Genomic DNA, 67,500 nt, shown 5'->3' with positions numbered 1-67,500 from the left:
AGATGGAGAGCTTTCTCATGGATCTGCAGAGTGGGCTGCCGGGCCACCACTCAGGCGATCATCATCATGCTGCTGCCTCGCCCCCCAAGGAGGGACTAGAGCACCCCTCAGGCCTGACAGACGAGCTGTGTGGTGACCCCCTCCTGTCCAAGAGCCCTGCTGTCATCGCTGAGGCTCTGTGCGCTGCTAACATGGACATCTCTCACCTACTGGGCTTTCTGCCCCTCAACCTGCCCCCCAACCTGCCCCCCTACAACGCCTCCATGAGCACAGCAGGGCTTGTCATGAGCTACACCTCGTCTACCCCTGCCTCCTCCTCTTCCTCCTCTTCGTCATCCTCATCCTTGCATGCTGCCGAGCCCCAAGCCGTTGCCACGGCTGCAGCCGCACCTCTTACCTCTTTGCAACCTCAACCTCAGGAGCAGCATGGCTCCAGCGAGGGCCTGGGTCTAGGGCCCCTGCACCCTCTCCCGCCAGTGTTTAGCTCCAGCCTCAGCACGACCACCCTGCCTCGCTTTCACCAGGCCTTCCAATGAGGGGCCACCAGGTCCCTACGCCTTCATCCTCAGCTCACTGCCTGGGCGCCCAAGGTCCATGGGGCCTGCTGGCCGCAAGGGCAGTGATAAAAACACATGAACACTTAGAAGCCTTAATCGAATCACACAAAAGCTTTTGATTGAGCCCTAGAGAAAACTGAACCCTTTATTGAAACAAAAGGGAAAAGATGAGACATTTTAAAACAAACTTTCTTTCTATCCTTTAGTTATAACCTCTCCCACCAACCTATCTCCCTGATCCATGATCCCCTCTCCCACCAACCTATCTCCCTGATCCATGATCCCCTCTCCCACCAATGTATCTCCTTGATCCATGATCCCCTCTCCCACCAACCTATCTCCCTGATCCATGATCCCCTCTCCCACCAACCTATCTCCCTGATCCATGATCCCCTCTCCCACCAACCTATCTCCCTGATCCATGATCCCCTCTCCCTTTATTATGTAGGTAGTAGGCAGTAGGCCTTCAGTAGGCCTTCAGTAGGCCTTCAGTAGGTCTTCAGTAGACCTTCAGTAGGTCTTCATTAGGCCTTCAGTAGGCCTTCAGTAGGTCTTCAGTAGCCTTCAGTAGGCCTTCAGTAGGCCTTCATTAGGCATTCAGTAGGCCTTCAGTAGGCCTTCAGTAGGCCTTCATTAGGCCTTCAGTAGGCCTTCATTAGGCCTTCATTAGGCCTTCATTAGGCCTTCAGTAGGTCTTCAGTAGCCTTCAGTAGGCCTTCAGTAGGCCTTCAGTAGGCCTTCATTAGGCCTTCGTTAGGCCTTCAGTAGACCTGAAGGTACCGCTACTTTATAAAGTAATAATATTAGGAAAAATAATCAAAGATTAATTTTAGAGAAGATGTTTTGAAGTGGATGAAATATAATTTTCTTGCTTTTCCAAATGTGACTGAACATGCTAGATTATCTCTCCTATGAGTTTAACGGTCTGAACCACCTGCCCAGAAACACACCCTGTCTGTCATCATCACCGTCAGGGGGAAAACACACCCTGTCTGTCATCATCACCGTCAGGGGGAAAACACACCCTGTCTGTCATCATCACCGTCAGGGGGAAAACACACCCTGTCTGTCATCATCACCGTCAGGGCGAAAATACACCTTGTCTGTCATCATCACCGTCAGGGCGAAAACACACCCTGTCTGTCATCATCACCGTCAGGGGGAAAACACACCCTGTCTGTCATCATCACCGTCAGGGGGAAAACACACCCTGTCTGTCATCATCACCGTCAGGGGGAAAACACACCCTGTCTGTCATCATCACCGTCAGGGGGAAAACACACCCTGTCTGTCATCATCACTGTCAGGGGGAAAATATACCTTGTCTGTCATCATCACCGTCAGGGGGAAAACACACCCTGTCTGTCATCATCACCGTCAGGGGGAAAACACACCCTGTCTGTCATCATCACCGTCAGGGGGAAAACACACCCTGTCTGTCATCATCACCGTCAGGGCGAAAATACACCTTGTCTGTCATCATCACCGTCAGGGCGAAAACACACCCTGTCTGTCATCATCACCGTCAGGGGGAAAACACACCCTGTCTGTCATCATCACCGTCAGGGGGAAAACACACCCTGTCTGTCATCATCACTGTCAGGGGGAAAATATACCTTGTCTGTCATCATCACCGTCAGGGGGGAAACACACCCTGTCTGTCATCATCACCGTCAGGGGGAAAACACACCCTGTCTGTCATCATCACCGTCAGGGGGAAAACACACCCTGTCTGTCATCATCACTGTCAGGGGGAAAACACACCCTGTCTGTCATCATCACTGTCAGGGGGAAAATATACCTTGTCTGTCATCATCACCGTCAGGGGGAAAATACACCTTGTCTGTCATCATCACCATCAGGGGGAAAATATACCTTGTCTGTCATCATCACCGTCAGGGCGAAAATACACCCTGTCTGTCATCATCACCGTCAGGGGGAAAACACACCCTGTCTGTCATCATCACCGTCAGGGCGAAAATACACCCTGTCTGTCATCATCACCGTCAGGGGGAAAACACACCCTGTCTGTCATCATCACCGTCAGGGGGAAAACACACCCTGTCTGTCATCATCACCGTCAGGGGGAAAACACACCCTGTCTGTCATCATCACCGTCAGGGGGAAAACACACCCTGTCTGTCATCATCACCGTCAGGGGGAAAACACACCCTGTCTGTCATCATCACCGTCAGGGGGGAAACACACCCTGTCTGTCATCATCACCGTCAGGGGGAAAACACACCCTGTCTGTCATCATCACCGTCAGGGGGAAAACACACCCTGTCTGTCATCATCACCGTCAGGGGGAAGATTAATGAAGGAATGAAGTGATAAGGCCCCGCCAACATTGCCCTCATCCAATAGGCCAACATTGCCCTCATCCAATAGGCCAACATTGCCCTCCTCCAATAGGCCAACATTGCTCTCCTCCAATAGGCCAACATTGCCCTCATCCAATAGGCCAACATTGCCCTCATCCAATAGGCCAACATTGCCCTCATCCAATAGGCCAACATTGCCCTCCTCCAATAGGCCAACATTGCCCTCATCCAATAGGCCAACATTGCCCTCCTCCAATAGGCCAACATTGCCCTCCTCCAATAGGCCAACATTGCCCTCATCCAATAGGCCAACATTGCCCTCCTCCAATAGGCCAACATTGCCCTCCTCCAATAGGCCAACATTGCCCTCCTCCAATAGGCCAACATTGCCCTCCTCCAATAGGCCAACATTGCCCTCATCCAATAGGCCAACATTGCCCTCATCCAATAGGCCAACATTGCCCTCATCCAATAGGCTACAACCACACTAAAAATATCTCAGAGAAAGACTCGAACAACTGATTAATGTTATGACTCATAGAGGCAGATCATTTGTCCAGAATGTATGATAACCAACGCTGCCAAACACAGCAACCAGTGGCGCCCACATATTTAATGACAAAGATATGTGAAAACATCTGAGTCGGTAGAAAACATGCCAAGTCATGCCGGTTTTATCTGGTTTTTCTAGAGAAGCATTTTTTTTTTTTTTTTTTGGCAGAAGGCTCTTCCCCTTTAAGAATCCCTTTGGCTAGCTCTCAGTGATGATGACCCTATATGGGGAAGGCTCTTCCCCTTTAAGATTCTCTTTGGCTAGCTCTCAGTGATGATGACCCTATATGGGGAAGGCTCTTCACCTGTAAGATTCTCTTTGGCTAGCTCTCAGTGATGATGTGATGATTCTCTTTGGCTAGCTCTCAGTGATGATGACCCTATATGGGGAAGGCTCTTCACCTGTAAGATTCTCTTTGGCTAGCTCTCAGTGATGATGACCCTATATGGGGAAGGCTCTTCACCTGTAAGATTCTCTTTGGCTAGCTCTCAGTGATGATGACCCTATATGGGGAAGGCTCTTCACCTGTAAGATTCTCTTTGGCTAGCTCTCAGTGATGATGACCCTATATGGGGAAAAAAAAACAACTTGTAAAAGCTGCTCTTGAAAACAGGTCATTACCAGTATTTGACTCATGATGATTTTCCTTCCTTCAACTGTCTTCCTTCCAGTATTTGTTTTAAGAAGTCTCCATGGTAACAATATGCCACACATGAGTGATATGTATTTTTTTGTTGTTGTTGAAGAAAACAAATATATTTTCTCTCTGTTAGAGATGCATGGTAATAACCACCCTGACATATGTGAATAGCAAACAAAAATGACAACGACGACATTGAGGAAAATGTGTAAGAGAATGTTATTGCAGTGTACAAAATATCTCATCAAAAATGAATATTATTATTGCTTTTATCTCAGTAAGGTGTACAAAGTGATGATGTTTAATGTCTGGCAGGTTTACATTTGTGTGTATCTGACATTTTATTGCTCAAAAAAGGATGAATTATTAGCTTTGCCCTTTAGCTTTTCTCCTCTGTATTCATTATTGATCTTGATCTTTAACTTGATCTTTGCCTTGATCTTGAACTTTACCTTGATCTTTACCTTGATCTTTACCTTTACCTACTTGAGTTAGTAGCAGAAACTTGGATTGTGGATTTTGACAAATGTTTTAGTAGGCTGTTAGTGGAATAATAATGAAACAGCAGTCAACATAGATAACATTGATAGACTCTCCAGTTTCAATTCATTCTCTACTTTCTCAGTATGAAACCCAACCTGACCCTAAGTAAACAAAGCGATCCGATTTGAGATGCCTTTTTTTTCATCATATTCACTAGCCTTTTGAAAACTTAAGCCCAAAGTTATAAAACTATAACAGGTGCTCTTATTTGTGTCCCGTGAGTTATGTTTGTAGGATGGACAACGTTAAAATATAGATTCTGCCTGGAGAGTACAAGGACTAAACTTTACGGTATGAATATCATCCTCTTGGTTTGCAACTTGTCTCAAAACCCCTTGACTTTTGTCTGTTTGAGTACTGAGCCCAGTCCACAGGCATCTATTAGTGAACACGTAGTTTCAAGTATAAGTCAAGTAGAATTTTTTTTTTTTAAGAAATAAAACATACGGCTGCTTTTAGCTACGGTTGCCCAGCAACTGTACAGCACTAGAACATTTCAGTAGTAGCGATTTGAAGTGTTTCCTTTCCTCTCCTGTACTCTTCCTCACTCAGCTGCTTCCTAGATTCAAGACAAAAGGGTCTATCGAAAAAGGACAAGATCCAGAACAGACAAGTCACCAGCCTGCTCTTTGACATTCAAAGCATGGGACGCCTGACTGGGATATTTCTTAGTCGTTTTTATTTTGTTGTTGTCATATGCTATATTTTTTTCTGTTTGTTAAAACAGGACCTCGAAACAACACAACACATCACCTCATTTTTTTTTTTTTTTCAATTTTTCTTACCAAAACCCAGAGAGAGGAAACTAAATCTTGCACAATTGCTCATTAAAATCCATGTTGTATCATTTTGGATTTAAGTTAATGTTTGTTTGGTTGTTACAAATAGTGCCACTGCCAACCAATGCTTGTGAGGTAATACGTGCAGGTGTGTTCAAGTTGACACTAACCAGTCTATTCCTGGAAAATCATCCTCTAGGCTGATACATTGTCTAAACTATGAACATGTACTGATTGATCATGATACATGCGATTCTTACATTTGAAAGAGTTTGACTGTTTCTTACAGAGGAAGAAGTTGGATATAAATATTGGTATAAATCACAAAAAAAAAGAAGGTTATGTCTTAAACATAGCCTTTTTAAGCTATGTTCAATTCCAGACACAATTGTAGGATTCAAATGTAGCATTTATCTTTTTATTCATTTATTGCTAAAACAAATGAAAAATTATTAGTATTTAGTTTTGTCCTCTCTGGGTTTCTGTGAGCTAATCTGAATTCTAGCACTTTCAACCTTTAAAAAAAAAAAAAATGTTTTCTTTTAACATTTCAACTTATATGTTGATATGTTTTTCTCATTTGTATTTGATCCTGTATGTGTATGTGCCATTAGTTTGATGTGTAGATTTGATCAACCTTTGTGCATTTTTCTCCAAAAGAATAACAGTATTTTTGCTAAGACTTTTCACTAATACCTTCTTTCATGTGCCCCCCCCCACTCCCCTCTCAGCCCGTTGGGTAACCAGCGTTCATGTGACCCCCCCCACTCCCCTCTCAGCCCGTTGGGTAACCAGCGTTCATGTGACCCCCCCCACTCCCCTCTCAGCCAGTTGGGTAACCAGCGTTCATGTGACCCCCCCACTCCCCTCTCAGCCCGTTGGGTAACCAGCGTTGCCTTCTCTATTGAAATTGTATCTAACCCAACAACAAATATATTCTACAACCAAGTATCTGTAACAAGAGAGCATGGTGAACATTATACGTCGTCGTCCCTAGGACATTCACAATCTGGAATAGAAGGACTACCAGATCGACCTCTTCTTCAAGGTAAAAAAAAAGAGCAGGTCCTGTTCTCCGACAGATGTGACACAGTTCCATCCAACAGCACATTATCTGGGGAACCTAGTTCTAAAGCACTTTTATTCAGCCCCCGTGTTCATAACAACTGACTGACGCGTGACTGTAAAGGGTTGTACTACTCTGCCTAGTAGCTAGAAAACACATGTTGCTTCTAGACAGATTCAGGCAGTCTTGAAATGAATATTGTACAACACTCTATGTTAACATGATGTGCCAAGACAGGGCTTGTTATAGAGAAGGTAAGTAAGTCTCCATCTGCCCCAGTTTACAGTAGACTTCACCTCACACATAACAGTTTACAGTAGACTTCACCCCACACATAACCGTTTACATTAGACTTCACCTCACACATAACAGTTTACATTAGACTTCACCCCACACATAACAGTTTACAGTAGACTTCACCCCACACATAACAGTTTACAGTAGACTTCACCCCACACATAACTGTTTACAGTAGACTTCACCCCACACATAACAGTTTACAGTAGACTTCACCCCACACATAACAGTTTACAGTAGACTTCACCCCACACATAACCGTTTACAGTAGACTTCACCCCACACATAACCGTTTACATTAGACTTCACCCCACACATAACCGTTTACATTAGACTTCACCCCACACATAACCGTTTACATTAGACTTCACCCCACACATAACCGTTTACAGTAGACTTCACCCCACACATAACCGTTTACAGTAGACTTCACCCCACACATAACCGTTTACATTAGAGGTGATAGAAATGCTAATAATTAATTGGCAAAAGAAAACTAAAACTAAAGTACTTGTTGGATGCAGCTTTAAATGCTACGTTTTGCAGAGCTAACCTTGGGAAGTGGTCTTTTCAGGAGTATTTTAGCAGTACTTCAGTATCATCAGGCCTAATCATGACCTAATCATGAGTCCATCCCACTCGTTGTTGGAGAGATACCTCTGCTCTACCCCTGAGAAGGCCTACCTCTGACAGTGGTGTTATGATTCAAAGTATCAGATAGGTCTTTGGCATTGTTAATGAAAGGCTGTGGAAGTAATATCTCGCCTTCAGTTTTGACCGAGTGCGGAGCGGATGTTTTCGCTACAATCCCTTGTTGGTTCATTACCTCGCCTGCACCTACTAGAGATGCACTTGTCCTCACCGTTCCTCTGTTAGTAGGTGAACAACACAGAATTTAAGGGAATTATTTGATCAATTTTAAGTCAGAAAACCGATTGGATTTCATGAATGCTTTTTTTTCTTTTTCTAGTGAGAAACTGGTACTGTCTGGTGAAAAGACAGACTCCACGTGTAGTTTTATATATATTTTTTAGCTTAATGTAAGTCTTGCATTCTAAGCTTTTTGTGTATCTTGTTTAGTGACATAGACATTTATTTTTAGTACTTGCTTAATACAGCCAACTCTGGAAAAAAAAAGGTGAACAAAACAAAAAACGGAATATTTACTTTCATCCTTACACTATTTTACATAGCATGGAGTTTTATCAACTATATTCTTCAGAGAAAAAACAAACGTAGCTTTTTTTTTTTTTTTTTTACATATCTCACATGCGATCAGTTGCTGCAATGTAAAGTGACAGATTTGTATATTGGTTGATCCAAAGAGATGACATAAACAGCAAACCTCTTTTACTTATTGTACAGTACATTGTATCTTTGACTTGTCATGTGTTATGTTGAAATTATTAAAAGACAAATTCACGGTTTCATACTTTGGCTGCGTTTTTTTTTTATTTTTAAATTTGATTTGACTCCTTTGTCTTTTTGAAAAGAGCATGGTTAGAACACAGAGAAGTAGGAAATGGACTTAAACAGACTGGAGAAGGCAGTGTACACGGCACCTTCAGAAAGTATTCAGACCCCTTGACAGCCTGAATTTAAAATAGATTTTTGAGCCTACACAATTCAAATCAAATAAAATGTATCGTACATCAGCTGATATCTCAAAGTGCTGTACAGAAACACAGCCTAAAACCCCCAAACAGCAAGCAATGCAGGTGTAGAAGCACGGTGGCTAGGAAAAACTCCCTAGAAAGACCAGAACCTAGGAAGAAACCTAGAGAGAGGAACCACACATAATACCAATAATGTCAAAGTGGAATTATATCTTTTAGAATGTTTTTTTTTAGACATGAATTCAAAAAGGAAAATCATAATGTGACTTCGTTAAGCACATTTTTACTCCTGAACTAATTCAGGCCATTAACACAGGGGCTGAATACTTATGGCACTAGAGACATTTCAGACTTGAATTCATTTGTAAAAATGCATATGTGCAATAATAGGGTTCAACATTTATTTTTTTGGAATTTGATTTATTATGGATCACCATTAGCTGCTGACAAGTCAAGCAGCTACTCTTCCCGGGGTCCAGCAAAATTAAGGCAGTTATACAATTTTTAAAAACAATTTTAAAAACCGTTGTATCAATATGTGTTGACCATGACGGTTTACAATCCAGGGTTACTCCAAGCAGTTTAGTCTCCTCAACTTGCTCAATTTCCACATTATTTATTACAAGATTTAGTTGAGGGTTAGGTATTAGTGAATGATTTGTCCCAAATACGATGTTTTTTGTTTTTGAAATATTTTGGACTAATTTATTACTTGCCCCCCCCATTATGAAACTAACTGCAGCTCTTTGTTAGGCGTTGCAGTAGTAACTGAATGACTACCTCATCTCTGTACCCCACACATACAATTGTCTGTAAGGTCCCTCAGTCGAGCATTGAATTTCAAACACAGATTCAACCACAAAGACCAGAGTGGTTTTCCAATGCCTCGCAAAGTAGGTCACCTATTGGTAGATGGGTCAAAATAAAAAGCAGACATTGAACATCCCTTTGAGCATGGTGAAGTTGTTAATTACACTTTGGATGGTGTATCAATACACCCAGTCACTACAAAAATACAGGTGTCCTTCCTGACTCAGTTGCCGGAAAGGAAGGAAACCTCTCAGGGATTTCACCACGAGGCCAATGGTGACTTTAAAACAGTTAGAGTTTAATGGCTGTGATAGAAAACGGAGGAATACTAACCTAAATGACAGAGTAAAAAGAAGGAAGCCTGTACAGAATACAAATATTCCAAAACATGTATCTTGTTTGCAACAAGGCACTAAAATAACTGCAAAAAATGTGGCAAAGAAATGAACAATATCCTGAATACAAAGCGTTATGTTTGTGGCAAATCCAAACACAACACCTCACTGAGTACCACTCGTCATATTTTCAAGTATGGTGGTGGCTGCATCATGTTATGGGTTTGCTTGTCACCGTCAAGGACTCTCTTTCTTTAGGGTAAATAGAAAAGGAATAGAGCTAAGCACAGGCAAAATCCCAGAGGAAAACCTGGTTCAGTCTGTGTTCCAACAGACACTGGGAGACAAATTCAGCTTTCAGCAGGACAATAACATAAAACACATGGCCAAATATACACTGGAGTTGCTTTCCAAGACGACATTGAGTGAGGTAGTTTGTTTTTGACTTAAATTGTCTTGAAAATCTATGGCAAGACTTGAAAATGGCTGTCTAGCAATGATCTACAACCAACTCGACAAAACTTTAAAGAATTTTTTCGAGAATAATGTGCAAATATTGTACAATCCATGTGTGCAAAGCTCTTGGAGACTTACCCAGAAAGACTCACAGCTGTAATCACTGGCAAAGGTGCTTCTACAAGGTATTGACTCAGGAGTGTGAATACTTATGTAAATTAGATATTTCTGTATTTACATTTGCAAACATTTCTAAATACATGTTTTCAGTTTGTCATTATGGAGTATATTGAGAAAAAGTATATTTGATCAATTTTCAATTCAGGCTGTGACACAACAACATGTGGAATAATGGGTATGAATACTTTCTGAAGGCACTGTACATTCCCAGAGATCACTACACCACACTGCTCTACACAGATGATTTGACAGACTGGACACCGCTATGGGTCTTGTTACTTGAGTTAAGCCATTGAACACCCTAATTACAGTATGTCATACAGGTTTATGCAGCTAACCTACATGTTAACTCAGCAAAAAAAGAAACAGACCTTTTTTCAGGCCCCTGTCTTTCAAAGATAATTTGTTAAAATCCAAATAACTTCACAAGATCTTCATTGTAAAGGGTTTAAACACTGTTTTTCATGCTTGTTCAATGAACCATAAACAATTAATGAACATGCACCTGTGGAACGGCCGTTAAGACACTAACAACTTACAGACGGTAGGCAATTAAGGTCACAGTTATGAAAACTTAAGACACTAAAGAGGCCTTTCTACTGACTCTGAAAAACATCAAAAGAAAGATGCCCAGGGTCCCTGCTCATCTGTGTGAACGTGCCTTAGGCATGCTGCAAGGAGGCATGAGGACTGCAGATGTGGCCAGGGCAATAAATTGCAATGTCCGTACTGTGAGATGCCTAAGACAGCGCTACAGGGAGACAGGACGGACAGCTGATCGTCCTCGCAGTGGCAGACCACGTTTAACAACACCTGCACAGGATCGGTACATCCGAACATCAGGTACAGGTACAGGATGGCAACAACTGCCCGAGTTACACCAGGAACACACAATCCCTCCATCAGTGCTGAGACTGTCCGCAATAGGCTGAGAGAGGCTGGACTGAGGGCTTGTAGGCTTGTTCTCACCAAACATCACCGGCAACAACGTCGCCTATGGGCACAAACCCACCTTCGCTGGACCAGACAGGACTGGCAAAAAGTGCTCTTCACTGATGAGTTGCGGTTTTGTCTCACCAGGGGTGATGGTCGGATTCACGTTTATTGTCGAAGGGACGAGCGTTACACCGAGGCCTGTACTCTGGAGCGGGATCAAATTGGAGGTGGAGGGTCCGTCATGTTCTGGGGCAGTGTGTCACAGCATCATTGGACTGAGCTTGTTGTCATTGCAGGCGATCTCAACGCTGTGCGTCACAGGGAAGATATCCTCCTCCCTCATGTGGTACCCTTCCTGCAGACTCATCCTGACATGACCCTCCAGCATGACAATGCCACCAGTCATACTGCTCGTTCTGTGTGTGATTTCCTGCTAGACAGGAATGTAATTGTTCTGCCATGGCCAGCGAAGACCCTGGATCTCAATCCCATTGAGCACGTCTGGGACCTGTTGGATTGGAGGGTGTGGGCTAGGGCCATTCCCCCCCAGAAATGTCTGGAAACTTGCAGGTGCCTTGGTGGAAGTGTGGGGTAACATCTCACAGCAAGAACCGGCAAATCTGGTGCAGTCCATGAGGAGGAGATGCACTGCAGTACTTAACGCAGCTGGTGGTCACACCAGATACTGACTGTTACTTTTGATTTTGACCCCCTCTTTGTTCAGGGACACATTTCTGTTAGTCACATGTCTGTGGAACTTGTTCAGTTTATGTCTCAGTTGTTGAATCTGATATTCATATGATATTTACACATGTTAAGTTAACTGAAAATAAAACACAGTTGACAGTGAGACGACATTTGTTTTTGCTGAGTTTGTATACCTACACTAATAGGAACTCTCTCCTACATTTACAGGATACAGACTGCTATAGATAAAAAAAATGAAAGAGAACTCAAAAATGGTTTTAATACACAATGTGTAATCTGATACCAACCCCCAAGACACACAGCATAGAGACACCACGACAATGGCACTTCAGCATTACTCTGGCTTTATCTAGTGAATGTAAAATGAACACGCACAAAATCCCAGCAGACAACCATTTATGGCATAAATGAATAGATAAAAAAAAAGGAGACTTATTTAAATTCCAACGAATCAGCACTTTAATTGTTTCATACATTATATAACTGGACATTCTGTAAAGAAAACGTGGGGAAAAAAGACAAATAAAAGTTTCTTAAAAACCATGCTTTTGGCTAAAACAATGACATGATCTTTATACATACAGTCAGAGCCCCACAACAGGAGAAAAAAACCCCAACCAAAACAGCGCTTTGCATTTACATACATAGTAGAATGTCATTCACACACACATACACAGCTCATGTCAATCAAAAGAACATCTGTAGAAATTTCTCTCCTGAAATTTTGTTTGATGGGCCCAGGTGAGGAAGTCTGTCTGTGGATCAGGAACACTTTCAGACACTGGCAGAGGGGAGGAAAAGACTGATGGGATAATGTAGAGGTGAATGTGAGAGAGAGAGATGGCTGATGGGATAATGTAGAGGTGAATGTGAGAGAGATGGCCGATGGGATAATGTAGAGGGGAATGTGAGAGATGGCCAATGGGATAATGTAGAGGTGAATGTGAGAGAGATGGCCAAAGGGATAATGTAGAGGTGAATGTGAGAGAGATGGCCAAAGGGATAATGTAGAGGTGAATGTGAGAGAGATGGCCAATAGGATAATGTAGAGGTGAATGTGAGAGATGGCCAATGGGATAATGTAGCGGTGAATGTGAGAGAGAGATGGCTGATGTGATAATGTGGAGGTGAATGTGAGAGAGATGGCTGATGGGATAATGTGGAGGTGAATGTGAGAGAGATGGCTGATGGGATAATGTAGAGGTGAATGTGAGAGAGATGGCTGATGGGATAATGTGGAGGTGAATGTGAGAGAGATGCAGAGATAAGCTGTTAAGGGAAAGTGGAGACAGGAGGCAGAGAGAGGTATGATTCATTCAGTGGTTCACTGTATTATCATTCACCCAGAATGGAGTAATTCCCTCTCAGCACCGGTTCCCTCCCTTTCCCTCTCAGCACCGGTTCCCTCCCTTTCCCTCTCAGCACCGGTTCCCTCCCTTTCCCTCTCAGCACCGGTTCCCTCCCTTTCCCTCTCAGCACCGGTTCCCTCCCTTTCCCTCTCAGCACCGGTTCCCTCCCTTTCCCTCTCAGCACCGGTTCCCTCCCTTTCTCTTCCAGTGCAGTTCTATCCCAACACCCTCTGCTGTGCGAAAATCACACCTCTTCCAGACTGTTTCTATGCTCTTTAATCAACAACAACAAAAACAGGTGAAGAATCTAGTGGGGTAGTAATGTTGACCTGAAGGTTATGTTCCTGAAAGCTCAGCTCTCAATTTTATTTAAACCTTTTCCTGGACTTAAAAAGGTCCATGGATCATCATTTTTGGTGCAGGACTTGGCTTAATCTGGGCCTGGGAAACTGGCACTGAGAATAACGTTTTATAGCCTTCGTTTACACCGGCAGCTCAATTCTGATACATTTTTCTTCTTCTCTTTTGACCAATCAGATCATCTTAGATTAAAAAAAAAAATAATAAAAGAATTGGGCTGCCAGTGTAATCAGAGACAGAGTAAAATAGGCCCAAGATAGAAAGGTCTTTAATGTTTTTAGTCCCCAACACCACAAAAGGAACATTCTATCTGTTGTGTCGGGCCAGTGTTTCAACAGGCAGAATGTTCAGCATGTCAGTCTCAGCCTTCAGAGGAACTCCAGCTACAAGACGGTGTGAAGCCCCGGTGGGAAACTCTAACTCTGGGTAACAGAGCCGGTGTTTACACAGGCAGGCCAATTCAGCTCTTTTGCCAATAATTGGTATTTTGACCAATCAGATCAGCTCTTTTGCCAATAATTGGCATTTTGACCAATCAGATCAGCTCTTTTGCCAATAATTGGCATTTTGACCAATCAGATAAGCTCTTTTGCCAATAATTGGGGAAAATATCAGAAGTGGGCTACTTGTGTAAAGACAGCCAGATAGAGTCAACACAGTGAAGGACCAGCTCATTCCTATCCACTGAATCTAAAACACATTGTCAACCTTGTACAGTACTGATTGGGCCTGTTGTTTATGGGAAACACAACCGTCCTTAATTTAGAGGTTGTTTATGGGAAACAACTGTGCTCCATTCAGAGGCTCATTGACAGAACTCTGTGTTGCTAAGGCGATCCTAGTAGAGACATTGATGCTCAGGGATAACCCGACACCGATAACTTCAGTTAGAATAGCAGGTGTGTCTCACTGAACTAGGTGTTCAAAACAAAACATCAATCTCACCCCCCCCCCCCCCTCAAAAAAATGCATAGTTCAGTGAGACCATGGAGCTGTTTACATTGACTCGTAATGTAATGGTGTCCAACCGTTTTAAAACAAGTCGTTTTTCCCTAAGGCTAAAGCTCATAAACTAGAAAAGGTGATTTGAAGATGAGAAATGCTACTTTTCCATCAACATTGACTTTTTTTGTTGTTGTTCCATAACATTTAATATTTAAAACCACCTTAAGCCTCAACGACTTCCCTAGCAACATCAGATGAATTGATCACGGAGGAGAATTTCCTTTTACACAATCAGTTACCTCAATGTGAGAGATTGTTTTCTCTCTCCAGGAAAAACATTTGGATTCTGATTTTTTTAGTTGTGGTTGAAGTGGTCACATCAGGACATGGAAACCGCAATAAAAACAGAATACTGTAATATCCTTGTTCCAATGTTACATTTCCATTTCCAAACTAAACAAAATCATTTTTAGTGCCATTACCACCATGTGACCTCCCAACCATCTGGAATAAAGATTATAAACTCAAATAAACTAACCTTACTAACTAACACACAGACAGAGAGACACACACACAGAGACCGACAGACACAGAGAGACCGAAAGACAGAGAGAGCGAGAAAGAAACAGAGACATAGGTCAGACTAAAACATCTTTACAGAGAACTGATTTTAAAACAAAGTGAAGTTCTGAACCAATGCACTTCATTGATTGTCCAACTTCCAAAAAAAGCAGAGACACTAAAACACACAGAGACTCAATTCAATTGACATGCTTTGGCCCATGTTGCGTCCAAGGTGAACCACAGGAAAAACATGGACTGTCCCAGAGGAACTCTGTCTCTGTGGACACCAATAACGGAGGGAGGGGGGGGGAGCGTCGAGCTAGCAGGCAGCATCATCTTGCTGTTCTCTCCCTATGCCTGTGGGTGGCACTGTTCCACAAAACCCACCTCATGCTTCCTTCCTTCCATACACAGAAGTCAGTGTTTGCTGGACACGAAGAAGACAAAAATTAAAACCGAACAAGAAAATGTGGCAACAAAAAATAAAAAAAAGCAGCAGAAACAAACTCAGTCGATTTTGACGGCAGCGTAGATCTTCCGTATGAACATGTACGCTGCGTAAAAACCGATGGTCCCTGTAAGGAGCCAGAAGGACAGGACCATGAGAGCCGTGTAGCCAAAGTACAACAGGGAAGGAATAAACTCCACGATGTCCAGCTGGAAGAGAAACACAACGTCAACTTGTTGTTAGACAGCTACCAGCCAATCTAAGCAGCTACCAGCCAATCTAAGCAGCTACCAGCCAATCTAAGCAGCTACCAGCCAATCTAAGCAGCTACCAGCCAATCTAAGCAGCTACCAGCCAATCTAAGCAGCTACCAGCCAATCTAAGCATGCTTAAATAAAAATAAAAAAAATAAAAAAATAGCTTTCAAACCTCATCTCAATAAGTCTTTGACATTTACCTTGTTGACAAAGTAGAAAATGGCGTAAACAAGGACGTAGAAGGCTGAGCCCCCTGATACCAGGAAGGTCCTCCACCACCACCGGTAGTCCTACAGGAGACAAGACAAGACAAGACAGTTGGCAACTCTGGGACGTCACAACTAGTGGAGCGACCCACTCATCATACCACCCGTCTTCTCTATCCAGTTCCACTGTCTCTGAACTTCTCTTCACACACACACAATGTTTTTACTATGCAAAAGCCCCATCTATACACCCACACAGCAGGGCCCCCGTCTCACCTCCGCACAGAGCTGGAAGTAGACCATGACGATACTAATCTGGGAGCAGGACACCACCAGGATGATGAACACCAGGAAGAGGAAACCAAACAGGTAGTAGAACTGGTTCTCCCAGATGGCCTGCAGAGGGAGAACAGCTTACAGTCAGACAAACACCTTGTAGACCAGGGCCACGTACAGCAGAGACAACATGGGTTAGACCAGGGCCACGTACAGCAGAGACAACATGGGTTAGACCAGGGCCACGTACAGCAGAGACAACATGGGTTAGACCAGGGCCACGTACAGATCTGATTTGATTGGTTCTTCTTCTGCTGCGGCCCATCAATGTGGATCGAGTTGTTTCCTGTGGTCCACAATCAACTCCTTGGTCTTTCTTGCTAAAGGGAGAGGTTGTTGTCCTGGCACTACACTGCCAAGTCTCCAACCTCTTCCCTATAGGCTGTCTCATCGCCGTTGGTGATCAGGCCTACCACTGCAGTGTCGTCAGCAAAGTTGAGAGTTGGAGTGGTGCTTGGCCACCAAGGGAGGAAGGGGCTAAGCACAAACCCCCGAAGGGCCCCCCGTGTTGAGGTTCAGCGTGGCAGAAGTGTTGTTGCCTACTTTCACCACCTGGCCCATGACGAAGTCCAGGATCCAGTTGTAGAGGGAGGTGCTCAGTCCCTGGGTCCTGAGCTTAGTGATGAACTTGAGAAGGCATTATGGTGTTAAACGCTGAGCTGTAGTCGATGAACAGCATTCTCACATAGGTGTTCCTTTTGCCCAGGTAGTAGATCGCAGTGGAGATGGCATCATCTGTTGGGTCTAGGGTGGCTGGAGTTGATGTGCCATAAGCAGCCTCTTAAAGCACTTCATGATTACAGAGGACTGCTACAGGGTGCTAGTCATTGTGGCAGGTAGCCTTAAGAGTTCTTGGGGACAGGAATGATGGTGGTCAACTTGTGGGGAAATCACAGACTGGAACAAGGAGAGGTTGAAAATGACTAGAGATGCCTGACAGCTGGCCTGAGCATGCTCTGAGAACGCACCCTGGAATACCATCCGGTCCCGTGGTTTTGAGTGTTGACCAGATACATTTAAAAAATATATATAACTTAGCAGACAATGTCACCCAGAGGGATTTACAGGAGCAATTAGGGTTAAGTGCCTCGCTTAAGGGCATCTGATGCTCCAGATACTAGTCCAAAGAAGGACAGTTTTATTGCTTCTTCAATCAGAACAACAGTTTTCAGCTTTGCTAACATACTTGCAAAAGGGTTTTCTAATGATCAGTTAGCCTTTTAAAATGATAAACTTGGATTAGCTAACACAACGTGCCATCGGAACTTGGGATGGCTGGAGCCTTTGACATTTTTTAGGGCCTTCCTCTTACACCGCCTGGTACAGAGCTCCTGGATGGCAGGGAGCTAAGCCCCAGTGATGGACTGCGCCGTACGTACAACCCTCTGTAGCGCCTTGCAGACTGACGCCAAGCAGTTGCCGTACCAGGCGGTGATGCGGCCAGTCAAGATGCTCTCGATGGTGCAGCTGTAGAACACACCAACTGTTGTTGAAGAGACTTCCCCCTCTGGATTCCTCTGAATCCAATCTCCTGTCTGCTCGGTGAATGGAGAACCCATCGACTTGGATACCCCTCCAGGGCCATCTTCAGAAAAACATATTGCTGTTATGAGAGTCCTGTTGTTAGCAAATCCGCGATCGGAGGTCATCCGTTTTATTAATCAAGTGACTGAACACAGCGGTGGCCTCTTTTCGTTCGCCTTAAGTCTCAACAGCACACCCCTCTCCTGCCTTTCCCCCCGCCTATTTCTCCTCTTGGGTGGCCCAAAGATTGGGTCAGCGGTACACAAAGAACCCTGGGAAGATGAGTCAAAGTCGAAGCCGGAATTGAGGTTAGTGATTGCTGACGTGAAGTTCAAAAGTTATTGTCGGTCTTAAGAAACGATAGAAGATGCATTTTGTTTCTACAGCTAAAACGGCTCAGAGCCATTCACCATACAGTGACGCCTTTATATAATAAACTGCAATGATTTCTGATTGACTCTCTTGTTTGTTCACCTGGAAATTCCAACAGGCTAATAGGAGAGGATTTCTACTCACACTGAAAATGAAGAAGAGTTCAATGAACATGGCACCAAACGGTAGTATCCCAGCCATCAGAATTCTTCGGGAAGGGAAAAGAGAAAATTTAAAGAATTTAAACCCACTGAAAACAAAACACTATCAAAACACTGTTCATCCAAACGACTGTGTTTAATGAACTTCTACGACTGAATATAAGAGGACGTTCTACACGAAAAGACGAGTATACATGGATTGCTGCAGAGCAGTAGGCAGGCTTGACAAGTACACTCACCCCACAAACTTGTTCATGTACCAGCGCTGCTCAGGCACCTGGCGAGGGATCTGATTGGTGCGGACGGGGTTATCGTACGGCTGCTTGCGGAAGCCAAAGTAGTAGCCCAAGTAGACCAGCGGCATGGAGATACCGAACCACATGCAGAGTAGAGCCAGCATGGTGGTGAAGGGGACCTGAGGAGGGAAGACGACACATGTTGAGATGGTCCACAACACCTGTCCTTGCTCTGAGGGCGGTAGACTGAATGTGTTGATGAAATTCAGGGAACACGTGTATTCTGGATCATTGTGGAGAATTGTAAAGCATGTGGATTTGAATATATTTTCTATGTCTCGTGTGAAAAACTAATGGCCCTCTCTGGGTCAAATACAGTGGTCCTATAGACAGTGGTCCTATAGACAGTGAATGTGTTGCTATACAGTGGTCCTATAGACAGTGGTCCTATAGACAGTGAATGTGTTGCTATACAGTGGTCCTATAGACAGCGGTCCTATTGACAGTGAATGTGTTGATAGACAGTGGTCCTATAGACTAGACAGTGGTCCTATAGACTAGACAGCGGTCCTATAGACAGTGAATGTGTTGATAGACAGTGGTCCTATAGACTAGACAGTGGTCCTATAGACAGTGAATGTGTTGATAGACAGTGGTCCTATAGACTAGACAGTGGTCCTATAGACAGTGAATGTGTTGCTATACAGTGGTCCTATAGACAGTGGTCCTATAGACAGTGAATGTGTTGCTATACAGTGGTCCTATAGACAGCGGTCCTATTGACAGTGAATGTGTTGATAGACAGTGGTCCTATAGACTAGACAGTGGTCCTATAGACTAGACAGCGGTCCTATAGACAGTGAATGTGTTGATAGACAGTGGTCCTATAGACTAGACAGTGGTCCTATAGACAGTGAATGTGTTGATAGACAGTGGTCCTATAGACTAGACAGTGGTCCTATAGACAGCGAATGTGTTGCTATACAGTGGTCCTATAGACAGCGCTCCTATAGACAGTGGTCCTATAGACAGCGCTCCTATAGACAGCGCTCCTATAGACAGTGAATGTGTTGCTATACAGTGGTCCTATAGACAGCGCTCCTATAGACAGCGCTCCTATAGACAGTGAATGTGTTGATAGACAGCGCTCCTATAGACAGCGCTCCTATAGACAGTGGTCCTATAGACAGCGGTCCTATAGACAGTGAATGTGTTGATAGACAGCGCTCCTATAGACAGCGCTCCTATAGACAGCGCTCCTATAGACAGTGAATGTGTTGATAGACAGCGCTCCTATAGACAGCGCTCCTATAGACAGCGCTCCTATAGACAGCGCTCCTATAGACAGCGCTCCTATAGACAGTGAATGTGTTGATAGACAGTGGTCCTATAGACAGCGCTCCTATAGACAGCACTCCTATAGACAGTGAATGTGTTGATATACAGTGGGCCTGTATGTAGGAGACTAGCTAGCTCACAGCTCCAGACGAGTGCTCTCCCCAGATGAAACAGTTGAGGACGAAGCAGATGGAGAAGACCACAGCCGGGTACAGAGTGGCCGTCTGCAGGCACAGCAGAAACACGCAGTCACACATGAATAGAAGGCAACCGGACACGAAGTTTGATTAGAAATAATATGTCATTAGTCATTGATAGTGTTCATTTGAAATACTCACACAGAAAGCACCCTTCTTCCACCGATGACCTTTCAGCGTGCGGTAGAGTCTGCCAGCGAAGTATCCACCAAACACACTGGAAGCAAAGACAGTCATAGTGATGCCTCTCCCAGTGTATAGACAGCAGACAGAGCACAGCCAGAGGCCCAATCCCAAACAGAGAGTCCCCCTCCTTACGTCTCAGGCCCAATCCCAAACAGAGAGAGTCACCCTCCTTATGTCTCAGGCCCAATCCCAAACAGAGAGAGTCCCCCTCCTTACGTCTCAGGCCCAATCCCAAACAGAGAGAGTCACCCTCCTTATGTCTCAGGCCCAATCCCAAACAGAAAGTCACCCTCCTTATGTCTCAGGCCCAATCCCAAACAGAGAGAGTCACCCTCCTTATGTCTCAGGCCCAATCCCAAACAGAAAGTCACCCTCCTTATGTCTCAGGCCCAATCCCAAACAGAGAGAGTCACCCTCCTCATGTCTCAGGCCCAATCCCAAACAGAGAGAGTCACCCTCCTTATGTCTCAGTCCCAATCCCAAAATGGACCCCTATGCACTTGAAGATTTGTGAGGATTTGATTGGTATAAGTAATATGGTGAAAGTTCCAACTAGCCTATCAGAGATGCGGCATGGTTGAGCAATTTACCGTATCGCTTACACCCAACACATCCTCTCAGATCTCCACAAGTGCATAGGGGTCCATTTTGGGATTGGGCCTGAGACATAAGGAGGGCGACTCTCTCGTCTTACCCCATGAACATGAACAGAAAGCAGGAAGTGGTCATCAGGGCCCCTCTACTGGAAGGAGACAGCATCCCCAACATGGCCACGACTACAGGACAGATAAAACACAACAGCTCCACGTCACAGAGACACACAGGCGACCAGGCTTTCGTCTCCAGCTGTAGTGGCTGGACCAAATCCAGAGATTACAATTCCTTGGTGAAAAACGGCAGTTGGTAGATAAGAGTGCTTTTGAAACGAGGTTCTAGAAGTCTTGTTTACAGATCACACTCACAGATGACGATGAGAATCATGCAGAAGAGCTGTATGCCTGAGCCCAGCAGAGAGCTGAGGATCATGGGATACTGTGGAGGTCTGAACACGTCACCATGGACATTCTTCCAGCCCGACTCCTCCATGGTGTCCTCCTATCGAAGATAGGCATTGGTCAAGATATCTTAGAGACATACTACCCACAACAGGAAGTAAATACTCATCTCGAGAGGGTGGACATATGGCACATTTTAAATCCTAATCTCTTTAGTCTCACAATTATTTAACCGAGACTCTCCCTGCAGCTGCAGACACACACACACACACACACACACACACGTCAAATGCCAAAGCCATGTCATGTTTAGCAGAGTGAGTGGGGTCTCTTACTATGTCATCCTCTCTGTTGTAGTTGGCGATGTCCTTCCTCAGGGTCCTGATGATGATCATACTGAGGATCCCAGAGAGGAAGAAGACCACCACCACTGAGTTGACGATGGAGAACCAGTGGATCTGCACGTCGCTCATGGTCAGGTAGGTGTCCCAGCGAGATGCCCACTTCACCTGGCTCTCCTACAGGGGAGGAGGGAGAGACAAACAGGGGGTCAAGTCAGGCCATTGATAATTCTTTAGGCAGAGTCCCAACGAGACCAAGGGATCTTTGTCTAGAGAACCTTCCATTAGAAGACAAGCAATTACATAATCAAGGCAGGAGCCTAGAAAACACAAAAGAACCATCATAAATAAGCACATTCCTCAGTGAAGAGGACCCCTACCAACAATGTAGCTAGCCAAGTCAAGTCCCATTTTATTTCAAGTGTATCCCAACATCTCAACACTTTACAGATAACAATTCTAAATCTTTACTGTTGCTTAGACTCTGGGACCTAAAGAAGGGCCACACAGAGAAGGGCCACACAGAGAAGGGCCACACAGAGAAGGGCCACACAGAGAAGGGCCACACAGAGAAGGGCCACACAGAGAAGGACCGTGCCACTTACCTCCCAGCGGACAGAGTAGGTGAAGAGAACCTCATTCTCCTTGGAGGGGTCAATCTCCTGAGGAGCTGAGTTAGTGGCCTCAGGCAGGGTACACAGCCCCTTATCAGCCTTCAGGTCTGCAAAAGGATCCAGACAGAGACAATTAACAAATAGGAAGGGAAGGATAGCAACACAGGCTGTATTATCTAACGCTTGTCTCTGTGTTTATTGGGCTGGAATAAACCGTTCGTACCTCAGACAGGACAGGGTGCTGTGTAACTTCACCTGTACACTGGGGAGAACCAGCTCAACTTACCCTCCACCTTCACACTCTGGGGAACCACCTCAAAACGTACAACTCTGTAGTTGTGCTCTTCCTCCTCCTCCAGCTTCTCCTTGTGGTAGTAGATGATGAAAGACAGGTGGTTGTGAAGGTAGAACTATAGTAGAGAGAACAGAATGAAGGACACGTGGTTACAGTTGAAGTCGGGAAGTTTACATACACTTTAGCCAAATACATTTAAACTCAGTTTCACAATTCCTGATATTTAATCCTAATAAAAATTCCCCGTCTTAGGTCAGTTAGGTTCACCACTTTATTTTAAGAATGTGAAATGTCAGAATAATAGTAGAGAAAATGATTTCAGATTTTATTTCTTTCATCACATTCCCAGTGGGTCAGAAGTTTACATATACTAATTGTATGTAATTAGTGTTCGGTAGCATTGCCTTTAAATTGTTTAACTCGGGTCAAACGCTTTGGGTAGCCTTCCACAAGCTTCCCACAATAAGTCGGGTGAATCTTGGCCCATTCCTACTGACAGAGCAGGTCTAACTGAGTCAGGTGTGTAGGCCTCCTTGCTCAAACACGCTTTTTCAGTTCTGCCCACAACTTTTCTATAGGACTGAGTTCAGGGCTTTGTGATGGCCACTCCAATACCTTGACTTTGTTGTCCTTAAGCCATTCTGCCACAACTTTGGAAGTAGGCTTGGGGTCATTGTCCATTTGGAAGACCCATTTGCGACCAAGCTTTAACTTCCTGACTAATATATGATAGATGTTGCTTCAATATATCCGCAAAATAGATCCTACCTCATGATGCCATCTATTTTGTAAACTGCACCAGTCCCTCCTGCAGCAAAGCACCCCCACAACATGATGCTGCCACCCCCATGCTTCACAGTTGGGATGGTGTTCTTCGGCTTGCAAGCCTTCCCCTTTTCCCTCCAAACATAATGATGGTCATTATGGCCAAACAGTTCTATTTTTGTTTCATCAGACCAGATGACATTTCTCCAAAAAGTACGATCTTTGTCCCCACGTGCATTTGCAAACAGTAGTCTGGCTTTTTTTAATGCCGGTTTTGGAGTAGCGGCTTCTTCCTTGCTGAGCGGCCTTTCAGGTTATGTCGATATAAGATATATGGATATAGATACTTTTGTACATGTTTCCTCCAGCATCTTCACAAGGTCCTTTGCTGCTGTTCTGGGATTGATTTGGACTTTTCCAAATAACTTGTCATGCACAAAGTAGATGTGACCGACTTGCCAAAACTATAGTTTGTTAACAAGAAATTTGTGGAGTGGTTGAAAAACAAGTTACTGACTCTGACCTAAGTGTTTGTAAACTTCCGACTTCAACTGTATGTAGGTAGAACTATAGTAGAGAGACTACAGAATGCAAAGGTTTATACACTAAACATAACTACTGGACAACAAGAGCTGTTCTGTAATAGACAAGCAAAATTCAGAGTCTCCACTCCCCTAATCTCATACGGATGTGTCCATACTCTCTCTCCATGCTTTAACTAGCAAGCAGGTTCTGTACCTTGCTGCTCTCAGTGAAGCCCAGTCTGTAGCCGTGTTCAAACTGAACATCCTTCACCACATCCTTCTCCTCCTCTGCCTCTTTGTTGGGGTAGAACTCCAGTCGCGTGGCCACTGGGAGGTTGTCTGCGATGCTGAGTTTATAGACAGGATTAACATGAAGCCTACAGCAGCATCTTACTTACACAGTCACCCGACTACTGGACAGAGTAATGAGGAAGGAAGGGTACTCACAGGTGAACATAGTACTCTTCCTGGATGCGCTCAGCCACAAGCTTGCTCTGCTGCACGTTGAGTTTCAGCTTGGCACAAACCACCTTACACTTCCTGTCCTGGGTCATGAGTACCGAGTAGGGGGTGTTCACAATACGATCCCCGCGTAACACCTCCCCTGTACACACACACACACACACACACACACACACACACACACACACACACACACACACACACACACACACACACACACACTTAGTAGGAGTTCATGGTGTGGGTCTTTATGCGTAACAGATTACTCTGAATCCCATACAAAGACAACACAAATCAATGCTTTAGAACACTGTACACAACACAGGAAACATTCCAAACGATGACAAGATGCATAGAACAACACTTCTACACGTGAGGAGAACAGAGAGAGCTGCTTACTCACCCAGGTTCTCTGCTTTGTAGACCACTTTATCAGGCTGACAGAAGGGCAGGGAGTAGTATTCATAGGGAAGCTGAGTCCGGGAGCTGGTCAGCTTCACGGCCTGGTGGGTGGGGTGGGGGGGGAGGAAAATCAGTGGGCCACATTCAATTCAAATCAAAATCAAATTTTATTTGTCACATACACATGGTTAGCAGATGTTAATGCGAGTGTAGCGAAATGCTTGTGCTTCTAGTTCCGACAATGCAGTAATAACCAACAAGTAATCTAGCTAACAATTTCAAAACTACTACCTTATAGACACAAGTGTAAGGGGATAAAGAATATGTACATAAAGATATATGAATGAGTGATGGTACAGAGCGGCATAGGCAAGATGCAGTAGATGGTATTGAGTGCAGTATATACATATGAGATGAGTATGTAAACAAAGTGGCATAGTTTAAAGTGGCTAGTGATACATGTATTACATAAAGATGCAGTAGATGATATAGTATTAATTGAGTGACTGACTGACTGACCTGCCAAACACATGCCAATAGGCTACACAACCAATACTAGTATCCACCCCAGTCTGCCTTGGAGCTAACAAGCTTTAGTCCTTCATCATACCTAGAAAACCCCCCCAAAAATATGCTAACTAACTTAGTGAAACCACAACAAGCCAAAGCAGAATAGAGTATTATATACCCGATGAAGCATAAGAGGGCTAGAACTAGGCTAAAAAGGTTTGGTTGTTTAACTTACCTTAATCTCTACAGCACTGTTCTGGTGGAAGTTCATAGGAGCAACTCCAGGCACGTAAAAGGACTGGACCCCTCCAGGCAACATGGACAACAGCAGCAGGGCCAACCACGTCTCCTTCAACACAACAAAACAGTCAATGGACTAGTTGGTCAATCTATACGAAGAAGCTTTTGATTAGAACTAAAATGTTTGCCCCTGGCAGAAGGAGGTCAGAAGGTGACTTTTTTTGGAGCTGAATACCAAAACACTCAGTAGATAAGAGTTGCTCAGAGTTGACACATTTGAATTGATATTGAACGACCCTGTTGCCACATAGCTGCTTTAGACATTAAGAAATCAATGGACTGGAGATGCCTTTGGGATATGTAAAGGTGGGACTAATGTTTCACACACACACACACAGAGACAGAGAGAGAGGTCGTGATCTTAATCAAATCCAAATTTACTAGCCTTCTGGGCACACACACACAGTACAATCCAAGATGGCTTGATGACTTAGACACAACTTTTGAGACTGTACTTTACATAGGACTACATCTAACCAGTCACAAATGAAAGACTATGTCTACACATCCCAATGATTGTATAGGAACACGCCTAATGTTTGAACAGGATCTTCTGGTTTACTTACTGTTACAGTAACAAAACTGCATGTCAAATATTAGTACAGAGTGAGAGATGGATATCACCCTTTCACTTAACTAATATCACACCAGTCAAGCCTGATTTTCCTTTCCTGTGTGGAGTGCTTGTTTACACAACCACTAGCCATGAATGTATGACCAAAACCATACATATTGCACTGGTCTGGGAGGGGTGAGGATGAGCATTTATGTGATAGACAGGGAAACATTAACACCATAAAAAGGTAAATGTAGATTTTTTTTTAATGTAACTTTTATTTAACTAGACAAGTCAGTTAAGAACAAATTATTATTTACAATGACGGCCTACAACGGCCAAACCGGGACGACGCTGGGCCAATTGTGGACTCCCAATCACAGCCGGTTGTGATACAGCCTGGATTCGAACCAGGGTCTCTTTTAATTGTTGTTTATTTAACTAGGCAAGTCAGGTAAGAACAAAATCTTATTTACAATGACGGCCTACCGGGGAACAGTGGGTTAACTGCCTTGTTCAGGGGCAGAATGACAGATTTCTACCTTGTCAGCTCAGGGATTTGATCTGGCAACCTTTTGGTTATTAGTCCAACTCTCTAACCACTAGGCTACCTGCCGCCTAACACATATGCAGTGCCTTAGACCGCTGCGCCACTCGGCAGTCCGTTGATGATGAAAACAATAACAAAACAAACTTAAAAACCCAATGCATCATATCAATCTCGTCTCAAATGAATAATGAGTGACATACCTCTGTATACGAATGAGTGCATGAAAACATCTCCACACTGATAATAGCTAGCACTTGTATAAAATATATGGTTGAGACATGTCGACTAAGCAACAGCAGCTAGATAGTTACTGTAAGAAAGGACATACTCTTTGGTTAAGCTTATAGAATACACAAATCAACCCGGAAATGCATAGCTAACTAGTTGCCAGCCACATACTAGTTAGCATTAACCATCTAACATTACCTAGTTAAACTTCCCCCTTTTGTCTGGGCTCTGGTCCTCGAACTAACTAGCTGCAACATAAAAACTAACTAGCAAGCTACCTATGTTTCGCATTTCCAGTACAACTTTTAGCAAGCGTGTACGTAGCTAGGCAAGTTAGAGAAGGATAGTTGTGTTGTTGGCAGAGCCAGCTAACGTTAGCCTAGCAACGCCAAAGGGCTACTAACGCTGTCACAACGAGATTATTAATGACCTGTGTCTAACTGCAATTGAAATACATGTCATGTTTGTTCCATATACAGAGTACGAACTAGGTAACTAGCTAGTTAGGTACATTGTATTTTTTGGGCTGAGCTGACATCTATCTAGTTAGCAGTAGCTGACAAGTTGTCTTGGCTGGCTAGCGTCGTCAACATCCCCTGCTTGCTGCACCGTTGACAAATCAATGTAGAAAGACAGCTCATATAAATGTCGTTAAATCATGACTCTAAATTTCACGTGGTAAAAAGCACAGTCGTATATAAACACAACCACATGCTTCTATTTGAAGGTAGATAGCGGAACAGATGTTGGAAGAATAATATATATATATATATTTTTCCTGTTCACTTACCATCGCCGCGGCCGCCATCTTGAATACACGTGTCATTCGTGACGTCACGTGATCCCCATTAGCAGCAAAATGTGTTGAGAGTGCTAACTAGTTAGCTAGTGTCATCTAGTAACAGCAATTTATACTGAACAAAATATAAACGAAGCATACAACAATTTCAAAGATTTTACTGAGTTACAGTTCATATATGGAAATAAGTCAATTGAAATACATTCATTAGGCACTAATCTATGTGTTTCACATATGACTGGGAATACAGATATGCATCTGTTGGTCACAGATACCTTTATTTAAAAAAAGGTAGGGGTGTGGATCAGAAAACCAGTCAGTACCTGGTGTGACCACCATTTGCCTCATGCAGCACGACACCTCTCCTTCGCATTGAGTAGATCAGACTGTGGAATGTTGTCCCACTCCTCTTCAATGACTGAAAAGTTGCTGGATGTACATGTTAATCCAGAGCATTCCAAACATGCTCAATGGGTGACATGTCTGGTGAGTATGCAGGCCATGGAAGAACTGGGACATTTTTAGCTTCCAGGAAATGTGTACAGATCCTTGCATTATCATGGTGGAACATGAGGTTATGGTGGCGGATGAATGGCATGACAGTTTTATTTTATTTAACTAGGAAATTCAGTTAAGAAAAAAATATTATTTACAATGACGGCCTAGGAACAGTGGGTTAACTGCCTCGTTCAGGGGCCGAACAACAGATTTTTACCTTGTCGGCTCAGGGATTCAATCTAGCAACCTTTCGGTTACTGATCAAATGATCTAACCACTCGGCTACAATGGGCCCCAGGATCTTGTCACAGTATCTCTGTGCATTCAAATTGCCATTGTTAAAATGTAATTGTGTTCGCTTTCTGTAGCGTATGCCTGCCCATTCCATTATATTGGCAAAGGAGAAATGCTCGCTAACAGGGATGTAAACACATTTTTATTTTTTTATTTTAGAGAAATAAGCTTTTTTGTGCATATGGAACATTTCTGGGATCTTTTATTTCAGCTCATGAAACATGGGACCAACACTTTACATGTTGTGTTTATATTTATGTTCAGTGTACATCTGTTCAAAATGTGTTTGTATGTAGATTGTTTGTGCTTGTTTGACTTCAAGCAGGTTGTTAAAAAATCTGATAAAATCTCCTTCATATCGTCATTCATACAGTGAAAAATCTGATAAAATCTCCTTCATATCATCATTCATACATTGAAAAATCTGACATATTTTGTCTTTACTCTTACAAGAAATTGCAGATCATCATGTTAAATTTGATGACAATATGATAAGCACAATATGATTTTATTCATTCATTTTATTCAACACAACCTTTCAGTCATTGCACTTACAAGCATCTATAAGAAAATATCAAAAAGCATTTGGTTAAGAAATGCATTATTCATATGAAAACACATATCCTGTCTTCAACATTCAATGTCTGTGCAGTCAACTGTTACCTCAGTGCACAAATGATTCAGCCATGTTAGACAAATGATGACAGTGGCCTACATAGAAGAAAAAACCCCACAAAAAAACATGCAAGCAACATCTAATTTTACTTGTGTAAAAATGTCACATCACATCGCATTATTCCCTTGTGTTGCCTACATATAGATATAGTATAGAGGATTGACAAACAAGTACGCTACTCTCCGATAAAATAAATTAAGACCCTTACCACATAGGCAAAAATAGTTTTATAAGTGAATTATTCTAGATTATACTGTTGCACTCAAGTGCTATTTCAGTGAATTATAGTTTCAATGGTCTATGGCAGAATATAAATGGCCTTTTCCAATATATGAACTGGGCATAGACATAGGAAATTCACAATAAAAAAGGCTAAACCTTGGCTAGTTTTTTTTATTTCTGGCCACTCATATATTTAAATAAAGTAAAATTCTGAAACCCATCACAGTCAGCCATGTCATGAATCGCTGTAATTAATTTGTTAGGTCATCATTCATAAAGCTACAGTAAATGCCATATTTCATAAGGAACCATCTAAAAACATGTTTTTCTCTGTAGGTTAGTCTGTAGGCTACTCTATACAGGTACATAGAAGTATGAGAGGATGCTATGTATCTGCCTGGATCTTTCTGACTGGCTCAAGGCTGTTGCTGGTACTGGCTCTCTGTTGCGGTGTAGAAATCCTCCAGGACACTCTGAAGATACTCAAAGGTTGGACGGTCCTCGGGCTTGTTCTTCCAGCACTCCAACATGACGTCATAGAGCTCCTGGGGACAGCTGTCGGTGCGCTGCATTCGGTAGCCTCTCTCCAGAGAGCGGATCACTTCTGGGTTCGTCATCCCTAGATGACAGAGCCAGCACAGAAGCACATCATTATAGGGCGAGACTGTGAACTTTACACTTTATTCATTTCATTCATCATTCAATGAACACACAGTACATTACAAGTGCAAGTACAGCAGAGGGCATGTTCTCATTCAGGTCCTCAGACCTGGATATGGTGTGCGTCCATAGCTGATGATCTCTGTCAGTAGGATGCCAAAGGACCAGACGTCTGATTTGATGGTGAAGGAGCCGTAGTTGATTGCCTCTGGGGCCGTCCACTTGATGGGGAACTTTGCTCCTGTTAGGGAACAACATTAGTGCTTTCTTACTGTACGTCTGCTGCCCCCTGCTGTCACTGAAAAGATATTACAGCAGCTTGTCTCAACATTGTGTTTTCTATTCAAACCATGTCACTCATTCACACTTCCCTCTGACACAATGATATCTGTCCCTCTGATACAGTATCCCACAGTTCCTTGTTCCAACTCTGACTTCCCTTGTTCTCTAATTCTAATTCCAAACCACTGTACTCTACCGTACTATTATTGGTTAACTCAGCTGTCATGTCACAGTCAGTTGAACCCCCCCTTTATGTGACACAGATACTTGTTCACCAAGGGGATACTGCTAGATGCTGATCTTACCCTCCCTGGCTGTGTACTCATTGTCCTCAATGATTCGGGCGAGGCCAAAGTCAGCGATCTTGCACACCAGAGCCTTGGACACCAGTATGTTGGCGGCTCGCAGGTCCCGGTGGATATAGTTCCTCTGCTCAATGTAGGCCATACCTTCTGCAATCTGTGGACAAAGACATGGTTGGATGTCCTCAGACAATAGGAAAGCAGGAGAATGGGTGCTTCAATTAATTCATGTCCCAAGTGCTCTCAATGATTTATTGTGAAATATATCTATTGTTTTCCCTTTAGGTTCTGCTACGGGACAATAAAATAATCAGTCATTCAAACTTAAAATAATGATAATGATAGCTATAGTAATAAAGATAAAGGACTTTCAATTTGCCAATCGTGTCATTTACGACCACTGATTACTCTGATATCAACTCAACTGGAACAATATTTCCCTTCCATACTGGGACCATCTGGGCCCATTTTAAACTTACAACTACCATCAGGCTTTTATCTTTCACCTCTCATCCTCTCCCTCTCTCTCTCTCTCTCACACTCCTTCAATCGTTCTTTATTTCTTCCCTCTCTTTCTCTTTTCTCTCTCTCACACATGTATATAGACACAAACTGACTGACGTATTCCATCCACATCGCTAAAGTTCATCTCTATAAAGCTATTGAAATTTAAAGGCAATGTTTTGGCATTCATGGAGACTGCATTCACGGTAAACACTGGATATATATGTCAGCTCCATCCCAAATGACCTTTACATTTCTATCGCAACTAGATAAGCCTTATCTGTGTACCAATCTCAGTGGAATAATTGAACATAACAAAATCTGGCATAGTAGATTTAAATCTGAGCAGACCAATCTGTCTTCCTGTTCCCTTCTCTTTTAATGATCCTCTCTCTCTCTCTCTCTTTTTGTAACTCGACTCCTCATATTCCATTTCAATATCTTTTTTATTTTTTGTTTCATTCTCACACTTCACCTCCCCTCACTACATACAGCAGATGACATAAACATGCCCATGCGTTCATAAGTTCTGCTTTTCTGTTCATAAGTTCCTCATTGCCTCTCGATATCTGTAGCAACAGGTGTACAACTGGAAATACTGTATGAGCAGGTTTCAAACTGAAATGTTCCATTGTGTTGCGTCTAATACTTTGTCAAAATAATTTCACATCACAATATTGTAGAACAGCAAAACATTGGCATGAAGAATTTGGTTTACAAACACATTCTGCCACACACACCTTCTTCTGCCAAGCTAAAGACAGGATTTGAATATTGAAATGCTGCCCACAATAGGAAAAACATGTACTCCAGAACAAAGGCATGAAACAGAAGAGTATTCAAATGAGTGGCTTGATATTGTCAGTAACTGGGTATAACAAGATCAAAGCATCCTCCCTTTTCTTTGGTTCTCTTTTCCCTTCTACCACAGTAGAAGACTGGGAGAATATAAAACCATACCATTTCGGAGAGAAAAAAATCCAGACTGACAGTTTAAGTTTGACATAACTGAATCTCACCTGCGCTGAGAAATCAATGAGTTTGGGGAGCTGAACACGGTTCCCTTCATCACTCTTCAAGAAGTCCAGCAAACTACCTAAACACACACACACACGTGCACAAACACACGCGCGCACACACACGCACGCACACACAAGCACAAACACAGAAATGCACACACACACGCACGCACACACAAGCACAAACACAGAAATGCACACACACACACAAACACAGAAATGCACACACAAACACAGAAATGCACACACACACACAAACACAGAAATGCACACACAAACAAACACAGAAATGCACACACACACACAAAAAACAGTCAGTGACAGAAATACACTGACGTGTGGTTATGTAAATGTAAACAAAATGTCAAACTGTGGTGTACTACACACACCCTTTTCCATGTACTCTGTGATGATGTAGATTGGTTCCTCTTTGGTAACCACAGCGTTCAGACGGACCAGCTTGTCGTGCTGCAGGGCCTTCATCAGGTTGGCCTCGTCCAGGAAAGCCTCCACTGACATGGTGCCAGGCTTCATGGTCTTCACTGCCACCTTGGTGTGCTTGTTGTATGTAGCTACAGCAAAATACACAAAGTCAAACCACATGACCTATGTTACCTCAGTTCAATGCTCCACAAAGCAAGAATGTTTTCAGACTACATATACAACTCCTGAGTGGCACAGTGGTCTAAGGCACTGCATCTCTGTGCAAGAGGTGTCACTACAGTCCCTGGTTTGAATCCAGGCTGTATCACATCTGGCTGTGATTGGGAGTCCCAAAGGGCGGCGCACAATTGGCCCAGCGTTGTCCCAGTTAGGCCGTCATTGTAAATAAGAATTTGTTCTTAACTGACTTGCATAGTTAAATAAAGGTTTTTTAAAAAAAAAACATAAAAACTCATACTGATCTCCCAGTATTAGTCCAAACATAACCTTCTCAGAATGACAGAATAGAAGCTTTAAATGACATGGAGCTCACCCATCCAGACTTCTCCGAACTGGCCAGCCCCGAGCCTCCTGTCCAGTTTGAGGGACTCCCGAGGAATCTCCCAGGCATCCTTCTCCCAGGGCTTCTGGGGCTTGGGACTGAGACAGGGGCTGGTCAAGGCCTGGCACAGACCATCTCCCAGCTCTGTGGTAATAACAAACACATCCAGTATGACATCCACACACAAAGGACATACAGGACATGAAATACATTCAGTATTATTGAACTGTACATAACACACATGAATAAACCCATAGGAAGTCAGTACTGCTGGAGGCCAAATACACAATGTGTCCATATTCAGAACAGGCAGCCAGCAGAGGGGGCTGTTATCTCCAACATCCACTATCAACTTTAGTAGCAGTTGACACTAGTGCCTTCAAATTCAAGTCTGGACCTCAGAGCAGGTTTCACTCTTCTGCCTCTAATCGGAGACTGATTTAGACCTGGGACACCAGGTGCAAGTAATGATTAATGTAGAGCAGAAAACTAGCAGTACTCCGGACCTCGTAGGGCAGTGTTTATTCATCCGGGTCCTGGGGACCTCAAGGGGTGAACCTTTTGGAACTTTTCCCTAGCATTACACGCCCGATTCAAATAATCAAAAGCTTGATGATTTGTTGATTATTTGAATCAGCTGTGTAGTGCTAGGGCAAAAACTAAAATGTGCACACCTTGGGGTCCCCAGGACCCGGATTGGGAAACACTGTCTTAGGTTAATAAGATTGAAATAGCCCTTCTCTAGTGTGTTGTGGAAGGCCGTGACACTCACTCTTATAGTGGCTGACCAGTTCCTGCAGAGTGGTGAAGGTGATGCGTGGGGAGATGTAGAAGCCACCGTTGTCCAGCGTACGGATCTTGTAATGCTTGACTGTGTCTCCTGATTGGGAATCACTGTCCCTCACGGATAGGGAGTAACTACCTATAGCAGGAAGGAGACATGGCTTGCTAAAGTCTAAAAGGGCGCTTGTATAATGTACATGTATAAGAGCTTTTGAACTTGCTCACCCTTGGTGGTCTCACTGTCACGGATCATAAACGATCCCATTTTGTTTCCTGAGGCCAGCAGTTGCCTCTCTGCATCTTTCCTGCTCACTCCTTTAAAGAACCACCTGAAGGCGGGGAAAGTCATATCAGACTGATTCCTTTGAGCAGCACTACTCACAAACTACTCACACACTACTCACACACTACTCACACACTACTCACACACTACTCACACACTACTCACAAACTACTCACACACTACAATGGAGAACTTTTTAAGTGCCCCCTACCGATTGTGTTTTTATTGTTTGTTTATTTGCGTTGTTTGTAACTCATTTTTTCCGACTTATTTTGTACATAATGTTGCCGTTACCATCTCTTATGACTGAAAATAACTTCTGGATATCAGGACCGTGGTAACTCTCCACGGACTAGCAGAATCCATTTTTTCCTTTAACGAGTCTGACGAGGCCGACCCGAACGATATACTGCTTTTTCAGGAACAGGCCCAGATCCCCGTGATTTGTGTGAAGAGGAGGTGGAGAAAAAGGGTCCAGAGGGCGGGCTGCCTTCTGAGAATTAGTAGGCGATCGAATAAACCCCCACTTCCTTCCATTCTGCTAGCAAACGTGCAATCTTTGGACAATAAAATAGATGACCTACACGGTAGATTAAACTACCAACGGGACATTCAAAACTGTAACATCTTATGCTTCACGGAGTCGTGGCTGAACGACGACACTATCAACATACAACTGGCTGGTTATACGCTACACCGACAGGATAGAACAGCGGCGTCTGGTAAGACAAGGAGCAGCGGACTCTGTCTTTTTGTAAATAACAGCTGGTGCACGATATCTAAGGAAATCTTGAGCTATTGCTCGCCTGAGGTAGAGTATCTCATGATAAGCTGTAGACCACACCATCTACCTAGAGAGTTTTCATATGTATTTTTAGCTCTTTTACGTGGCAGTCAGAGGCACTAAGACAGCGTTGAATGAACTGTATTCTGCCAAAAACAAACAAGAAAACGCTCACCGAGAGGCGGCGCTCCTAGTAGCCAGGGACTTTAATGCAGGGAAACTTAAATCTGTTTTACCAAATTTCTATCAGCATGTTAAATGTGAAACCAGCGGGGAAAAAACTCTAGACCACCTTTGCTCCTCACACAGAGACGCTTACAAAGCTCTCCCTCGCCCTCCATTTGGCAAATCTGACCATAATTCTATCCTCCCAATTCCTGCTTACAAGCAAAAATTAAAGCAGGAAGCACCAGTGACTCGCTCAATACGAAAGTAGTCAGATGAACCAGATGCTAAGCTACAGGACTGTTTTGCTAGCACAGGAATATGTTCCAGGATTCCTCTGATGGCATTGAGGAGTACACCACATTAGTCATTGGTTTCATCAATAAGTGCATTGTTGACGTCGTCTCCACAGTGACCGTACGTACATACCCCAACCAGAAGCCATGGATAACATGAAACATCCACACTAAAGGAGCGGCACTCTAACCCGGAAGCTTATAAGAAATCCCGCTATGCCCTCGGACAAACCATCAAACAGGCAAAGCGTCAATACAGGACTAAGATCATATCGTAATACACCGGCTCTGACGCTCGTCGGATCTGGCAGGGCTTGTAAACCCTTACAGACTACAAAGGGAAGCACCGCCGAGAGCTGCCCAGTGACACAAGCCTACCAGATGAGCTAAACTACTTCTGGCTCGCTTCGAGGCAAATAACACTGAAACATGCATGAGAGCACCAGCTGTTCTGGAAGAATGCATGATCAAGCTATCCGCAGTCGATGTGAATAAGACCTTTAAACAGGTCAACATTCACAAGGCCGCAGGGCCAGATGGATAACCAGGATGTGTACTGCGAGCATTCGCTGACCAACTGGCAAGTGTCTTCACTGACATTTTCAACCTCTCCCAGTCTGAGTCTGTAATACCAACACTTTTTAAGCAGACCACCATAATGCCTGTGCCCATGAACTCTAAGGTAACGTGCCTAAATGACTACCGACCCGTAGCACTCACATCTGTAGCCATGAAATGCTTCGAAAGGCTGGTCATGGCTCACATCAACACCATTAACCCACAAATGGCCCACACATCCACAGATGATGAAATCTCTATTGCACTCTATTGCATGCCCTTTCCCACCTGGACAAAAGGAACACCTATGTGAGAATGTTATTCATTGACTACAGCTCAGAGTTCAACACAATAGTGCCCTCAAAGCTCATCACTAAGCTAAGGACCCTGGGACTAAACACCTCCCTGTGCAACTGGATCCTGGACTTCCTGACGTGCCGCCCCCAGTTGGTAAGGGTAGGTAACAACACATCCGCCACATTGATCCTCAACACAGGGGCTCCTCAGGGGTGTGTGCTCAGTCCCCCCCTGAACTCCCTGTTCACTCATGACTGCACAGCCAGGCACGACTCCAACACCATCATTAAGTTTGCAGATGAGACAACAGTGGTAGGCCTGATCACCGGCAACGATGAGACAGCCTATAGGGAGGAGGTCAGAGACCTGGTCGTGTGGTGCTAGGACAACAACCTCTCCCTCAACTGGTGCCAGGACAACAACCTCTCCCTCCTACAGGAAAAAGAGGACCAAGCACGTCCCCATTCTCATCGATGGGGCTGCAGTGGAGCAGGTTGAGAGCTTCAAGTTCCTTGGTGTCCACATCACCAACAAATTAACATGGTCCAAGCACACCAAGACAGTTGTGAAGAGGGCACGACAAAACCTATTCCCCCTCAGGAGAATAGGTTTTTGCATGGGTCCTCAGATCCTCAAAAGGTTCTACAGCTGCACCATCCTGACTGGTTGCATCACTGCCTGGTATGGCAACTGCTCGGCCTCTGACTGCAAGGCGCTACAGAGGGTAGTGCGACCGGCCCAGTACATCACTGGGGCCAAGCTTCCTGCCTTCCAGGACCTCTATACCAGGCGGTGTCAGAGGAAGGCCCTAAAAATTGTCAAAGACTCCAGCCACCCCAGTCATAGACTGTTCTCTCTGCTACCGCACGGCAAGCAGTACGGGAGCGCCGTCTAGGTCCAAGAGGCTTCTAAAACAGCTTCTACCCCCAAGCCATAAGACTCCTGAACACCTTGTCAAATGGCTACCCAGACTATTTGCGTGACCTCCCCCCCACTCCTCTTTTACACCGCTACTACTCTCTTTTGTTATCATCATCTGCATAGTCACTTTAATAACTCTACCTACATGTACATATCACCTCAACTAACCGGTGCCCCCGCACATTGACTCTGTAAATAGTCTTGCTATTTTTATTTTACTGCTGCTCTTTAATTACTTTTATATCTTTTTCTTATCCGTATTTTTTTTAAAAACTGCATTGTTGGTTAAGTGCTTGTTTGTAAGTAAGCATTTCACTGTAAGGTCTACACCTGCTGTATTCGGCGCATTGTGAAGTTTGATTTAATTTGCTTGATTTTAACATACTTACTCTTCGGTTTCAAGGCTGTCTATGGCTACATAGTTACTGGGGATGAAGCCTTCCTGGCCTGTGCTGATTGACTGGGCTCTCCACCATTCTCCAGACCTACAGAAAGAGAGAGAGATAGAGGGAGAGACAGACAGACAGACAGACAGACAGACAGACAGACAGACAGACAGACAGATTGTGACAGGTGGGGGAATATGTATTATATGTATTGTATACAGTGCTCTGTATGGGGTATGAATGCATCATGTTTATGTATAATTGTCAGAGACACTCACTCCTGTAAGATTTTAAGCTTGTCTCCCTTCTTGAAGCCCAGGTCTCCATCATTTATACCCTCATAGTCATACAGTGCGATAGCAATGCTCTCAGGACCTGGAGGGGGAGGGGCAGAGAATGTAAGCGTGTGTGTTTGTGTGTGTGTGTGTGTGTGTATAAAAATACAAATAAATTAAATGCATGCACACATATGACAAAGAGAGACTTTGTGTTTGTGGGTGCCATCAAGTGCAATTTGGCAATTCCTGTCTGGCTGCTTTACTGGTATAGCTGTGGAGAGATCATCTGCTGTCTCGTGTGGTGAAACTCTGAGTGTGGTGAAACTCTGAGTGGGGGCTATCTCAAACTACACGCTCTCCCCCTCTTTCACTTTCATCCTCAGCCATAAGTCTAGAACTACACGACAACAAACAGCTTGCCGGTTCACGCTGACAGTATGTCGTGTCACTGCTGACAGTATGTCGTGTCACTGCTGACAGTATGTCGTGTCACTGCTGACAGTATGTCGTGTCACTGCTGACAGTATGTCGTGTCACTGCTGACAGTATGTCGTGTCACTGCTGACAGTATGTCGTGTTACTGCTGACAGTATGTTGTGTCACTGCTGGACATACAGTGTGATAAGCTGAGCACTGTGATAGTTCCTACATCACAAATTCAAGCAAGCAACTGTCACATCTCTGTGTCGTACTCACCGTCAGAGGGGACTGTAGGGCCAGTGGAGATGGTTCTATTCTGTGAAAGACAGAAAGAGATTGAAGTCGAGGAAATAGGAAATGTAGTTAGGAGAAAGTGAACAAAAGGGAGAAGATAATGACGGGTCAAATGGCAGATGACGTAAAAGTGAGATAAACAGACAGAAAACAGAAAGAGACACCCCCCCCCCCCCTCTGAAAATATTTTAATAATATTTTTAAACAACATCCTTGCCTTTGTTGCACTAACGCTCACTCTTGTCTTTTCTCACAAGCACCGACTTTGCTGAGAGTTGCTTTATTGAGGAAAACATTTCCTTACTATGACCTGTGATATGTGATTGTCCTCACCTAGCTATGGACACATTAACCAGTAAGTCGCTCTGGATCAGAGGGACTCTGCAAATGACTAAAATGTACATGCAAATTCAATGTCTGTTCAAACAATGATCACAAAATGAATTTCTGCATTCATTGGATGTTACTTCCCCTTCCTCATTCAGAATTTCAGCGCTTACAGTCGCTTTACTGTAAACACACAGGAAGTATTGACCACCCTAGACACTCAGGGAAACCGACTTACAGATCAGTCACTTACTGTGCATTTGGCAACAGAGGAGAGTCTAGCAGTTATGCAAAAGCAACAACTAGTTAGAACATGAGTTATATGGGTAATGCACCTCACATATCAATACTCTGTGCATAGTCATATTGTAGGGAGGCTAACACGTTACTTTTCACTATGTTGTCTCAGTGACAATGATAAATATAACTCATTAGAATTTCCCTTTTCAATGACCATGTCCCCTACTGATCTTTCATCGATTTCTCATCACCATCCTTATCGTCATCGTCACCATCCCCATCATCACCACCATCATCACCATCATCATCATCACCATCATCACGCCCAGGTTTTCACTCACAGCCTTGGTCCCAGTGGTGGGGTCTTTGACATAGTGGGCTGGCTGAGTCCGGCTCAGAGTGTCATCATTCACTCCTTTGCTGCTGGGATCCTGCTGCTCCTTGGACCCCACGCAGCCCATGGTGGAAGAACCTAACAATTTGTTGTTTCAGAAAATATCAGTCAGAATACAATGTCATTTACTGTACGCTACTGTTTGAGTTTACTTTCATTACATCCTGTTTCCCACACAAGTCTACATGTTACACAGCTTTTTGGAAGCAAAACAATTCTAGAAGTCTTCCGAATCACCAGAGCGACACCAAACTAGCAACACCCAGCCACGCCTTTGGGACACCAGAGGTGGCATGAAGAACTCTTTGTTTTTCAAATAAAACTGTAACTTAGTAGCGTTGTAGGTGGAGTCATAGGATCTGTAGGTGGAGTCATAGGATCTGTGGGTGGAGTCAATATGGTCTGTGTAAAATATTTTAAAAAGGGACATTAGAGAGAGGGGGAATTCTTCTGATTGAACAGAGCTTTGTCTGTGTGAGAGATACAGGACTGTCATTTTCTGGTTCATCTGTGTTAACATAAACAGAGGAACTGGAGTATTCAACGGGTGAGAGTAGGAGAGAGCGGCAGAGAGATTGAGAGCTAGAGAGACCTTTAAGTTACAGTGGAAATAGACCTTCACCACAGCGAGTGTAACCGGTGAGAAAAGGCTAGCTACTATAGTTAGTGGTGGGCGCTAGTAGCGTTTCAATCCGTGATGTCAATCACTCTAAGACCTTGAAGTAGCTTGAGGCTTTCGTGGAGCGATAGGTAGCGATGCTAAGTGGGAGGCAGTTATTGATGTGTTTAGGGGGTTGCTGGTTCAATCCCAGGTTTGGGCAAGGAAGAGGGATGGAAACAACACTGTGATATTAGCATGTATGTTGTTGACACCTTATAGGATAAATCTGGCATGAATTACTTCACTGTGACTAAGGCAAACTACTAACACAAACATTCATAGAACACTTCCAAAATTCTACTTTTAAAACTGATGAGAGAAGGAAGTGATGTTTATCAGAGAGAGAGAGAGAGCGAGAGCGAGAGAGCGAGAGCGAGAGCGAGAGCGAGAGAGAGAGAGAGAGCGAGAGAGAGAGCGAGAGAGAGAGAGAGAGAGCGAGAGAGAGAGAGAGCGAGAGAGAGAGAGTGAGAGAGAGAGAGAGAAAGCATCTGAGAGCTATTACTGTAACCTAACAGAAGAAAATGTGGCTGAAGTCATCATAGAGGTTATTTTCTCGTAGAGAGCTGATCTACGATCACATCTCCCCATGTCCATATATTCATATTCTTTATGATTTTATTTATTTTATTTATTTTATTTTACCTTTATTTAACCAGGTAGGCAAGTTGAGAACAAGTTCTCATTTACAATTGCGACCTGGCCAAGATAAAGATCTAGGATCATGTCTCCCCGTGTCCATATAATCATATTCATTATGATCTAAAAGGGAAAACTGACCCTAGATCAGTACTCTGAGACACTTTGTGAATATGGGCTCTGAACACATTTTACTGCACTCAGTATTTTAGGATGTGGAGGATTGCTGCTGGATGACAGCCATATATCTCATGACATAGTCATGGAGAATGTTTCTCTTTAAACAGTTACGCAAAGCTTCCAATTGGCTAATTAATCCGCCTCTCCTCTCCCTTGGTAACTATTCCTCAGGGTGTTGGCTGTAAACGAGCACGTGTTCTTTGTCAACTTAACTGGTCAAATACACATGGCTGTATCTATCTGCATTCAACCACTTGATCAAAAATAATGGTGTAAATATTCACTTCCCTTTTCCATTTAAATGGTGTTCCTCTTCGCTTGATCTGTTAGCTTTTACAGGGAGGATAAGTTCAAGTTTAACTTCCAGCAAACCTGTTTATGATTACATAGTTTTCATTTCCACAGTTCATAGGCAGATAATGCAAATCCCCCAAAAACTGATTCGTGAAGATGCTGGAGACAAAGTGAAAACTGATTTCCTATTCTCAAAAATGTTTCACTTACATAGTACACTCAAACACCACCACCACAAAAAAATTAAAAATTAAAATAAAACACAGAATGTGTATGGTTATTGTGAATGGAAAAGGTTCAGATTATCCTTATGCCAATGTTCCCAAATTACAGGTAGCCTATAGGAAGCCACACCCCTGAATCTCAGGAGAAGACATTTCTTCTTGAGTGTCAGCCCGCCCAGTAGTCCAAGGATTCTCATCCGTTTACAAACCTCCTCAGACTCATATCGATCAATTCGTCCTCCATGAATCTAATAAAGCCATGACACACATGGCATGCACTTCATGTACAGAGGAAGTTAACTGGAGGTGAAGCCCAGACCGTACAAGCTTATCCTTGTCCTCTCCATCCATCTCTCCTGCAGTCTCTTGAACAAATCAGCCCCTAATAGCACCTCCAACCATCCTCCTCAGGTCTCTGGGAGTGTCTGTCTGTTTGCCTGTCTGTCTCCAACACACCATATTGCCCACGGATGTAAATCTAGTGAGCTGTGGATGCCCTGCATCATGTGTGCCTCTGGCCCTAACTGCTATCATGGCATCTGACGCAGGGCAGGCGGCAGGCGTTTGAAACTGGGACAGGACACCATGTGAAAAGGAAAAACTGCACTGCTAAACCTCCCCTGCTCACCTCGCACGCACACACACTGCAATGCCATGTCCCCAAGCACCATACACACAGGACACTTTGCATTGGGAGGATTTGTCTCTGCAATTAGGAGAGTGGCAGTATGGCACGAGGTTCTCTGATAGGCTTCTCCAACATTAAGTATTGACTTCCTGTTTCCTGAAGTAGAAACTAGAGACACACTTGACCTGATGAAACACTGATAGAACTATAGGAACTATTGTCAGCGTAAATGTGAGGAAATGTGAGGCTTTCCAGCACAAGTTGATGCAATCATAATGTGCTATAAAGCAAATTGGGTCTTAAATATAGAGTAGATTGACTCATCAGATATCCATGCAAGATTAGCATTGATAAAAAAATAGTAGTAATCAATTATTATGGTGTTTACTTAGTTTTAAAAAAAAATGCACCATTACTACACTCTTAGAAAATAATATCCTTAAGGGGTTCTTCCGCTGTTCCCATAGGAGAACCCTTTGAGGAACCCCTTTTGGTTCCAAGTAAAACCGTTTTGTTTCCAGGTAGAAACTTTTTTGAGTTCCATGTAGAACCCTTTACACAAAGGGTTCTACATGGAAACAAAAAGAGTTCTACCTGGAACCAAAAAGAGTTCTACCTGGAACCAAAAAGAGTTCTACCTGGAACCAAAAAGAGTTCTACCTGGAACCAAAAAGAGTTCTACCTGGAACCAAAAAGGGTTCTCCTATGGGAACAGCCGAATAACCCTTTTCAAACCCATTTTTTCTAAGATTGTGTTTTCCCTCAATAAATAGATTTACAAGCCATGAATAGGTGTTGCACCTGTGAATATACAATGTGAATATCGTATTCGGTGTTGAGTCCGTAGGATAAGCAATAACTTTTGGTTCCTCTTTACATTAGCCTAGGCAAAAAGAAGCCTAGGCTCAGCAAAATGGAAAAGAAATAGGCTACGTCTCAACATTTCTGAGCTAAAATGGACAGAGAGTAAAGACTTATGTATATATATATATTTTTTTTAAACAGTTAAAATACATTTCACCTTTACCACCATTTATGTGAACATCATAATTCTGTAGTTTCTCAACTATCATCAGTGTAGGAATTACATACATAAACCAATAGCAAACACCGTAATATAGTCTACATAATAACACGGTCATAAATCCCTTTAATGCGCAATTTTCATAATACCACTGAATGACCCAGATGGGAACCGTTTAAGAAAACATCCATCCATCTGTTCGTCGTCTTATTTAAGAAATGCATATTGTCTATGAATATCAGTGAGTAGGTTATACATGTTCACCTTCGTGGTCTAGAAGAAAAAAATGAGAGGGAATTACCTCGTTCCAACCAGCTGTATAATCCTTGGCCGCTATATGGCCAAATGGTCTTCTAACCTTGAATTACTTGTATTCTTTAGAAAGCACTTATTTGTATTTAATTTTATGTCCGCTCCTCCATCCCGACTCGTGATAACAATTCCGACAGAAAGTCCTGTTTTAGTTGTATACGAGGAAGTTAGTGCGTCGGCTCGCATCTAACTGTAGATGAGGAACTTCCTCTCTGACTCTTGGCACTGGCACTGTCACATCAATGAAGACACGGATATCTTTGAGGGCAGTTTTTTTTTTTTTTTTTTTACTCTTCCGGAAAGTAGCGGAGTAAGTAAGCCTAGAGATGGTCTGAATATGCACAGTTAAAAATACAAATACACGCTATCTTTCTTGAAAATAAATTAAATTTAAAATATACGGTAGCCTATAGCTTATCTCTGTCTATGAAACTATTTATGTGCTTTGAATTGTAAAAGTTGTCTTGATTATTAAAGTGACTCATACATTTCTGCAGCTTGTTTTGGTACACGCTGTAAGAAAGTGGACATAACTGCTGTATCAATTCTCAATAACCTTAATCTTTGTAAACAAAAAAAATGGGATATATATGCTGAAATGTGATCCCGAATGACATGTGGACAGCGTTTTATTAGCCTTTAGCCCTAACAGCATGCTTAACTGGAGTGTCACAGACAACATCCCACAGTCATTGAGGGCATGGATGGAGCAGGGTGGTGTGGGCCCATCGGGCTAGGTCAGGATATTAAAAAAAAAAATCCTCAGGCTCTTGAACTAATCCTTAATCAAATGTCAGGATTAAAGACCAATGTCCTCTGATCCACAGCTTGATAAAGAGAGGGAAAGGGAGGGTCTTAGATGGGACAAGGCTCTGGGCCTCAGAAATGTACGAGTGAATGCTCATACTCATCTGATCATCTCCATCAACACTTCCTGCAGTCTCAATGCTATCAGATCTGCTTCAACTCCCTGATCACACGCCATCTCCTCCACTACCCTTTAATGTCCTGATTTGTTGTTCTTTATACCTTATACAATAAAACAGCTTTATTCAGCTTTTAGCTGACGAAACACAACTAAACCTTAACTAAATGTTGGGATTGCTAAAGGGCCTGGACAGGTTGTTCTGCTTGAGTAAGTCTGGTCAATGTTTAAACGATATCCATTTCTAACCTGACAAAGACTTACACTACTGACTGTTCTCGCTTCACTTTTATCTCTTCTATCTTTCACTCACATCAAATCAAATGTTATTTGTCACATGCGGCCGAATACAACAGGTTGTAGACCTTACCGTGAAATGCTGAATACAACAGGTTGTAGACCTTACCGTGAAATGCTGAATACAACAGGTTGTAGACCTTACCGTGAAATGCTGAATACAACAGGTTGTAGACCTTACCGTGAAATGCTGAATACAACAGGTTGTAGACCTTACCGTGAAATGCTGAATACAACAAGTTGTAGACCTTACCGTGAAATGCTGAATACAACAGGTTGTAGACCTTACCGTGAAATGCTGAATACAACAGGTTGTAGACCTTACCGTGAAATGCTGAATACAACAGGTTGTAGACCTTACCGTGAAATGCTGAATACAACAAGTTGTAGACCTTACCGTGAAATGCTGAATACAACAGGTTGTAGACCTTACCATGAAATGCTGAATACAACAGGTTGTAGACCTTACAGTGAAATGCTGAATACAACAGGTTGTAGACCTTACAGTGAAATGCTGAATACAACAGGTTGTAGTCCTTACCGTGAAATGCTGAATACAACAGGTTGTAGACCTTACCGTGAAATGCTGAATACAACAGGTTGTAGACCTTACCGTGAAATGCTGAATACAACAGGTTGTAGACCTTACCGTGAAATGCTGAATACAACAGGTTGTAGTCCTTACCGTGAAATGCTGAATACAACAGGTTGTAGACCTTACCGTGAAATGCTGAATACAACAGGTTGTAGACCTTACCGTGAAATGCTGAATACAACAGGTTGTAGACCTTACCGTGAAATGCTGAATACAACAGGTTGTAGACCTTACCGTGAAATGCTGAATACAACAGGTTGTAGACCTTACCGTGAAATGCTGAATACAACAGGTTGTAGTCCTTACCGTGAAATGCTGAATACAACAGGTTGTAGACCTTACCATGAAATGCTGAATACAACAGGTTGTAGTCCTTACCGTGAAATGCTGAATACAACAGGTTGTAGACCTTACCATGAAATGCTGAATACAACAGGTTGTAGACCTTACCGTGAAATGCTGAATACAACAGGTTGTAGACCTTACCGTGAAATGCTGAATACAACAGGTTGTAGACCTTACCGTGAAATGCTGAATACAACAGGTTGTAGACCTTACCGTGAAATGCTGAATACAACAGGTTGTAGACCTTACCGTGAAATGCTGAATACAACAGGTTGTAGACCTTACCGTGAAATGCTGAATACAACAGGTTGTAGACCTTACCGTGAAATGCTGAATACAACAGGTTGTAGTCCTTACCATGAAATGCTGAATACAACAGGTTGTAGACCTTACCGTGAAATGCTGAATACAACAGGTTGTAGACCTTACCGTGAAATGCTGAATACAACAGGTTGTAGACCTTACAGTGAAATGCTGAATACAACAGGTTGTAGTCCTTACAGTGAAATGCTGAGTACAACAGGTTGTAGACCTTACAGTGAAATGTTTACTTACAAGCCCTTAAACAACAATGCAGTTCAAGAAATAGAGTTAAGAAAATATTTACTAAATAAAATAAAGTTAAAAAAAACAACAAAAAAGTAACACAATAAAATAACAATAACAAGGCTATATACAGGGGGTATATAGTCAGTGTTCGGGGGTACAGTAATTTGTACATATAGGAAGGGATAAAGTGACAATGCATAGATAACAACGAGTAGCAGCAGTGTAAAAACAAGAGGGGGGGGGGGCATTCGATTAATCATTCGGGTGGCCATTTGATTAATTGTTCAGCAGTCTTATGGCTTGAGGGTAGAAGCTGTTGAGGAGTCTTTGAACTCAGACTTGGTGCTCCAGTATCGCTTGCAGTGTGGTAGCAGAGAGAACAGTCTATGACTTGGGTAAGTGGAGTCTTTGACAATTTGGGCCTTCCTCTGACACCGCCTAGTATATAGGTCCTGGATGGCAGGAAGCTTGGCCCCTGTGATGTACTCGGCCGTTCCCACTACCCTCTGTAGTGCCTTGCGGTCGGATTCCAATCAGTTGCAGCCGGTCAGGATGCTCTCAATAGTGCAGCTGTAGAACTTTTTGAGGATCTGGGGACCCATGCCAAATAATGTTAGAGCCAAGACAGTCAACACTGTCTTGGTGTGTTTGGACCACGATGTGTGTGATATGTGTAGGTGATGTGGACACCAAGGAACTTGAAACTCTCGACCCGTTCCGCTACAACCCTGTCTATGTGAATGTGGGTGTGTTCGTCCCTCCTTTTCCTGTAGTCCATGATCAGCTCCTTTGTCTTGCTCACTGCCAGGTCTCTGATCTCGTTCAGCCACGACTCGGTGAAACATAAAATATTATAGTTCTTAATCTCCAGTTGGTAGTCTCGGACGGAGATCATCCAGTTTATTCTCCAGTGATTGCACATTGGCCAATAGTACGGATGGTAGAGGTGTGTTACCCACTCACCGACGAATTCTCACAAGGCACCCCGATCTCCACCCCCTGTATTTCCGTCTTTTCTTCAAGCGAATGATGGGGATTTGTGCCTGGTCCCAGAGAATGATGGGGATTTGGGCCTGGTCTCAGAGAAGCAGTATATCCTTGGCGCCAGACTCCTTAAAGAAAAATCTTCATCCAGTTCGAGGTGAGCAATCGCTGTTCTGATATCCAGAAGCTATTTTTCGGTCATAGCAGCAACATTATGTATAAAATGAGTTACAAACAATGCGAAAAAACACTTTCTCTCTCCTATAGCTTTCTCTTCTTGATCTTCATCTCCCTCCCCCTTCCTCTTGACTCTTTATAGTCTCACTATAACACATCTACTTACAGACATTCCTGCTAGGATGAGGATGGTAACAGAGAGATTTAAAACGGGTCAGTACTGTCCACGTGATAGTAAGACAACGGCTCTGCACTGTCCACTTGACAGTAACACAATGACTCTTTTCTTCCAATACAGAAGCTGCTAGCCAGCGTGGGCCCTCCATATGCAAATCAGACTGGAGAACGAGGAACTTCACCTGTGTGATACAGATATACCTTTAATAGTTACTCACGCAATTATGTGTGCGGCTGCCTGTATACAAATCAAGTAACGCCAAAGGTGCACTTTGGGATGACAGAGGAGGGAACGTGAGCTGGTTGAGAAACACCAGGGGTAATCTTGGATGTCTATGATCTCTGATCTCCTTGTTTATGGGGTATAGTAAAGCCCTACAGTTGTGTATCTATAATTCTACAGTAGCAGTCAAAAGTTTGGACACACCTACTCATTCAAAGGTTTTTCTTTATTTTTACTATTTTCTACATTGTAGAATAATAGTGAAGATGTCAAAACTATGAAATAACACACATGGAATCATGTAGTAACCAAAAAAGTGTTAAACAAATCAAAATATATTTTATATTTTGGATTCTTCAAAGTAGCCTTAGCCTTGATGACAGTTTTTCACACATTCTCTCAACCAGCTTCATGAGGAAGTCACCTGGAATGTATTTCAATTAACAGGTGTGTCTTGTTAAAAGGGAATTTGTGGAATTTCTTTCCTTCTTAATGCATTTGAGCCAATCAGTTGTGTGTGTTGTGACAAGGTAGGGGTGGTGTATAGAAGATGAGTCCAAATGTTAGATTTTTGGTTCTAACCGCCGTGTCTATGTGAGACACAAAGTAGGTGAATGGATGATCTCTGCATGTGTGGTTCCTACCGTGAAGCATGGAGGAGGAGGTGTGATGGTGCTTTGCTGGTGACAGTGTTGGTGATTTATTAAGATCTCAAGGCACATGCCATCCCATCTGGTTTGCGCTTAGTGGGAGAATAATTTGTTGTTCAGCTGGACAATGACCCAACACACCTCCAGGCTGTGTAATGGCTATATGACCAAGAAGGAGAATGATGGAGTGCTGTGTCAGATGACCTGGCCTCCACAATCACCTGACCTCAACCCAATTGAGATTGTTATTTTTACCTTTATTTAACCAGGCAAGTCAGTTAATAACAAATTCTTATTTTCAATGATGGCCTAAGAACAGTGGGTTTTCTGCCTGTTCAGGGGCAGAACGAATTGTACCTTGTCAGCTCAGGGGTTTGAACTTGCAACGTTCCGGTTACTATTCCAACGCTCTAACAACTAGGCTACCCTGCCGCCCCGGCAGGTCCACAGTTAACACTTATACACACAAGTGTAAAGGAATGAATAAGAATATGTGGATGAGCGATGGCCGAACGGCATAGGCAAGATGCAGTAGATGGTATAGAGTACAGTATATACATATCAGATGAGTAATGTAGGGTGTGTAAACATTATATAAAGTGACATTGTTTAAAGTGACTAGTGATACATTTATTAGATTCAACTTTTAATTATTAAAGTGGCTAGAGATTTGAGTCAGTATGTTGGCAGCAGCCACTCAATGTTAGTGATCGCTGTTTAACAGTCTGATGGCCTTGAGATAGAAGCTGATTTTCAGTCTCTCGGTCCCAGCTTTGATGCATCTGTACTGACCTCGCCTTCTGGATGATAGCGGGGTGAACAGGCAGTGGCTCGGGTGGTTGTTGTCAAACTCCCGAGCCAAGACAATGCAGGAGTGGCTTCGGGACAAGTCTCTGAATGTCCTTGAGTGGTCCAGCCAGAGCCCGGACTTGAACCCGATTGAACATCTCTGGAAAGACGTGAAAATAGCTGTGCAGCGACGCTCCCCATCCAACCTGACAGAGCTTGAGAGGATCTGCAGAGAAGAATGGGAGAAATTCCCCAAATACAGGTGTGCCAAGCTTGTAGCGTCATACCCAAGATGAATTGAGGCTGTAATCGCTGCCAAGGTGCTTCAACAGAGTGCTGAGTAAAGGGTCTGAATACTATCTGCCAAGGTTCTTCAACAAGGTATTGAGTCAAGGTTCTTAATACTATCTGCCAAGGTGCTTCAACAGAGTGCTGAGTCAAGGCTCTGAATACTATCTGCCAAGGTGCTTCAACAGAGTGCTGAGTCAAGGCTCTGAATACTATCTGCCAAGGTGCTTCAACAGAGTGCTGAGTCAAGGCTCTGAATACTATCTGTCAAGGTGCTTCAACAAGGTATTGAGTCAAGGCTCTGAATACTATCTGCCAAGGTGCTTCAACAGAGTGCAGAGTCAAGGCTCTGAATACTATCTGCCAAGGTGCTTCAACAAGGTATTGAGTCAAGGCTCTGAATACTATCTGCCAAGGTGCTTCAACAAGGTATTGAGTCAAGGCTCTGAATACAATCTGCCAAGGTGCTTCAACAAGGTATTGAGTAAAGGCTCTGAATACTATCTGCCAAGGTGCTTCAGCAGAGTGCTGAGTAAAGGGTCTGAATACTATCTGCCAAGTTGCTTCAACAGAGTGCTGAGTAAAGGGTTTGAATACTATCGTCCAAGGTGCTTCAACAAGGTATTGAGTCAAGGCTCTGAATACTATCTGCCAAGGTGCTTCAACAAGGTATTGAGTCAAGGTTCTGAATACTATCTGCCAAGGTGCTTCAAGAAGGTATTGAGGCTCTGAATACTATCTGCCAAGGTGCTTCAACAAGGTATTGAGTCAAGTTTCTGAATACTATCTGCCAAGGTGCTTCAACGAGGTATTGAGTCAAGGCTCTGAATACAATCTGCCAAGGTGCTTCAACAAGGTATTGAGTCAAGGCCCTGAATACTATCTGCCAAGGTGCTTCAACAGAGTGCTGAGTAAAGGGTCTGAATACTATCTGCCATGGTGCTTCAACAAGGTATTGAGTCAAGGCTCTGAATACTATCTGCCAAGGTGCTTCAACAAGGTATTGAGTCAAGGCTCTGAATACTATCTGCCAAGGTGCTTCAACAAGGTATTGAGTCAAGGCTCTGAATACTATCTGCCAAGGTGCTTCAACAAGGTATTGAGTCAAGGCTCTGAATACTATCTGCCAAGGTGCTTCAACAAGGTATTGAGGCTCTGAATACTATCTGCCAAGGTGCTTCAACAAGGTATTGAGGCTCTGAATACTATCTGCCAAGGTGCTTCAACAAGGTATTGAGTCAAGGCTCTGAATACTATCTGCCAAGGTGCTTCAACAAGGTATTGAGTCAAGGCTCTGAATATTATCTGCCAAGGTGCTTCAACAAGGTATTGAGTCAAGGCTCTGAATACTATCTGCAAAGGTGCTTCAACAAGGTATTGAGTCAAGGCTCTGAATATTATCTGCCAAGGTGCTTCAACAAGGTATTGAGTCAAGGCTCTGAATACTATCTGCCAAGGTGCTTCAACAAGGTATTGAGTCAAAGCTCTGAATACTATCTGCCAAGGTGCTTCAACAAGGTATTGAGGCTCTGAATACAATCTGCCAAGGTGCTTTAACAAGATATTGAGTCAAGGCTCTGAATACTATCTGCCAAGGTGCTTCAACAAGGTATTGAGTCAAGGCTCTGAATACTATCTGCCAAGGTGCTTCAACAAGGTATTGAGTCAAGGCTCTGAATACTATCTGCCAAGGTGCTTCAACAAGGTATTGAGTCAAGGCTCTGAATATTATCTGCCAAGGTGCTTCAACAAGGTATTGAGTCAAGGCTCTGAATACTATCGGCCAAGGTGCTTCAACAAGGTATTGAGTCAAAGCTCTGAAAACTATCTGCCAAGGTGCTTCAACAAGGTATTGAGGCTCTGAATACTATCTGCCAAGGTGCTTCAACAAGATATTGAGTCAAGGCTCTGAATACTATCTGCCAAGGTGCTTCAACAAGGTATTGAGTCAAGGCTCTGAATACTATCTGCCAAGGTGCTTCAACAGAGTGCTGTGTAAAGGGTCTGAATACTATCTGCCAAGGTGCTTCAACAGAGTGCTGAGTCAAGGCTCTGAATACTATCTGCCAAGGTGCTTCAACAGAGTGCTGAGTCAAGGCTCTGAATACTATCTGCCAAGGTGCTTCAACAGAGTGCTGAGTCAAGGCTCTGAATACTATCTGCCAAGGTGCTTCAACAAGGTATTGAGTCAAGGCTCTGAATACTATCTGCCAAGGTGCTTCAACAGAGTGCTGAGTCAAGGCTCTGAATACTATCTGCCAAGGTGCTTCAACAGAGTGCTGAGTCAAGGCTCTGAATACTATCTGCCAAGGTGCTTCAACAGAGTGCTGAGTCAAGGCTCTGAATACTATCTGCCAAGGTGCGTCAACAAGGTATTGAGTCAAGGCTCTGAATACTATCTGCCAAGGTGCTTCAACAGAGTGCTGAGTCAAGGCTCTGAATACTATCTGCCAAGGTGCTTCAACAGAGTGCTGAGTCAAGGCTCTGAATGCTATCTGCCAAGGTGCTTCAACAGAGTGCTGAGTCAAGGCTCTGAATACTATCTGCCAAGCTGCTTCAACAAGGTATTGAGTCAAGGCTCTGAATACTATCTGCCAAGGTGCTTCAACAGCGTGCGGAGTCAAGGCTCTGAATACTATCTGCCAAGGTGCTTCAAAAAGGTATTGAGTCAAGGCTCTGAATACTATCTGCCAAGGTGCTTCAACAAGGTATTGAGTCAAGGCTCTGAATACTATCTGCCAAGGTGCTTCAACAATGTATTGAGTAAAGGCTCTGAATACTATCTGCCAAGGTGCTTCAACAGAGTGCTGAGTAGAGGGTCTGAATACTATCTGCCAAGGTGCTTCAACAGAGTGCTGAGTAGAGGGTCTGAATACTATCTGCCAAGGTGCGTCAACAAGGTATTGAGTCAAGGCTCTGAATACTATCTGCCAAGGTGCTTCAACAGAGTGCTGAGTCAAGGCTCTGAATACTATCTGCCAAGGTGCTTCAACAGAGTGCTGATTCAAGGCTCTGAATGCTATCTGCCAAGGTGCTTCAACAGAGTGCTGAGTCAAGGCTCTGAATACTATCTGCCAAGGTGCTTCAACAAGGTATTGAGTCAAGGCTCTGAATACTATCTGCCAAGGTGCTTCAACAAGGTATTGAGTCAAGGCTCTGAATACTATCTGCCAAGGTGCTTCAAAAAGGTATTGAGTCAAGGCTCTGAATACTATCTGCCAAGGTGCTTCAACAAGGTATTGAGTCAAGGCTCTGAATACTATCTGCCAAGGTGCTTCAAAAAGGTATTGAGTCAAGGCTCTGAATACTATCTGCCAAGGTGCTTCAACAGAGTGCTGAGTCAAGGCTCTGAATACTATCTGCCAAGGTGCTTCAACAGAGTGCTGAGTCAGGGTTCTGAATACTATCTGCCAAGGTGCTTCAACAGAGTGCTGAGTCAAGGCTCTGAATACTATCTGCCAAGGTGCTTCAACAAGGTATTGAGTCAAGGCTCTGAATACTATCTGCCAAGGTGCTTCAACAAGGTATTGAGTAAAGGTTCTGAATACTATCTGCCAAGGTGCTTCAACAGAGTGCTGAGTCAAGGCTCTGAATACTATCTGCCAAGGTGCTTCAACAAGGTATTGAGTCAAGGCTCTGAATACTATCTGCCAAGGTGCTTCAACAATGTATTGAGTAAAGGCTCTGAATACTATCTGCCAAGGTGCTTCAACAGAGTGCTGAGTAGAGGGTCTGAATACTATCTGCCAAGGTGCTTCAACAGAGTGCTGAGTAGAGGGTCTGAATACTATCTGCCAAGGTGCTTCAACAGAGTGCTGAGTAGAGGGTCTGAATACTATCTGCCAAGGTGCGTCAACAAGGTATTGAGTCAAGGCTCTGAATACTATCTGCCAAGGTGCTTCAACAAGGTATTGAGTCAAAGCTCTGAATACTATCTGCCAAGGTGCTTCAACAAGGTATTGAGTCAAGGCTCTGAATACTATCTGCCAAGGTGCTTCAACAAGGTATTGAGTCAAGGCTCTGAATACTATCTGCCAAGGTGCTTCAACAAGGTATTGAGTCAAGGCTCTGAATATTATCTGCCAAGGTGCTTCAACAAGGTATTGAGTCAAGGCTCTGAATACTATCGGCCAAGGTGCTTCAACAAGGTATTGAGTCAAAGCTCTGAAAACTATCTGCCAAGGTGCTTCAACAAGGTATTGAGGCTCTGAATACTATCTGCCAAGGTGCTTCAACAAGATATTGAGTCAAGGCTCTGAATACTATCTGCCAAGGTGCTTCAACAAGGTATTGAGTCAAGGCTCTGAATACTATCTGCCAAGGTGCTTCAACAGAGTGCTGTGTAAAGGGTCTGAATACTATCTGCCAAGGTGCTTCAACAGAGTGCTGAGTCAAGGCTCTGAATACTATCTGCCAAGGTGCTTCAACAGAGTGCTGAGTCAAGGCTCTGAATACTATCTGCCAAGGTGCTTCAACAGAGTGCTGAGTCAAGGCTCTGAATACTATCTGCCAAGGTGCTTCAACAAGGTATTGAGTCAAGGCTCTGAATACTATCTGCCAAGGTGCTTCAACAGAGTGCTGAGTCAAGGCTCTGAATACTATCTGCCAAGGTGCTTCAACAGAGTGCTGAGTCAAGGCTCTGAATACTATCTGCCAAGGTGCTTCAACAGAGTGCTGAGTCAAGGCTCTGAATACTATCTGCCAAGGTGCGTCAACAAGGTATTGAGTCAAGGCTCTGAATACTATCTGCCAAGGTGCTTCAACAGAGTGCTGAGTCAAGGCTCTGAATACTATCTGCCAAGGTGCTTCAACAGAGTGCTGAGTCAAGGCTCTGAATGCTATCTGCCAAGGTGCTTCAACAGAGTGCTGAGTCAAGGCTCTGAATACTATCTGCCAAGCTGCTTCAACAAGGTATTGAGTCAAGGCTCTGAATACTATCTGCCAAGGTGCTTCAACAGCGTGCGGAGTCAAGGCTCTGAATACTATCTGCCAAGGTGCTTCAAAAAGGTATTGAGTCAAGGCTCTGAATACTATCTGCCAAGGTGCTTCAACAAGGTATTGAGTCAAGGCTCTGAATACTATCTGCCAAGGTGCTTCAACAGAGTGCTGAGTCAAGGCTCTGAATACTATCTGCCAAGGTGCTTCAACAGAGTGCTGAGTCAGGGTTTTGAATACTATCTGCCAAGGTGCTTCAACAGAGTGCTGAGTCAAGGCTCTGAATACTATCTGCCAAGGTGCTTCAACAAGGTATTGAGTCAAGGCTCTGAATACTATCTGCCAAGGTGCTTCAACAAGGTATTGAGTAAAGGTTCTGAATACTATCTGCCAAGGTGCTTCAACAGAGTGCTGAGTCAAGGCTCTGAATACTATCTGCCAAGGTGCTTCAACAAGGTATTGAGTCAAGGCTCTGAATACTATCTGCCAAGGTGCTTCAGCAATGTATTGAGTAAAGGCTCTGAATACTATCTGCCAAGGTGCTTCAACAGAGTGCTGAGTAGAGGGTCTGAATACTATCTGCCAAGGTGCTTCAACAGAGTGCTGAGTAGAGGGTCTGAATACTATCTGCCAAGGTGCGTCAACAAGGTATTGAGTCAAGGCTCTGAATACTATCTGCCAAGGTGCTTCAACAGAGTGCTGAGTCAAGGCTCTGAATACTATCTGCCAAGGTGCTTCAACAGAGTGCTGATTCAAGGCTCTGAATGCTATCTGCCAAGGTGCTTCAACAGAGTGCTGAGTCAAGGCTCTGAATACTATCTGCCAAGGTGCTTCAACAAGGTATTGAGTCAAGGCTCTGAATACTATCTGCCAAGGTGCTTCAACAAGGTATTGAGTCAAGGCTCTGAATACTATCTGCCAAGGTGCTTCAAAAAGGTATTGAGTCAAGGCTCTGAATACTATCTGCCAAGGTGCTTCAACAAGGTATTGAGTCAAGGCTCTGAATACTATCTGCCAAGGTGCTTCAAAAAGGTATTGAGTCAAGGCTCTGAATACTATCTGCCAAGGTGCTTCAACAGAGTGCTGAGTCAAGGCTCTGAATACTATCTGCCAAGGTGCTTCAACAGAGTGCTGAGTCAGGGTTCTGAATACTATCTGCCAAGGTGCTTCAACAGAGTGCTGAGTCAAGGCTCTGAATACTATCTGCCAAGGTGCTTCAACAAGGTATTGAGTCAAGGCTCTGAATACTATCTGCCAAGGTGCTTCAACAAGGTATTGAGTAAAGGTTCTGAATACTATCTGCCAAGGTGCTTCAACAGAGTGCTGAGTCAAGGCTCTGAATACTATCTGCCAAGGTGCTTCAACAAGGTATTGAGTCAAGGCTCTGAATACTATCTGCCAAGGTGCTTCAACAATGTATTGAGTAAAGGCTCTGAATACTATCTGCCAAGGTGCTTCAACAGAGTGCTGAGTAAAGGCTCTGAATACTATCTGCCAAGGTGCTTCAACAAGGTATTGAGTCAAGGCTCTGAATACTATCTGCCAAGGTGCTTCAACAAGGTATTGAGTCAAGGCTCTGAATACTATCTGCCAAGGTGCTTCAACAATGTATTGAGTAAAGGCTCTGAATACTATCTGCCAAGGTGCTTCAACAATGTATTGAGTAAAGGCTCTGAATACTATCTGCCAAGGTGCTTCAACAGAGTGCTGAGTAGAGGGTCTGAATACTATCTGCCAAGGTGCTTCAACAGAGTGCTGAGTAGAGGGTCTGAATACTATCTGCCAAGGTGCTTCAACAGAAGGCTGAGTAGAGGGTCTGAATACTATCTGCCAAGGTGCTTCAACAGAGTGCTGAGTAGAGGGTCTGAATACTATCTGCCAAGGTGCTTCAACAGAGTGCTGAGTCAAGGCTCTGAATACTATCTGCCAAGGTGCTTCAACAAGGTATTGAGTCAAGGCTCTGAATACTATCTGCCAAGGTGCTTCAACAGAGTGCTGAGTCAAGGCTCTGAATACTATCTGCCAAGGTGCTTCAACAGAGTGCTGAGTCAAGGCTCTGAATACTATCTGCCAAGGTGCTTCAACAGAGTGCTGAGTCAAGGCTCTGAATACTATCTGCCAAGGTGCTTCAACAAGGTATTGAGTCAAGGCTCTGAATACTATCTGCCAAGGTGCTTCAACAAGGTATTGAGTCAAGGCTCTGAATACTATCTGCCAAGGTGCTTCAACAAGGTATTGAGTCAAGGCTCTGAATACTATCTGCCAAGGTGCTTCAACAGAGTGCTGAGTAGAGGGTCTGAATACTATCTGCCAAGGTGCTTCAACAGAGTGCTGAGTAGAGGGTCTGAATACTATCTGCCAAGGTGCTTCAACAGAGTGCTGAGTAGAGGGTCTGAATACTATCTGCCAAGGTGCTTCAACAGAGTGCTGAGTAGAGGGTCTGAATACTATCTGCCAAGGTGCTTCAACAGAGTGCTGAGTAGAGGGTCTGAATACTATCTGCCAAGGTGCTTCAACAAGGTATTGAGTCAAGGCTCTGAATACTATCTGCCAAGGTGCTTCAACAGAGTGCTGAGTAGAGGGTCTGAATACTATCTGCCAAGGTGCTTCAACAGAGTGCTGAGTAGAGGGTCTGAATACTATCTGCCAAGGTGCTTCAACAGAGTGCTGAGTAGAGGGTCTGAATACTATCTGCCAAGGTGCTTCAACAGAGTGCTGAGTAGAGGGTCTGAATACTATCTGCCAAGGTGCTTCAACAGAGTGCTGAGTAGAGGGTCTGAATACTATCTGCCAAGGTGCTTCAACAGAGTGCTGAGTCAAGGCTCTGAATACTATCTGCCAAGGTGCTTCAACAGAGTGCGGAGTCAAGGCTCTGAATACTATCTGCCAAGGTGCTTCAACAGAGTGCGGAGTCAAGGCTCTGAATACTATCTGCCAAGGTGCTTCAACAGAGTGCTGAGTAGAGGGTCTGAATACTATCTGCCAAGGTGCTTCAACAGAGTGCTGAGTAGAGGGTCTGAATACTATCTGCCAAGGTGCTTCAACAGAGTGCTGAGTCAAGGCTCTGAATACTATCTGCCAAGGTGCTTCAACAGAGTGCAGAGTCAAGGCTCTGAATACTATCTGCCAAGGTGCTTCAACAAGGTATTGAGGCTCTGAATACTATCTGCCAAGGTGCTTCAACAGAGTGCTGAGTAGAGGGTCTGAATACTATCTGCCAAGGTGCTTCAACAGAGTGCTGAGTAGAGGCTCTGAATACTATCTGCCAAGGTGCTTCAACAAGGTATTGAGGCTCTGAATACTATCTGCCAAGGTGCTTCAACAGAGTGCTGAGTAGAGGGTCTGAATACTATCTGCCAAGGTGCTTCAACAGAGTGCTGAGTAGAGGGTCTGAATACTATCTGCCAAGGTGCTTCAACAGAGTGCTGAGTCAAGGCTCTGAATACTATCTGCCAAGGTGCTTCAACAGAGTGCTGAGTAGAGGCTCTGAATACTATCTGCCAAGGTGCTTCAACAGAGTGCTGAGTAGAGGCTCTGAATACTATCTGCCAAGGTGCTTCAACAGAGTGCTGAGTCAAGGCTCTGAATACTATCTGCCAAGGTGCTTCAACAAGGTATTGAGTCAAGGCTCTGAATACTATCTGCCAAGGTGCTTCAACAGAGTGCTGAGTCAAGGCTCTGAATACTATCTGCCAAGGTGCTTCAACAGAGTGCTGAGTCAAGGGTCTGAATACTATCTGCCAAGGTGCTTCAACAAGGTATTGAGTCAAGGCTCTGAATACTATCTGCCAAGGTGCTTCAACAGAGTGCTGAGTAGAGGCTCTGAATACTATCTGCCAAGGTGCTTCAACAATGTATTGAGTCAAGGCTCTGAATACTATCTGCCAAGGTGCTTCAACAAGGTATTGAGTCAAGGCTCTGAATACTATCTGCCAAGGTGCTTCAACAGAGTGCTGAGTCAAGGCTCTGAATACTATCTGCCAAGGTGCTTCAACAGAGTGCTGAGTCAAGGGTCTGAATACTATCTGCCAAGGTGCTTCAACAAGGTATTGAGTCAAGGCTCTGAATACTATCTGCCAAGGTGCTTCAACAGAGTGCTGAGTAGAGGCTCTGAATACTATCTGCCAAGGTGCTTCAACAAGGTATTGAGTCAAGGCTCTGAATACTATCTGCCAAGGTGCTTCAACAGAGTGCTGAGTAGAGGCTCTGAATACTATCTGCCAAGGTGCTTCAACAGAGTGCTGAGTAGAGGGTCTGAATACTATCTGCCAAGGTGCTTCAACAAGGTATTGAGTCAAGGCTCTGAATACTATCTGCCAAGGTGCTTCAACAGAGTGCTGAGTCAAGGCTCTGAATACTATCTGCCAAGGTGCTTCAACAAGGTATTGAGTCAAGGCTCTGAATACTATCTGCCAAGGTGCTTCAACAGAGTGCTGAGTAAAGGCTCTGAATACTATCTGCCAAGGTGCTTCAACAAGGTATTGAGTCAAGGCTCTGAATACTATCTGCCAAGGTGCTTCAACAAGGTATTGAGTCAAGGCTCTGAATACTATCTGCCAAGGTGCTTCAACAGAGTGCTGAGTCAAGGCTCTGAATACTATCTGCCAAGGTCCTTCAACAGAGTGCTGAGTCAAGGGTCTGAATACTATCTGCCAAGGTGCTTCAACAAGGTATTGAGTCAAGGTTCTGAATACTATCTGCCAAGGTGCTTCAACAAGGTATTGAGTCAAGGCTCTGAATACTATCTGTCAAGGTGCTTCAACAAGGTATTGAGTCAAGGCTCTGAATACTATCTGCCAAGGTGCTTCAACAAGGTATTGAGTCAAGGCTCTGAATACTATCTGCCAAGGTGCTTCAACAAGGTATTGAGTCAAGGCTCTGAATACTATCTGCCAAGGTGCTTCAACAAGGTATTGAGTCAAGGCTCTGAATACTATCTGCCAAGGTGCTTCAACAAGGTATTGAGTCAAGGCTCTGAATACTATCTGCCAAGGTGCTTCAACAAGGTATTGAGTCAAGGCTCTGAATACTATCTGCCAAGGTGCTTCAACAGAGTGCTGAGTCAAGGCTCTGAATACTATCTGCCAAGGTGCTTCAACAGAGTGCTGAGTAGAGGCTCTGAATACTATCTGCCAAGGTGCTTCAACAGAGTGCTGAGTCAAGGCTCTGAATACTATCTGCCAAGGTGCTTCAACAAGGTATTGAGTCAAGGCTCTGAATACTATCTGCCAAGGTGCTTCAACAGAGTGCTGAGTCAAGGCTCTGAATACTATCTGCCAAGGTGCTTCAACAGAGTGCTGAGTCAAGGGTCTGAATACTATCTGCCAAGGTGCTTCAACAAGGTATTGAGTCAAGGCTCTGAATACTATCTGCCAAGGTGCTTCAACAGAGTGCTGAGTAGAGGCTCTGAATACTATCTGCCAAGGTGCTTCAACAATGTATTGAGTCAAGGCTCTGAATACTATCTGCCAAGGTGCTTCAACAAGGTATTGAGTCAAGGCTCTGAATACTATCTGCCAAGGTGCTTCAACAGAGTGCTGAGTCAAGGCTCTGAATACTATCTGCCAAGGTGCTTCAACAGAGTGCTGAGTCAAGGGTCTGAATACTATCTGCCAAGGTGCTTCAACAAGGTATTGAGTCAAGGCTCTGAATACTATCTGCCAAGGTGCTTCAACAGAGTGCTGAGTAGAGGCTCTGAATACTATCTGCCAAGGTGCTTCAACAAGGTATTGAGTCAAGGCTCTGAATACTATCTGCCAAGGTGCTTCAACAGAGTGCTGAGTAGAGGCTCTGAATACTATCTGCCAAGGTGCTTCAACAGAGTGCTGAGTAGAGGGTCTGAATACTATCTGCCAAGGTGCTTCAACAAGGTATTGAGTCAAGGCTCTGAATACTATCTGCCAAGGTGCTTCAACAGAGTGCTGAGTCAAGGCTCTGAATACTATCTGCCAAGGTGCGTCAACAAGGTATTGAGTCAAGGCTCTGAATACTATCTGCCAAGGTGCTTCAACAAGGTATTGAGTCAAAGCTCTGAATACTATCTGCCAAGGTGCTTCAACAAGGTATTGAGTCAAGGCTCTGAATACTATCTGCCAAGGTGCTTCAACAAGGTATTGAGTCAAGGCTCTGAATACTATCTGCCAAGGTGCTTCAACAAGGTATTGAGTCAAGGCTCTGAATATTATCTGCCAAGGTGCTTCAACAAGGTATTGAGTCAAGGCTCTGAATACTATCGGCCAAGGTGCTTCAACAAGGTATTGAGTCAAAGCTCTGAAAACTATCTGCCAAGGTGCTTCAACAAGGTATTGAGGCTCTGAATACTATCTGCCAAGGTGCTTCAACAAGATATTGAGTCAAGGCTCTGAATACTATCTGCCAAGGTGCTTCAACAAGGTATTGAGTCAAGGCTCTGAATACTATCTGCCAAGGTGCTTCAACAGAGTGCTGTGTAAAGGGTCTGAATACTATCTGCCAAGGTGCTTCAACAGAGTGCTGAGTCAAGGCTCTGAATACTATCTGCCAAGGTGCTTCAACAGAGTGCTGAGTCAAGGCTCTGAATACTATCTGCCAAGGTGCTTCAACAGAGTGCTGAGTCAAGGCTCTGAATACTATCTGCCAAGGTGCTTCAACAAGGTATTGAGTCAAGGCTCTGAATACTATCTGCCAAGGTGCTTCAACAGAGTGCTGAGTCAAGGCTCTGAATACTATCTGCCAAGGTGCTTCAACAGAGTGCTGAGTCAAGGCTCTGAATACTATCTGCCAAGGTGCTTCAACAGAGTGCTGAGTCAAGGCTCTGAATACTATCTGCCAAGGTGCGTCAACAAGGTATTGAGTCAAGGCTCTGAATACTATCTGCCAAGGTGCTTCAACAGAGTGCTGAGTCAAGGCTCTGAATACTATCTGCCAAGGTGCTTCAACAGAGTGCTGAGTCAAGGCTCTGAATGCTATCTGCCAAGGTGCTTCAACAGAGTGCTGAGTCAAGGCTCTGAATACTATCTGCCAAGCTGCTTCAACAAGGTATTGAGTCAAGGCTCTGAATACTATCTGCCAAGGTGCTTCAACAGCGTGCGGAGTCAAGGCTCTGAATACTATCTGCCAAGGTGCTTCAAAAAGGTATTGAGTCAAGGCTCTGAATACTATCTGCCAAGGTGCTTCAACAAGGTATTGAGTCAAGGCTCTGAATACTATCTGCCAAGGTGCTTCAACAGAGTGCTGAGTCAAGGCTCTGAATACTATCTGCCAAGGTGCTTCAACAGAGTGCTGAGTCAGGGTTCTGAATACTATCTGCCAAGGTGCTTCAACAGAGTGCTGAGTCAAGGCTCTGAATACTATCTGCCAAGGTGCTTCAACAAGGTATTGAGTCAAGGCTCTGAATACTATCTGCCAAGGTGCTTCAACAAGGTATTGAGTAAAGGTTCTGAATACTATCTGCCAAGGTGCTTCAACAGAGTGCTGAGTCAAGGCTCTGAATACTATCTGCCAAGGTGCTTCAACAAGGTATTGAGTCAAGGCTCTGAATACTATCTGCCAAGGTGCTTCAACAATGTATTGAGTAAAGGCTCTGAATACTATCTGCCAAGGTGCTTCAACAGAGTGCTGAGTAGAGGGTCTGAATACTATCTGCCAAGGTGCTTCAACAGAGTGCTGAGTAGAGGGTCTGAATACTATCTGCCAAGGTGCGTCAACAAGGTATTGAGTCAAGGCTCTGAATACTATCTGCCAAGGTGCTTCAACAGAGTGCTGAGTCAAGGCTCTGAATACTATCTGCCAAGGTGCTTCAACAGAGTGCTGATTCAAGGCTCTGAATGCTATCTGCCAAGGTGCTTCAACAGAGTGCTGAGTCAAGGCTCTGAATACTATCTGCCAAGGTGCTTCAACAAGGTATTGAGTCAAGGCTCTGAATACTATCTGCCAAGGTGCTTCAACAAGGTATTGAGTCAAGGCTCTGAATACTATCTGCCAAGGTGCTTCAAAAAGGTATTGAGTCAAGGCTCTGAATACTATCTGCCAAGGTGCTTCAACAAGGTATTGAGTCAAGGCTCTGAATACTATCTGCCAAGGTGCTTCAAAAAGGTATTGAGTCAAGGCTCTGAATACTATCTGCCAAGGTGCTTCAACAGAGTGCTGAGTCAAGGCTCTGAATACTATCTGCCAAGGTGCTTCAACAGAGTGCTGAGTCAGGGTTCTGAATACTATCTGCCAAGGTGCTTCAACAGAGTGCTGAGTCAAGGCTCTGAATACTATCTGCCAAGGTGCTTCAACAAGGTATTGAGTCAAGGCTCTGAATACTATCTGCCAAGGTGCTTCAACAAGGTATTGAGTAAAGGTTCTGAATACTATCTGCCAAGGTGCTTCAACAGAGTGCTGAGTCAAGGCTCTGAATACTATCTGCCAAGGTGCTTCAACAAGGTATTGAGTCAAGGCTCTGAATACTATCTGCCAAGGTGCTTCAACAATGTATTGAGTAAAGGCTCTGAATACTATCTGCCAAGGTGCTTCAACAGAGTGCTGAGTAAAGGCTCTGAATACTATCTGCCAAGGTGCTTCAACAAGGTATTGAGTCAAGGCTCTGAATACTATCTGCCAAGGTGCTTCAACAAGGTATTGAGTCAAGGCTCTGAATACTATCTGCCAAGGTGCTTCAACAATGTATTGAGTAAAGGCTCTGAATACTATCTGCCAAGGTGCTTCAACAATGTATTGAGTAAAGGCTCTGAATACTATCTGCCAAGGTGCTTCAACAGAGTGCTGAGTAGAGGGTCTGAATACTATCTGCCAAGGTGCTTCAACAGAGTGCTGAGTAGAGGGTCTGAATACTATCTGCCAAGGTGCTTCAACAGAGTGCTGAGTAGAGGGTCTGAATACTATCTGCCAAGGTGCTTCAACAGAGTGCTGAGTAGAGGGTCTGAATACTATCTGCCAAGGTGCTTCAACAGAGTGCTGAGTCAAGGCTCTGAATACTATCTGCCAAGGTGCTTCAACAAGGTATTGAGTCAAGGCTCTGAATACTATCTGCCAAGGTGCTTCAACAGAGTGCTGAGTCAAGGCTCTGAATACTATCTGCCAAGGTGCTTCAACAGAGTGCTGAGTCAAGGCTCTGAATACTATCTGCCAAGGTGCTTCAACAGAGTGCTGAGTCAAGGCTCTGAATACTATCTGCCAAGGTGCTTCAACAAGGTATTGAGTCAAGGCTCTGAATACTATCTGCCAAGGTGCTTCAACAAGGTATTGAGTCAAGGCTCTGAATACTATCTGCCAAGGTGCTTCAACAAGGTATTGAGTCAAGGCTCTGAATACTATCTGCCAAGGTGCTTCAACAGAGTGCTGAGTAGAGGGTCTGAATACTATCTGCCAAGGTGCTTCAACAGAGTGCTGAGTAGAGGGTCTGAATACTATCTGCCAAGGTGCTTCAACAGAGTGCTGAGTAGAGGGTCTGAATACTATCTGCCAAGGTGCTTCAACAGAGTGCTGAGTAGAGGGTCTGAATACTATCTGCCAAGGTGCTTCAACAGAGTGCTGAGTAGAGGGTCTGAATACTATCTGCCAAGGTGCTTCAACAAGGTATTGAGTCAAGGCTCTGAATACTATCTGCCAAGGTGCTTCAACAGAGTGCTGAGTAGAGGGTCTGAATACTATCTGCCAAGGTGCTTCAACAGAGTGCTGAGTAGAGGGTCTGAATACTATCTGCCAAGGTGCTTCAACAGAGTGCTGAGTAGAGGGTCTGAATACTATCTGCCAAGGTGCTTCAACAGAGTGCTGAGTAGAGGGTCTGAATACTATCTGCCAAGGTGCTTCAACAGAGTGCTGAGTAGAGGGTCTGAATACTATCTGCCAAGGTGCTTCAACAGAGTGCTGAGTCAAGGCTCTGAATACTATCTGCCAAGGTGCTTCAACAGAGTGCGGAGTCAAGGCTCTGAATACTATCTGCCAAGGTGCTTCAACAGAGTGCGGAGTCAAGGCTCTGAATACTATCTGCCAAGGTGCTTCAACAGAGTGCTGAGTAGAGGGTCTGAATACTATCTGCCAAGGTGCTTCAACAGAGTGCTGAGTAGAGGGTCTGAATACTATCTGCCAAGGTGCTTCAACAGAGTGCTGAGTCAAGGCTCTGAATACTATCTGCCAAGGTGCTTCAACAGAGTGCGGAGTCAAGGCTCTGAATACTATCTGCCAAGGTGCTTCAACAAGGTATTGAGGCTCTGAATACTATCTGCCAAGGTGCTTCAACAGAGTGCTGAGTAGAGGGTCTGAATACTATCTGCCAAGGTGCTTCAACAGAGTGCTGAGTAGAGGCTCTGAATACTATCTGCCAAGGTGCTTCAACAAGGTATTGAGGCTCTGAATACTATCTGCCAAGGTGCTTCAACAGAGTGCTGAGTAGAGGGTCTGAATACTATCTGCCAAGGTGCTTCAACAGAGTGCTGAGTAGAGGGTCTGAATACTATCTGCCAAGGTGCTTCAACAGAGTGCTGAGTCAAGGCTCTGAATACTATCTGCCAAGGTGCTTCAACAGAGTGCTGAGTAGAGGCTCTGAATACTATCTGCCAAGGTGCTTCAACAGAGTGCTGAGTAGAGGCTCTGAATACTATCTGCCAAGGTGCTTCAACAGAGTGCTGAGTCAAGGCTCTGAATACTATCTGCCAAGGTGCTTCAACAAGGTATTGAGTCAAGGCTCTGAATACTATCTGCCAAGGTGCTTCAACAGAGTGCTGAGTCAAGGCTCTGAATACTATCTGCCAAGGTGCTTCAACAGAGTGCTGAGTCAAGGGTCTGAATACTATCTGCCAAGGTGCTTCAACAAGGTATTGAGTCAAGGCTCTGAATACTATCTGCCAAGGTGCTTCAACAGAGTGCTGAGTAGAGGCTCTGAATACTATCTGCCAAGGTGCTTCAACAATGTATTGAGTCAAGGCTCTGAATACTATCTGCCAAGGTGCTTCAACAAGGTATTGAGTCAAGGCTCTGAATACTATCTGCCAAGGTGCTTCAACAGAGTGCTGAGTCAAGGCTCTGAATACTATCTGCCAAGGTGCTTCAACAGAGTGCTGAGTCAAGGGTCTGAATACTATCTGCCAAGGTGCTTCAACAAGGTATTGAGTCAAGGCTCTGAATACTATCTGCCAAGGTGCTTCAACAGAGTGCTGAGTAGAGGCTCTGAATACTATCTGCCAAGGTGCTTCAACAAGGTATTGAGTCAAGGCTCTGAATAATATCTGCCAAGGTGCTTCAACAGAGTGCTGAGTAGAGGCTCTGAATACTATCTGCCAAGGTGCTTCAACAGAGTGCTGAGTAGAGGGTCTGAATACTATCTGCCAAGGTGCTTCAACAAGGTATTGAGTCAAGGCTCTGAATACTATCTGCCAAGGTGCTTCAACAGAGTGCTGAGTCAAGGCTCTGAATACTATCTGCCAAGGTGCTTCAACAAGGTATTGAGTCAAGGCTCTGAATACTATCTGCCAAGGTGCTTCAACAGAGTGCTGAGTAAAGGCTCTGAATACTATCTGCCAAGGTGCTTCAACAAGGTATTGAGTCAAGGCTCTGAATACTATCTGCCAAGGTGCTTCAACAAGGTATTGAGTCAAGGCTCTGAATACTATCTGCCAAGGTGCTTCAACAGAGTGCTGAGTCAAGGCTCTGAATACTATCTGCCAAGGTCCTTCAACAGAGTGCTGAGTCAAGGGTCTGAATACTATCTGCCAAGGTGCTTCAACAAGGTATTGAGTCAAGGTTCTGAATACTATCTGCCAAGGTGCTTCAACAAGGTATTGAGTCAAGGCTCTGAATACTATCTGTCAAGGTGCTTCAACAAGGTATTGAGTCAAGGCTCTGAATACTATCTGCCAAGGTGCTTCAACAAGGTATTGAGTCAAGGCTCTGAATACTATCTGCCAAGGTGCTTCAACAAGGTATTGAGTCAAGGCTCTGAATACTATCTGCCAAGGTGCTTCAACAAGGTATTGAGTCAAGGCTCTGAATACTATCTGCCAAGGTGCTTCAACAAGGTATTGAGTCAAGGCTCTGAATACTATCTGCCAAGGTGCTTCAACAAGGTATTGAGTCAAGGCTCTGAATACTATCTGCCAAGGTGCTTCAACAGAGTGCTGAGTCAAGGCTCTGAATACTATCTGCCAAGGTGCTTCAACAGAGTGCTGAGTAGAGGCTCTGAATACTATCTGCCAAGGTGCTTCAACAGAGTGCTGAGTCAAGGCTCTGAATACTATCTGCCAAGGTGCTTCAACAAGGTATTGAGTCAAGGCTCTGAATACTATCTGCCAAGGTGCTTCAACAGAGTGCTGAGTCAAGGCTCTGAATACTATCTGCCAAGGTGCTTCAACAGAGTGCTGAGTCAAGGGTCTGAATACTATCTGCCAAGGTGCTTCAACAAGGTATTGAGTCAAGGCTCTGAATACTATCTGCCAAGGTGCTTCAACAGAGTGCTGAGTAGAGGCTCTGAATACTATCTGCCAAGGTGCTTCAACAATGTATTGAGTCAAGGCTCTGAATACTATCTGCCAAGGTGCTTCAACAAGGTATTGAGTCAAGGCTCTGAATACTATCTGCCAAGGTGCTTCAACAGAGTGCTGAGTCAAGGCTCTGAATACTATCTGCCAAGGTGCTTCAACAGAGTGCTGAGTCAAGGGTCTGAATACTATCTGCCAAGGTGCTTCAACAAGGTATTGAGTCAAGGCTCTGAATACTATCTGCCAAGGTGCTTCAACAGAGTGCTGAGTAGAGGCTCTGAATACTATCTGCCAAGGTGCTTCAACAAGGTATTGAGTCAAGGCTCTGAATACTATCTGCCAAGGTGCTTCAACAGAGTGCTGAGTAGAGGCTCTGAATACTATCTGCCAAGGTGCTTCAACAGAGTGCTGAGTAGAGGGTCTGAATACTATCTGCCAAGGTGCTTCAACAAGGTATTGAGTCAAGGCTCTGAATACTATCTGCCAAGGTGCTTCAACAGAGTGCTGAGTCAAGGCTCTGAATACTATCTGCCAAGGTGCTTCAACAAGGTATTGAGTCAAGGCTCTGAATACTATCTGCCAAGGTGCTTCAACAGAGTGCTGAGTAAAGGCTCTGAATACTATCTGCCAAGGTGCTTCAACAAGGTATTGAGTCAAGGCT

At 44.0% G+C, this 67,500-nt stretch overlaps 3 protein-coding genes and 1 long non-coding RNA gene across 5 annotated transcripts in view; 2 read left to right on the top strand and 2 right to left on the bottom strand.

The window, feature by feature from the left end:
* LOC139368968 (zinc finger protein PLAGL2-like) overlaps window positions 1-1,494 on the top strand; it is a 45,818-nt gene extending 44,324 nt beyond the window's left edge. Inside the window, exon 3 of the mRNA XM_071108499.1 lies at window positions 1-1,494. This exon is cut by the window's left edge and continues 947 nt beyond it. Coding sequence (XP_070964600.1) covers window positions 1-536 — 536 coding nt within the window. The 3' untranslated portion in view covers window positions 537-1,494.
* Window positions 1,495-12,315: 10,821 nt separating this feature from the next.
* Window positions 12,316-13,002, top strand: LOC139368967 (uncharacterized). Of its 2 annotated transcripts, none has more exons than XR_011627024.1 (3): window positions 12,316-12,621; window positions 12,702-12,813; window positions 12,852-13,002. It is a non-coding gene; the product is annotated as an uncharacterized lncRNA (long non-coding RNA). The 2 variants fall into 2 exon arrangements; XR_011627025.1 differs by having other exon boundaries at window positions 12,702-12,887; window positions 12,966-13,002.
* A 1,631-nt stretch (window positions 13,003-14,633) lies between these two features.
* On the bottom strand, window positions 14,634-27,647 carry LOC139368966 (transmembrane 9 superfamily member 4). The gene is made up of 17 exons (XM_071108498.1): window positions 27,612-27,647; window positions 25,423-25,536; window positions 24,679-24,778; window positions 24,261-24,417; window positions 24,028-24,160; window positions 22,516-22,639; window positions 22,221-22,336; window positions 21,610-21,792; window positions 21,242-21,374; window positions 20,974-21,055; window positions 20,235-20,310; window positions 20,037-20,120; window positions 18,562-18,737; window positions 18,306-18,369; window positions 16,206-16,325; window positions 15,924-16,013; window positions 14,634-15,675 (listed from the first exon to the last, which is right to left on the bottom strand). The coding sequence occupies exons 1-17, from the start codon at window positions 27,645-27,647 to the stop codon at window positions 15,526-15,528; spliced, it is 1,938 nt and encodes a 645-aa protein (XP_070964599.1). The 3' UTR covers window positions 14,634-15,525.
* A 1,271-nt stretch (window positions 27,648-28,918) lies between these two features.
* LOC139368965 (tyrosine-protein kinase HCK-like) lies at window positions 28,919-43,685 on the bottom strand. Its single transcript, XM_071108497.1, has 13 exons — window positions 43,437-43,685; window positions 39,436-39,566; window positions 38,510-38,549; window positions 37,814-37,910; window positions 37,539-37,634; window positions 34,071-34,174; window positions 33,835-33,984; window positions 33,054-33,206; window positions 32,467-32,649; window positions 32,078-32,154; window positions 30,558-30,711; window positions 30,080-30,211; window positions 28,919-29,929 (listed from the first exon to the last, which is right to left on the bottom strand). The coding sequence occupies exons 2-13, from the start codon at window positions 39,553-39,555 to the stop codon at window positions 29,727-29,729; spliced, it is 1,509 nt and encodes a 502-aa protein (XP_070964598.1). The 5' UTR covers window positions 39,556-39,566; window positions 43,437-43,685; the 3' UTR covers window positions 28,919-29,726.
* Between the last annotated feature and the right edge of the window lie 23,815 nt (window positions 43,686-67,500).

The sequence above is a fragment of the Oncorhynchus clarkii genome, chromosome 16 (genome assembly GCF_045791955.1).
Source record: "Oncorhynchus clarkii lewisi isolate Uvic-CL-2024 chromosome 16, UVic_Ocla_1.0, whole genome shotgun sequence".
NCBI lineage: Eukaryota > Metazoa > Chordata > Actinopteri > Salmoniformes > Salmonidae > Oncorhynchus > Oncorhynchus clarkii.
This window is presented reverse-complemented; position numbering and strand designations above follow the sequence as displayed.

Coding starts and splice junctions, on each gene's coding strand:
- LOC139368965 (XM_071108497.1), bottom strand. CDS start 39,555: ATGGGCTGCGTGGGGTCCAAGGAGCAGCAGGATCCCAGCAGCAAAGGA. Junction 37,635..37,813: donor AAGCTTAAAATCTTACAGGA/GTGAGTGTCTCT, acceptor CTCTTTCTGTAG/GTCTGGAGAATGGTGGAGAG. Junction 33,207..33,834: donor ACTGGTCAGCCACTATAAGA/GTGAGTGTCACG, acceptor TTATTACCACAG/AGCTGGGAGATGGTCTGTGC.
- LOC139368966 (XM_071108498.1), bottom strand. CDS start 27,647: ATGACACGTGTATTCAAGATGGCGGCCGCGGCGATG. Junction 24,779..25,422: donor ACAGTGCTGTAGAGATTAAG/GTAAGTTAAACA, acceptor CCCACCCACCAG/GCCGTGAAGCTGACCAGCTC. Junction 21,793..22,220: donor CCTACTCTGTCCGCTGGGAG/GTAAGTGGCACG, acceptor CCTCCCCTGTAG/GAGAGCCAGGTGAAGTGGGC.